Source organism: Eschscholzia californica, unplaced genomic scaffold, assembly GCF_041429995.1.
Source record: "Eschscholzia californica isolate CP2 unplaced genomic scaffold, dmEscCali1.0.p SCAF_3, whole genome shotgun sequence".
In the NCBI taxonomy this organism is placed as follows: Eukaryota; Viridiplantae; Streptophyta; class Magnoliopsida; order Ranunculales; family Papaveraceae; genus Eschscholzia; species Eschscholzia californica.
In genome coordinates, this window is record NW_028238420.1 from 6,306,290 (window position 1) to 6,367,300 (window position 61,011).

General features: G+C 36.1%; 2 protein-coding genes, 1 non-coding gene and 2 pseudogenes across 5 annotated transcripts; 2 read left to right on the forward strand and 3 right to left on the reverse strand.

Moving 5' to 3' along the window:
- The first annotated feature begins 14,669 nt into the window (after positions 1 to 14,669).
- LOC147548010 (UDP-glycosyltransferase 89B2-like) lies at positions 14,670 to 21,823 on the forward strand. The gene is made up of 2 exons (XM_086671251.1): positions 14,670 to 14,810; positions 20,280 to 21,823. Exons 1-2 carry the CDS (start codon positions 14,670 to 14,672, stop codon positions 21,624 to 21,626), a joined length of 1,488 nt encoding a protein of 495 aa, XP_086527377.1. The 3' UTR covers positions 21,627 to 21,823.
- Positions 21,824 to 24,003: 2,180 nt separating this feature from the next.
- LOC147548011 (UDP-glycosyltransferase 89B2 pseudogene) lies at positions 24,004 to 25,715 on the forward strand (annotated as a pseudogene). The gene has a single exon (XR_015238367.1). The product of XR_015238367.1 is annotated as a UDP-glycosyltransferase 89B2 pseudogene (transcript).
- Positions 25,716 to 26,072: 357 nt separating this feature from the next.
- LOC147548012 (uncharacterized) lies at positions 26,073 to 27,141 on the reverse strand. Its single transcript, XM_086666669.1, has 3 exons — positions 26,932 to 27,141; positions 26,777 to 26,844; positions 26,073 to 26,592 (listed from the first exon to the last, which is right to left on the reverse strand). Exons 1-3 carry the CDS (start codon positions 27,011 to 27,013, stop codon positions 26,239 to 26,241), a joined length of 504 nt encoding a protein of 167 aa, XP_086522795.1. The 5' UTR covers positions 27,014 to 27,141; the 3' UTR covers positions 26,073 to 26,238.
- A 3,510-nt stretch (positions 27,142 to 30,651) lies between these two features.
- Positions 30,652 to 32,636, reverse strand: LOC147548013 (F-box/kelch-repeat protein At5g15710 pseudogene; annotated as a pseudogene). Its single transcript, XR_015237316.1, has one exon. The product of XR_015237316.1 is annotated as an F-box/kelch-repeat protein At5g15710 pseudogene (transcript).
- A 24,723-nt stretch (positions 32,637 to 57,359) lies between these two features.
- Positions 57,360 to 57,539, reverse strand: LOC147548014 (small nucleolar RNA U3). Its single transcript, XR_015239009.1, has one exon. It is a non-coding gene; the product is annotated as a small nucleolar RNA U3 (small nucleolar RNA).
- Positions 57,540 to 61,011: the final 3,472 nt, after the last annotated feature.

The window sequence follows — 61,011 nt, forward strand, 5'->3', positions numbered from 1 at the left end:
GAATGAAGAGCTACTCAACCTCGCAATATTCATTAGAACTCAGTTGATCTCTTGAGTTCAAATTTTACAACCACTAGGGATGTCATCAGGAATGCAAACCTTCTCTTGTAGTCTGAGAAACTTGAAAATAGTGTCAACTAGAGGAAGATAGGAACGCCATCATTATTTAGAACCCTGAGAATAAGGCATGAAGCAAAGTTGAAAGAATTTTACCCAAGGAAAAAAATAATGTGAAGAAAGCATGTTATGCATTTTGAGTTTTTATTACCGTCAGTAGCAAAAAAAAAAAAAAAAAAAAAAAAAGAGAAAAAAAGTGTTTATGTATTTTTGTTTGAGTGTTTACTCCTTGAAGTATTTCTTGAAGATTTGAAGACGTCGAGTTCTCAGGAGTTCTAGTCACATCATCATTAGTATCTATCAACCTTTAGGAAGCATTGTTAGATAGTAGATCAGGTGAGAAGAGTTGGTTAGCTTCCCCATTCCATATTAGTGGTTGTTTCCTTCTTTGAGATCAGTCGTCCACAGAATTTTAGTCCGTCTTTTTCATGTGTTGAGTTTTTCTTCATATTCATACCAACACATAGAGTGAACCATTCTTTAGTGACTTTGATTTTTGAGTGTATGACCGTGAGGCAGTAGTCGAGGCGAAATGTATCGAGACGGTAATCGAGGTCTTGTCTTTTCAAAATCGAAATGATACTTATAATGGCAGGTCACGTGCACTTCGAGTCTTGATTACTAGTGAAAGGATTTTTAGCATTTGTATGGTTTGGTCGACTTAGATTTCATGGCTATTAACTTTTGAAAATCTATCGGATGAACATTTTTAGTCCACATCATATTTAGACCCTTTTGCATTTTTGATCTTTGAATTTTGTGGGTATATTCACTGCAAACCCTCACGAGACAAAACTCGTCCTCTTGGGTAACCTAGAGGTTTAACGGCTTGTTGCACGTGCTAAGTGCAATCGTGGATCCCTACGAAAGTGGTGAAATGGGTTTAGTTTTATTATTCTGTTTTGCTCGAGGACTAGCAAAATCTAAGTTTGGGGATGTTTGATGAGACATGGAAATGTCCCATCTGAGTCTCTTAATTTAGACGAGTTAGTCTCTCTAGAGCAGTTACTCTCACGAATTACTCTCTTTTATGTTCAGGTACCTTTTTACAGAGTTACGCGTGCGAAACGGATAAAGTCGGAAAGAATACAGACGAGGGGCATTTTGGTCATTTGTTGATTCTGACTTCTTGGTCAAGATTAGTGTTCGGATGGAAAGTAGAGTCCAAGACGAGCCCGTAGGCGAAAACGGAAGTCAAATCGGAGTCCGGATCGATAAAATATTCAAGGTCAAAGTCCGAGTCAAATCAGTTGACTCAACATATACCATCAGGGACACATGGCACGCTACAGGGAGGTGAATCTGACGGCTTGTATTATTTCGGGCTATCCTCGGGTACGGAAGGAAGGCGCTCAGGGTTTTCACGTTGTGAGGATCCAGTGCATGGGTTCCATCTTATTACAATGAGACCGGGACATCCAACGGACAGGGAGAAAGGAGGACTAGATCGGATGGTCCATATACCACCAACTGAATTCAAATTTTCCCTCTCTCCCGGCTTCTTTAGGACCTATTCAAAAACAGTTTAAAGAGAGAGAATCGAGAGATAGAGATGGAAGATTTCCGAGAGATTTTCTCTTCTCTCTCTCTCTAAAGCTATATCAAAACAGAATTAGAGGGAAACCGAGAGAGAGAAGGTCAGGTATTCTCGGCTAAGGGAGGATCATCACGGTTTTAGAGAGAGAGAGAAAACCGAGAGAGAGATGGTGGAGATTTTCGGTTCGAATCAAAACAGAATTAGAGAGAGAAAGATTGAAGAATATTTTCGGCTGGTTTATAAAAGAGAAAGATTACAGAGAGAGAGGCATCATCAGCCTTATAGAACAGAAAATCAGAGAAGGATGATCACGGTTTAAAAGAAAAAAGTAGAGAGAGAGAGAAACCGAGAGCTTGTAATTTGAATTTGTTTTAACTTTGATTTTTGTTTTTCTTTGAGAACCCTTGTTTCTTAGTGAGAGAGAAAGAGAGGTTACAGAGGAAGAGAGAAAGTTAGAGAGAGAGACAGAGAGATACTGTAGAGAGAGAGAGAGACTCGGTTTTGAATAACTAATCCATTTTGTTTTTTTGATTTCTCTTTCTTTTTGTTTCCTGTTCAGTGAGAGAGCAAGAGATAACATAGATAGAGAGATTAGATTAAGAAAAGAAAGAGAAAACAGGAGGTTAGAGAGAGAAAACAGAGTTGAAGAAGATGAGAAAATAAATTTCCCAGAGGGAAACCATTTCCGGGAAGACGAGAAAATCGTTTTCCCAGAGGGTGTGTTTGGCAGATTCTTGGAAAAACAGAAGGAAATCAATTCCTTAAGGCTCTGTTTGGCTGCAAAATCAGTAAGAAATCCAACTTTTTCTACTTTTCTCCCATCATTTATTTAGTTAAACTTCCATCTATCATCATGAGAAACTAAATTTCTTATCTAGGGTTTTAGATGAAGTCCGTAATGAGAATGTTATTGTTTTGATTTATATGCAAGTCAATTTTTAGATTAAATCTTCATATATTTTAAAGTTCTTATTGATTTTAATGACAACATCTTCCGGATTCTAGAACGTTCATGTAATAGAACCCGAGTAAAACAAAGAACTTAGTTGATTAAGGCAAATAAATCGTCTTTAGGATTATCATGTGGATGGATTCAAAAACCCTAGGTTCCCTTTTTTTCTGAATTACCGACTTATTTATTTATTTTTGAGTTTTATATTTTATTTTTATTTTACCTCAATCAAACCATTTTTAAATCTCAATAGTTGTAAGGTTAGATTTTAGTTTAACTTAGTCTCTGAGGAACGAACCGGTCTTACCGGACTTATTACTTGACGCCCGTATACTTGCGGGTGGAGATCTTTTAGGGTAACCTTATAGGCCCATCAGTGGCCGCGCTCAAACGGATTAAAAGTTAATCGTTTGTCTTTTATAGTTGTACTCGGAGATCAAGAAAGTCTGAATGACGTGACGTATCAGATGGGATACTAAATTGACACGGGAATCGAGGCATTGCACTTGTTCTAAGTCCAAGTGGGAGTCTGAAGGAGTTGAAGGAGATGTCCTTCGACCAAGATGGAAATGCGAGCAATTTGTCGGATAGGACAATTGATGTGGAAGATCATCAAGTTCGATTGATTTAGGGGTCGTAGAGTTGTAGCTACAGACCAACTACGATCGTCGAATTACGAAGTATTTCGCGGCTAACTTCGATCGGATCCTACAACGGGTTACACATAAGAGTGACAAATTGATCTAGGATATGACTAGTGGAAGTGAGATATAATCATGGGAGTGTCCCATAAACATATCTCATAGGCCTAAAAAGGAATTAGGCAAAGATAGTACAAAAAGGCCAAAAACAGGGTTTTTGGGCCTAGACCGGTTCGGGTACTTCTAGGACTCGGGTTGGGCTGAATTTTGGAGGGTTAATTGCTGATATAATAAACATTATATCTGCCAATTTTCGTGGTGTTTGGACGCTCCCTCCTTAGGGAATTGAGAAAATATCAATAGTTGCTATTTTCGACTATTTCCCTAAACCCAGGGCCGGCCCTGAGGGTGAAGCGAGCAAAGTCTCGCTTCGGGCCCCCAGGGCCAAAGGGCCTCACAATAAGGGTAAGTACAAAGAAGTAAAGGGCCCCAGTTTTCATGGTTTTACTAAAATATTTACTAAATGAAACAAGTAACATGAAGTAGCCCAATTTGTAAGATACTTGTTCTAGAACCTAGATATACTGGGTTCAATCCCCATCATAAGCATTTTTTGCTTCTTATATTATCTATTTATTTATTTATACTTTACTTCTACTTCTACCACCACAATCGCTAAATCTCTCCAAGTTACCTCCACTACTACCACCACGAATACCAAACCTCTGCAATATACTTCCACTACTACCACCTGATTACTAAACTTCTATCATTGTATCTCCACTACCACCACAATCAACACTACAACCACCATCATGAAATTATATTTTTCTTAATTACTTTAGTTAAAATTTCTACCACCATTCCACCTCTACTACAACCACCACAATTTATAAACTTCTACCACTGTATATCCACTACCACCACCACGACCACCACCATTACTAAACTTTAACACCACAACCACTACCATTACTAAACCTTCTTCACCACACTAAGCGTCTAAGCCTTAACCCCACAACCACTACCAGTCTTTGGCCATTTTCTTTTTCAAATAACCATTTATTAATATTTTTTTCTATTTGAAAAAAGGAAAATGAACAAGCTTCCAACTCGTCGAATTCTGAACTTGTTGAACCACTCGAGCGGTGGATCGACTAAGGGGATCGACTAAGGACGTACAATCTCTTTTCTCGAGTCGATTTTCGAGTAACTCAATAAGATCGTTCGATTCAGACTGCAAGTTATGAGCACATGTTTCATGTTTAAATCTCACATGTATGCAAGGAAAATGTTGAGAATTCTTATTTACAATTTTTTTTTATGAAACACGTGCAGGCCACATTCTTATTTTATTGCACTATCCTATTCCAATATAATTTTAATACCTGTGGGTACAGAAATTTCACATTTAATATTTTATTGCACTATCCTATTCCAATATAATTTAAAAAACAATTGTCTCCTTGGGGGGCAAAAAAATTATTTATAAAAATTATATTGCACCTGGAATGTCATTTTAACTTGGATTTTTGAGTTTAAGGTCCAAAAATTGGGGGGGTAATTAATCATATATCCACTCCTAAATCAATAAATAAAATAAAACCAAAATAAACCGAAAATGTAAAATAAGTCCAAAAATTCACTATTTGGTGGGCCACATGCATCAATCATTTAATTTTCTCTCATTTTTGCCCTTTCATAAATATTTTTTAACCATTGGTAAACCAAAGGTTTAAAATGGTTGAGTTAATACAATTATGGTGGATATTTAATGTTAATCTTTATTTCCAAAACTTATATTTTTCTAGAGTAACCTACCAAATCAATGGATATTTACCTAAAATTAGTTTCTCTCTCCCAAAAACGAGATTCTCTTTTTGTAACTCTCTATGTTCTTTGAATTCAAGAAAATATATTATTTCCAAAACTTATATATGTCTAAATCAACCTACCAATTTAATGGATATTTACCTAAATCAAAATGCTCTCTCCCAAAACGAATTTATCTCTGTGTAACTATATGCTCTTTGAACTTCAAGAAAGTATGAATTTGTGATTTGCTTTTTATCTCTACCTCAATCCAATTAGACAGCGTCAAATTCGTTTGTGGGGGTATGTTTGACTTAAATTGATCGTTAGAATCTATAAATCTATATTAACACAATCTCTATTACTACAATCTTCTTCAAAAAATTATTTTATTCTAACAAAAAACTTAAATGTAAATCCTTCTTTTTTTAATCACTTTTTGGTAAAAAATGAATGTCGAAATCTCTATCACTACAATCTTTTTCTCATAAAAAAGTTTTATAGAGTAAATTTATTTTTGCTACATTTTCTGTATTTTAATAGCATTTTTCACCTTATACTAGCATCTGTTGAATGAATTTGTTACATATGTCTTCAAAATCAAATACCATTTTGCTAGCATCTTATTGATTCTAATAACAATTTTAACATTCTACAAGCATTCTATTAGCATCTGTTGAATGAATTTGTTACAGAAGATTAAAAAACAAATACCATTTTGTTAGCATCTTATTTATTGTAATAGCATTTTTTACATTCTATTAGCATATGTTGAATGAATTTGTTACAGTAGGTTAGAAAGCAAATACTATTTTCCTAGCATGATTCTACTAGCATATTTTACATTCTATTAGCATATGTTGAATGAATTTGTTATAGTGTTAAAAAGCAAATACTATTTTGCTAGCATCTCATTGATTCTACTAGCATATTTTACATTCTACTTGCATTTGATTCTATTAGCATCTTCCTGATTCTATCAAAATTTTTCAGCATCTTCCTGATTCTACTAGCATATTTTATATTCTTTGCATCTTCCTGAATTTGTTACAGTAGATTAAAAAGCAAATACCATTTTGTTAACATCTTATTTATTGTAATAGCATTTTTTACATTCTATTGGCATATGTTGAATGAATTTGTTATAGTAGGTCAGAAAACAAATACTATTTTCCTCGCATGATTCTACTAGCATCTTTTACATTCTACTTGCATCTGATTCTATTAGCATCTTCCTGATTCTACTAGCATATCTTATTGATACTAACAAAATTCTTCTAAAATTATATGATGTTAACCAAATCTGTAATACTTCTCTAGCATTTCATTGATTCTACTGCAATACTTAAATAAGGAGACCAACATTTTAAACATTTTATTTCACCTTTTCTTTATTCTTATTATACGTAATGCTTTTACATTTTCATGGGCAGTTATTCAATCACTCAATGGATTTCAGTGCTGCAAATTCTTATTGATCTTACCTTAAGAATAAAATAACTAAGCCAGAAGCATGCGGTCTAATTTTCACAAACGTCTGTCAAGAGTCTGAGGGTGAGGTTCAAGCCTTCCGAGATGCTATCGGCCATTACTCTATCAGTAAAAACAACTACAAATTTATAAAGAATGATCGGTATAAGGTGATTGTCGGCCGCCATGGAGATGGATGACCTTTCAAAGTGCACGGATATGCTCCCATGAAATCTTCTAATATGTTTTTATTAAAAGAGTCTGCAACTGGTGTTAAATTTTATCTTATCACAACAGTGCCTCATGCACGTCAGCTATATGATAACTAACTTAAATTTTGATTATACAACTGTTCACTTGTTCTGCTAGAAACAGAAATATGCTAATTAAGTCTTTTATATGTTTATAGAATATTATAAATGTTACCAGATTATCGTACTTAAACTCATATGTATCTTGATGGGAGTTTCAATATGTTTTATGCATTTTACCTATTCTATTACCAACTTAAGCGTGAACGTGTTATGATTTTGCTACTGTAAGGCTTCCAAAAGTTCACTAAACCGGAAAAATGTTGATAGTGTCGGAGAAATTTTGTCAACGTTTTACTGCCATCTTTATACCAGTTGGACCATGCGCCAAAATATTATTTTGATGTTTCTAGCATTTTTCAATATAATCAAAGCAAGTTGGCTACAACTTTCTTATATTTTATTACGTCTAGATGTTTGTTATGTTTTCATACGATACATTTTGTTCCGTTGTTCTATATGTTTGTTATGTTTGCATACGATACGTTTCGTTCCATTGTTCTATATGTTATCATTGGTTTTAGACTTAGAGGATTGAGTTGATCATGCCTTTGTCATTTTACGCATTATAATTGAATAATTTCAGTAGCGTCGGAGAAATTTTGTGAACATATTTATCGTATCTATAAACCGGTTGAACGCAATCTAAAATATAATTTTGGTATTCAATAAGATTGAAATATAATCCCATAACTGCTCAAGATGTTCTTCAACTTAAAACATTAACGTGTCCGCTATGTTTTATCACATAGCCCGTACAAAAACAATGAATTCTTAACTTAAACATTTTCTCTCCATGCATCCTTTGATTCATTCAGCAACAACCAAGTTAGTTCACCCCAACTTCTCTTGATTTCCTCTTCTTTGTAGTAGGTTTCAACGTACGCTCCTTTATCTGTTGTAACATCCTTTTCCTTTGACTTTTTCGCACCTCGGGTGTTAGAGAAACACTATCCTTTGTAGCCATCGAAGTTCGACAATCGACAATCGACTTTCTTGTCGTTCTGAAGCTTTAATCTAACCATTTGTCTGAATCTGCAAAATGATTAACTAAAAACATAAAACTAGTTAAATTACAAATGTGTGTTAACCAAAATAACATACAAACAAGTTTGGGTAGTAACCAGCATTTATGTGTTTCTATAAGAAATTACAAAATGGTAGTACAACAAGTTATTTTTTTCTTATGAAACCCTATATATTATGAGACTAAAACCAATACTTCAAAATTAAATGTTCCATGACTTTCATAAAACCAGTTTTCAGTAGTAACCATCCCGTCGTCGCGAAGCACAGTTGGAATCATCAATTTAAAAGGTTTTATGATAAACTTCAAAAATGCTAGACAAAAAAATGAAATTTGTTATGCAATCTAATATATTCTGGAATTATTACCATACTACATCATATTACGTTCTATGGTTGTCAAAAAATCAGGTTTGGGTAGTAACCATTGATAAAGTTTTATAGAAACTTCATAATGCTAGACAAAATATTAATCAAAATCATAAGAACAGTAGCTAATCAACTTCAGAAAACTAAATCATAAGAAAAGTTATAAAAATCAAAACCTAATTCGTTTTATAGTCCATTTCAGAGACAAAGGTAAGAAATAACTTAACAGACATCGATTTAGGGTTTTGAAAATAACTTCCATAATCCACATTGAAACGACGAAACCCTAGAAATTTCTTAGTAGCTAATCAACTTCAGAAAACTAAATCATAAGAAAAGTTATAAAAATCAAAACCTAATTCGTTTTGGGTTGTAAAAATCAATCAAAATCATAAAAACAGTTGAAGGAATGACATAAAGGAAAGAAACCAAAATTCTTTTTACTTACTTTTCACTGTTGAAGATGATGATGAATTTCTTTTGAAGATGAATGAAACCACAAATCGATTCTCTCCCTCTCCTACTCAATGCTCTCTCTCTCTCTCTCTCTTTCTCTCTCTCTATTCGGTTTAGACTTCTATTAGAAAGAGTTGGTGCTCTCTCTCTCCTCGGTTTAATTTGGGCGACTTCTTTCTATTAGAAAGGATGGAACTAGAATCAAGGTATTCAACTAAACGGAAAAAGGCAACTTTTATTCCGGATGGAAAGTTCTCTTTTGAGGAAATAATTTGATGAATGTGTAAATATTATTGTATTTTTTAATTTGGGTTTTTTTTTTTTTAACTTAGGATAAGTTAGGTAGTAAAAGAGAATGAGAGGTTAGACATGTAATTTACTCTGAGTGGATTTATTTTCTATTTCATATTATCTTTGGTCTCTAGACTCATTGATCATTCGATTTTGGACTTAAAACCCATCCCCCCTTTTAACTTGATGCGATAAAATAATAACATTTTATTATCGCACAACTACATATTTCTGGATACTATGGCTACTCTAAAAATATGTAATGTCCAAATAAATGACAATATATCCATTAATATGAACCGATCACCATATCCATGCAATTAAGGTCCGTCTTTATATTATGTACATCAAGAGAGAGAAACAACACATAATAAATGTGGCACCATGAGGAATTGCATACAAATACAACAAAAGACTATATGCATGGGGTACTTAAATCATACTTACTGTATTTGTCTCTTGGTTCTCATTCATTTAATTCCATTACATAATATTTTCATTAATCAAAAACTTCACAATACCCTGATCAATTTAAATGAGATTCGAGAGACAAATACCTCCATAAATTATCATCTCACGTGGAAACAAGAAGGTAACCTACCAAACTAGATGTACCAAATTGCATTTATATTACTAGCATGGATTTGTGACGGTATATAAACAGTAAGTAATAGTATGAGTATGATTGAAGTTTCTCCATCTAGATCAGATCTGTTAGAGAGAGAAAAGTAACATATGAATTTGTTACTTTAAATCACATATTCTCTCCTTTTAGTCAAACCATACAGAGAGAGAGAGAAAAATAATGAAATAAACAAACAGTAACTATGTTTCTCATTCTTTGGAGTTTGTTTTGAAATTTATATATATAATCTCTATATAGTTATCCTCCAATGATTATTCAACTAGTTCGTACATAGATGAGAGATTAATTAACTCTTCAATTCTCAACCGAACCACAAATAGAATTAGTTTCAAACTAATTTTGAACCCAAAATATCTTAATGAGAAATCAAATAAGATTTAGTTTTAACAAATCTTTTATTTATAAAAAATTCAAAAATTACGAAACAGTAACCGAGTCAAATAAATTGAACATTTAAATCCCAGACAAATTTTCTTTCAGATATAATTTAAACGGAAATTTGGGTTGAATATCAATACCAATATTTACCTAATAAGTAGGAACCGATTATACATCACATAATCTCAACCAAATTTGATTCATAATATTTCTCTTTACTAGGTCAGAATATTACTATCTAATCTAATACAGTAAAGAGATATCAACAACGGATTTAATGAGTTTTGAATTATATTATTTCTATCTAAACTTAAAACATGAATCAAGATCATAGGTTTAGATATCATAGAAAATAAAAATAATCCTTAAATACTAATCAGCAAAGCGAAAGAGAGGATCTGATATTAAATGTTAGAAAATTAAATTCTAATATGCGGAAGTTGCATACCTTCAGCCATTGTTGATTAAGTAGAAAAGTTGGAACTGCAAGATACTGAAATCTGAAGATCTTCTAACCCCAATCCTCTCCGTAAGTTTGTTGTGTTTATGATGGAGAGACACAAGCATTAATATATGAGGGGTTAGGGACCTTCAGTTATGAAACTACTCCCACTTCTTTTACCATCGAAGATGGGGTAGTGGGTTAGTTATTTTAACCAACTTTATCTCCCAAATATTCCTAATACACACGTAAGCAAGCATTTACTGAATTCAAATCACTAAATTGGTCAAAGCCAAGATAGAGGGAAATTAAGAATGTGGGCCACCCTTAGTCTATAACAAGAGACGTGTCCAACAGGAAAATCTAGCAGATCAACAGAGAATGACCGCTCAAATACGGGTAAGATGATTAAAAAATATAGAGGCGAATCTTCTATGTATTTATAGACATATTATTCCCTTTCCTCAGTTGGGGAAACACCACTAAATGGATCAACTCGAGCACTTTTAGAAAGAACAAACTCAGGGTTGATGTCTTAAATTACTAATGATTGATGCGAGCGAAAACTCTCTATCAGAGTTCACACTGATTGATAACATCTGTCTGGTTAGGTTGACTACTAAGTAAAAAACACCATGTTGAATCGTTGATATCGGCAACATAAGTAGATAAAAAATGTCATTCGAGTTATAACATTCACTTTCTCCATTCAGCTTGATAAGCTATAACCCATACTAACCTAAAGAATTTACTCATTGAAATAAACACGAGAAAAAAAATTAATCAAGAAGGGCTTACTTGACTGAGATCCTGGTCAATATCTTGAGCCATCATGTGAGTCCTTGTGATTTGCTCACCTTGTTTGTGCAAGGTGACAAAGGTATTAGTAGCATCTTCCCTAATATCCTCGGCAATCTTCAAGCAATTGTTAACCGACTTGGTAGTTTTCTCAGCCTTGTAAACATCATAATTTTCTAGTTCCTGCACATTCTGGTTTTCTAACCCACCCTAGTCACGAAAGTCATTCTGGTAGTTGTGTTTTCCCGCCTTGTTATATGCGTAAGAGGAAGAAGAGGGTTTTCTTCCATCGTCGTCGAAAGGGTTGGAATTCAAATCTGGTGTTAAAAGTGCAAGTTCAGAAGAAGTCCTTCTTGCTGGTGTAATTTTTTGTTTAGTGTCTGATTCAGAATCAGAATTAGAATCAAATGGGTTTATTTCTTGATTCTTCCACGGGTGAAATGTGACGCCCCAAACCCAGCAGTTGACGATATTGTCCTCCCTTTCAGCACCACCCTCGCACGGATGGTAGGAGGTTTTGTTCTTGGCGAGAGCACCACGGACTCCCCCAAAAGGCCTCGCTACTTACCAAGCTTGAGCATACACCTATAGCCCAGGCTCCGGACACTCTCGTGAGCGATGTGGGACTATCACAATCCCCCCACCCTCAGCGAAGAGCCGTCCTCGGCTCTGATACCACTTGTGACGCCCCAAGCCCAGTAGTTGATATAGTCTTTCGTAGAAATATAGTCCTTCGTAGAAATAAAGTTACCTATTTAAAAAACAATAATCGTTTCCTTCTTAGAAATAAAATAACTAATTTAAGAAAAAAAGAAACAAAATAAATTTCAAAAGTTAAAAAAAGAAATTAAAATCACTTTTGCTCAATAAAATAATAACGAAATTAAGAGAAAAGAAACTAAAAAAAAATAACCAATAAAAATCCTTTTCTCCCTCTCTGAATAAAATTTAACAATAAATTTCGTAACATTTGATTGATACAAGTCTCCGTGCCCTGCACGGGATATACCCTAGTAATATAATAATAATAATACAATAATATAGTAACATATAATAAGATAATAATATAATATAATATAATATAATAATATAATAATATAATAATAAGATAATATTATAATAGTATAATAATAGTATAATATAGTAATATGATAATAATATCATTATTACTATAACAAAGTATTATAATAATTAATCTTTTTATATATTATTTATTATATATTATTTAATCTAATTTGAAAATAATAATTATTTTTATCTTCCTTACTGAAATGTCCACAAGTGTCTTTCATATTTTGAAAGACATTTTATCTTAAAAAAACTCTCCAAATTTACACTAAAATGTCTCCATATGTCCCCAAAACAAATTTGTCTTGAAATGTCCTTAATTTCGTGTCCCCTAACGAATAACACGGACATTTCAGGACATATGAAATGTCCCAAACGAGTAACACGGACATTTGGAGACATTTGAAATGTCCCCAACCAACAACACGGACATTTGAAATGTCCCCAACCAATAACACGAACATTGGGGGACATGAAAATGTCCCCCAATGTCCTGATCCACAACCCCCCCCCCCCCCCCCCCCCCCCGTCCTTAAGTTTTATCGAGCTCCGTTCAGTAGGGAGCAACGGCTGCCCATTCCCAAAAAATGGCTTCTTCCTTTCTCATCATGTCTTCTCTACGATGTATAGTGATTCTCATGTTTGTTGGTTTCACTTGGTTCAGTTTATCTCTTACGTTGTTTGATCCAGGTTTGTTTTATAGATCTTTCTCTCATTCCTTCTCTATCTTTCCTTTTATGGTTTACCCATTTCTCTGTGTTAGTTTGGGTCTCCTTTAATCCTCCTAAATAATTTCAAAATAGTTTTTGTAATCTTTTAGTTGTTATTAGTTGTTGGTTTGTTCATTATGCTTATCTATAGCCGTTTTATATCATCTGTTCCTCCGACATCACGGTTTGGAAGTTCCGGCTATTGTTTCTCCGGTATCTATTTCTCCGGTCGTACAGAGAGTAGGGGGAGGGTTCCCTGGGTCTCCACACGTGACAAGCTTGAACCTCCCCTTGCTCACGCTGCATGTGTTCCTTCTATCTTAACATGTGTCAATTCTAAGTCACGTGTCCATCTTCTGGTCTCTCCTGTCACGTGTCTTTCTTCTGGTCTAGGTGGTCATCTCACTTCTAGGGACTTATTTCCTACTTCAAGACCCATCCATTGTTTAAACTGGGTTGGGCCATTCTATCTTTTGGGCTTTCCTTTCGACCTAGGAGAGTTTAAGGGGGCCGATTCTTGTTCTTACTGGGCCAACCTTTTGATCCTGGCAAGAAACTTTCGACTCACCCGGGTATGCATTGGTTTCCTTCTATCTCAGTTAGCCCTGCTTTGGTGGTCCCAGCTACGAGCTTACGGTTAACTAGTTATGGTTATCTGCTTCACCACTCACTCGTTGCAGTTTATCTGCGTTATTTCTCTGGTTTTGTCGTGCCTCTTGGATTCAATTTAACCAGAACCCCATTATTCCAGGTGTCTGATTACGGTCTATTTTCATTGTGGTGTGGCATTATTTCTCTTCTCAGAGAAGTCTGGTTGGGTACTCTAGAATCTTCGGATTCTGACTTGAAGAAACCACTAGACTTTTGTGAAGTTTGGTGCTTCTTTTTCCATTGGCTTGAACTGTTTCAGGTTATTACAGAGTGGCTTTGGTTGCGATTGTTTCTTGGCAGTTGTTCACTGAAAGGCGGGTCTGTTTTCGTGCGATCATGTATTTGGTTGCAGGTTAATGGAAATGTTGCTAGTTTTGAGAAGTCTTATTTGGCGGCTTTTACTACAGTCTTGAATGTTACAATTAAGAGAGTGTGCTTAAATTTGTATCTTCTAAGTTTTTATTCTGAAATTGTAACTTTGCTTATCAATCTGTAAACTCTCATATATAAATAATACGATGTTTGCAGTTAAAAAAAAAAAGTAAAAACATTAAAGATTAATCAAATCCAACAAAAGAAGAATTAATTTAGTCTTTAATAATAAGAGAAAAACTATGGGGTGTTCCTTATTCTGATATTTTGGTAAGAGGGAACTTATAGTATTCTAGATGATATGTTGGATCTCCTCCAATTAGGTCAATTTATTTGTTCATAAAGATATGAATGAATTAATTTAATCAATCATGAAGATGTTACTAATGGAGGATCCATTTGAATGAATGAGGATGACCTATGTAATGACATCATTCTAGGTACTCAACATCAACAGGAAGAATATCTTAGAAAATTCCATTCCAAAAACGTTACTAACAAGTCAACAAAAAAACAAAGATTAGAATGAAACCATCTCAAAATAGCTTTCTCAATATGCATAAATACTGAAACTGCTCACAATACTCTCATCACCCCAGCAATCTCAGATTCTCAAAGAACTATGTCAACAACCATGTCAATTAATGGATCCCCAACTCAGAGTGCCCATATTCTGGTATTCCCTTACCCTGCCCAAGGCCACATTATCTCTCTCTTAGATCTCACTCATCAACTTTCACTTAGAGGTTTAACCATCACCATCCTTGTCTGTGAGAGGCAGTTTCAAAATACTTGGTTTTTAATTTGGCGGTTTCTAAATTTTAATTTGGTAATTTGTGAGAAAGGAGGTTTAGTAATCCTTTTCCAAATTGGACTCAAATTGCTCATAATTGGAAACTACCCAAAATTTAGAAACCCATGTTCCTATTATTGGGCTTGTTATGACGGTGGATATCCAATATAAATAGGGGGTTTGAGTGCTTGTAATTCACATTAACACCAACACAAGCAACAACAACTCTTCTTTAGAGAGAGCTAAAGAGAGAGAGCAAGAGTGAGAGAAATTTTTTGTTCATAGTTTTTGAGCGGTGTTAAATTTCTCGGTCGTCGAAGATTTAGTATAGAAGGTTATTACTATACGGTACCATCTTGGGACGAACTTGCGGGTTGTGTTAGTCGTCTTCATCTATCCTTCAATAAAGATTTCTTGTTCGCCCGAGGACGTAGGCTTTAAAGCCGAACCTCGTTAAATTCTGTTCGCATATTTGATTTTGACTTAGCTTTTCGATTAATCTTCATAATCGGATCAATTTCTAGGATAGGTTCGATAGCTTCCGCGACTTTTAGTTCTAACAATTGGTACCAGAGCCTTGTTGAGATTGAACGAAGAGAAGATGGGATCGAGAAGTGGTACGGTCAAAGCAGGGAAATATGAGATAGAGAAGTTCAATGGGAAAAACGATTTTTCTTATTGGCGGATGCAGATGAAGAATCTGCTAATCTCGCAGAAATTACACAAGACGTTGACGGGAAAGAAACCAGGAGATATGTCAGATGAGGATTGGGAGGAGTTAGATCTCGAAGCACGGGCTACCATTATGTTGTGTCTTGAGAGGGACGTGGCGTTCCTAGTAGACGGAGAAACAACGGCGGCGGGTGTGTGGTTAAAGCTAGAAAGCAGTTTCATGACGAAAACTTTAACGAATCGGGTCTACTTAAAATCCAAATTATTCACATGTAGAATGGAAGAGGGTTCTTCTATTCAGGAATATGTGAATAGGTTTGACAGGATTATCTCAGATTTGAAGGATATTGATGTTAAGGTTGAGGATGAGGACCAAGCCCTCATATTGTTACTTTCATTGCCTAAATCCTATGAGAACCTTGTTCAAACTTTGATGCTTGTTGGTGATAGTCTAAGCATGGAAGAGACGAGAAATTCGCTATTAGCGGATGACCTTCGTAAGGTTGCTACTAGCAGTATGGCGTCGGGTGGAGTAGACAAAGAACAAGCACAAGGGTTGTTTGTAACGAGGGGGAGGAGTAATGAAAGGGGAAAGGGAAAGGGCGGGAAATCTAGATCCAAATCTAGAGGCTCTTTCAAGAAAACGTGCTTTAGTTGTGGTGAGTTTGGCCACTTTAAAGCGGCTTGTCCAAAGAGAAAGTTGAAGCAAAAGAACGAAGGCTACAAGGAGAAACAAGAGATGCAAGAGGTGGGATATGTGTCAGAAGAGGCGGATGAATGTTTCTCGGTGACAGAGGTGTCTGAGAAAATCTTTGATAAGTGGATGCTTGATTCAGGGGCGTCACACCATATGTGTCCAAATAGGGAGTTGTTTACTACCTATAGGAGTATAGATGGTGGTACAGTTATACTAGGTGATGATAGTATATGTAAAACTGTGGGACTCGGAACAATACGTATCAAGATGCACGATGGAGTGGTGAGAACATTGACGGACGTAAGACACATACCCGATTTGCGGAAAAATCTAATTTCCCTTGGTGTGTTGGAGCGGAACGGCTGTAAGATAATTATAGAGAATGGCTCCATAAAAGTCGTTAAGGGTTCTTTGGTGGTAATGAGAGGTACTCGTTACGGTAATTTATATAAACTTTTGGGGACAACAATTACTGGAGATGTAGCAGTAGGAATCAGTGGAAGGGATCCAACGGCTAGTACGAGGCTTTGGCATATGCGCCTTGGGCATATGTCAGAAAAGGGTCTATCTTTGATGTGCGGGAAAGGCTTGTTGAAGGACATGAAGAAGCCTTGCATGGAGTTTTGTGAGCATTGTGTGTTCGGGAAGGCACACAGGGTGACGTTCTCTACAAGCAAGCACAGGAGCAAAGAGGTGTTAGACTACGTACACACCGATGTTTGGGGACCGGCAAAGTTACCTTCCAAGGGTGGTTCCAGGTATTTTGTTACATTCGTTGATGATCATTCGAGATTTGTCTGGCTTTATTTTCTGAAGCATAAGAATGAGGTATTCAACACATTCCTGGTGTGGAAAGCAATGGTTGAGAACAAAACTGGTCGAAAGCTGAAGACGTTAAGGTCGGATAATGGGACCGAGTACACGGATGGGGCATTCAAGGAGTTTTGTAATCAGGAAGGCATTGTGAGGCACTGGACAGTAGTAAACACACCTCAGCAGAATGGAGTCGCAGAGAGATTGAACCGTACACTACTTGAGAAGGCTAGATGTATGCGCTCCAATTCGGGATTAGGCGTAGAATGGTGGGCAGAATCTGTTGCTACAGCTTGTTATATTGTGAACAGGTCTCCACATTCTTCTTTAGATGGCGGCATACCTTACGAGGTGTGGTCAGGTGAACATGCAGATTACGGGAGACTTAAGGTTTTCGGTTGTACGACCTATTACCATGTTAAAGGTAACAAACTTGACAATAGAGCAAAGAAGGCAATTTTCTTAGGATATGCTACAGGAGTCAAGGGTTACCGGCTATGGTGTACGGAAGACAAGAAGTTTGTAATCAGCAGAGATGTGGTGTTTGATGAGTCATCTATTGTAGCTATGGCGAAAGCTACGGTGCCTAGTTGTGGTGATGTTGGGTCTACGAAAGCTCAAGTAGTGGAAGTAGAAGCCGAAGACCAACGGGTTTCTAGGAATCATGATCAGGTGGAGCATCAGGATAATACTCAGGATGAGGAAATTGATGAACCCGATCATGAGGAGGTTCAAGGGGAAGGTACACAAGTTTTACAACAACAACAGCAGGATGTTTCGGTACACACTAGGCCGAAACGGTTATATAAGCCGGTACAGAGGTTAGGGTCAGACAAACCTCTTAGGCATTACGGGCAGGCAAATCTGGTTGAATATGCACTCTCGGTGGAAGACGACGAGCCGGTCACCTTCAAACAAGCTATCGCCGCGGCAGAAAGAGAGAGTTGGTTGGTTGCTATGCAAGAAGAGATGGAGTCTCTTCACAAGAACCAGACATGGGAGGTTGTCCCATTGCCCGAAGGTAAGTCTGTTATTGGTTGTAAATGGGTGTACAAAAAGAAAGAGGATTCTTCCGAAATCAAGGGTACAAGGTATAAGGCAAGACTAGTGGCCAAGGGTTATGCACAGAAAGAAGGGGTCGACTATAATGAGATTTTCTCACCAGTCGTGAAACATACTTCTATTCGGGTGCTATTCAGTATTGTTGCTCACAGGGATCTTGAGCTGGAACAACTCGATGTTAAAACCGCCTTCTTGCACGGAGATTTGGAAGAAGAAATTTATATGGCTCAACCTGAGGGATACAAGGTTGAGGGTAAAGAAAATCAAGTATGTCGTTTGAGAAAGTCTCTTTATGGATTGAAACAATCCCCTCGCCAATGGTACAAACGATTTGATTTTTTCATGCTAAAGCATGGTTTTCGCAGAAGTGACTATGATTGTTGTGTATACATCAAGAAGCTTCGCGAAGGTGACTTTATTTATCTCCTTTTGTATGTGGATGACATGCTTATTGCTTCTCGAAGCATGGTGGAGATAAATAAGTTGAAATCTCAACTCAGTCAAGAGTTTGAGATGAAAGACATGGGCGCTGCAAAGAAGATACTGGGAATGGAGATTAAAAGAGAGCGGTCAAGTAAGAAACTGTACTTGAATCAGAAAGGTTACATCGAACGAGTAGTTTCTCGGTTCGGGATGCAGGATGCGAAGGCGGTGTCAACACCTTTGGCACCACACTTCAGGCTCTCGGGAAGACAATCTCCCACTACTACGGTGGAGAAGGATCATATGGATCGTGTACCGTATGCTAGTGCAGTTGGCAGTTTGATGTACGCTATGGTGTGCACTCGTCCAGATATTTCACAGGCGGTCAGTGTGGTTAGTAGGTTTATGGCAAACCCGGGGAAGACACATTGGGAAGCTGTGAAGTGGGTCTTGAGGTACTTGAAGGGTACCGTTGATACGGGTTTGTGTTTTGGTGGAGACACATGTCAGGTAAGCGGTTATGTTGACTCGGATTATGCTAGCGATCTAGATAGAAGACGATCTACTACTGGTTATGTATTTAGGGTACATGGTGCTCCAGTTAGTTGGCGATCGATGTTACAATCTACAGTTGCGTTATCTACTACGGAGGCCGAGTATATGGCTATGGCCGAGGGTGTGAAGGAAGCATTGTGGTTGTGGGGTCTTCTGGATGATCTAGGGATTAAGCAGGAGTGCGTAGATGTATGGTGTGATAGTCAAAGTGCAATCCACTTGGCGAAGAATCAGGTTCATCATGCTCGCACTAAGCATATCGATGTCAGGTATCACTTTGTACGAGATGTCATAGAGGAAGGTGATGTTTCTCTCATGAAGGTACACACTGATGAGAATCCCGCGGACATGTTGACTAAAGTGGTGACGTGTAGCAAGTTTCAGCATTGCTTGGAATTGCTACAAATCGGCTCGTGTTAAGTTGCCCGAAAGGGCGTAATGGCGACAAGGTAATCTTTATGTGAAGGGTTGGTAGAACTACGGTAGGCTTGATCCTATAAAAGGGTACGTAGGCAGCCATGGTCATATGGTGCAGTCGGATGAAGTTACAAGAAGGAGAAATATCTTACAAGGAGTATCCTGGTGTTCGTCCAAAATTTGAAGTATATCAAATTGTGTACGAGGTGGAGAATTGTGAGAGGCAGTTTCAAAATACTTGGTTTCTAATTTGGCGGTTTCTAAATTTTAATTTGGTAATTTGTGAGAAAGGAGGTTTAGTAATCCTTTTCCAAATTGGACTCAAATTGCTCATAATTGGAAACTACCCAAAATTTAGAAACCCATGTTCCTATTATTGGGCTTGTTATGACGGTGGATATCCAATATAAATAGGGGGTTTGAGTGCTTGTAATTCACATTAACACCAACACAAGCAACAACAACTCTTCTTTAGAGAGAGCTAAAGAGAGAGAGCAAGAGTGAGAGAAATTTTTTGTTCATAGTTTTTGAGCGGTGTTAAATTTCTCGGTCGTCGAAGATTTAGTATAGAAGGTTATTACTATACGGTACCATCTTGGGACGAACTTGCGGGTTGTGTTAGTCGTCTTCATCTATCCTTCAATAAAGATTTCTTGTTCGCCCGAGGACGTAGGCTTTAAAGCCGAACCTCGTTAAATTCTGTTCGCATATTTGATTTTGACTTAGCTTTTCGATTAATCTTCATAATCGGATCAATTTCTAGGATAGGTTCGATAGCTTCCGCGACTTTTAGTTCTAACATTGTCACCCCTAAAAACCTCCCAATTCTCAATCCTTTACTCTCCAAAAACCCTCAAATTACTACTCTAGTCTTACCCTTCCCTGAAAATCAACCTAATATTCCACCAGGTGCTGAAAATACTAAAGATCTTGCTCCTGGTAGTTTCCAATTCATGATGCAAGCAATAGGTGAACTTTATAATCCTCTTCTTAATTGGTTTCAATCTCACCCTTCCCCACCTATTGCTATTATCTCTGATTTCTTCCTGGGTTGGACTCAGAAACTCGCTTCTCAACTCGGTATTCCTCGAATCGTCTTCTCACCTTCTGGTGCTTTCGGTTTGGCTGTCGTTGATTCTCTGTTTATTGATCCACCAGAATTCACTGATGATCTTAATTCCCTTATTCATTTCCCCAAAATTCCTGGTTCCCCTGTTTTTAAATTATATCAACTTCCTGGTGCTTTTCGTGACTACAAAAAAGGAAATCTCAAGTTTTTTGGAGATGGGTTTCTAGCTAATGCTGAGAGTTGGGGAATCGTTTTCAACACATTTACTGAGTTGGAATCGGCCTACCTGAATTATTTCATGAAGGAAACTAGGTACCATTACCAAGATCGAGTCTGGGCTGCCGGACCTCTACTTCCGGCTGAAGATAATAATAATGAGTACGTGGGAGGCGAGTCAGCCGATAGAGGTGGGTCGGGTTCTTCAGTTTCAACCAAGGATCTGTTAACGTGGTTGGATTCGGCACCAGACGACTCTGTGGTTTATGTTTGTTTTGGGAGTCAAGTTGTTCTTACAAACAAACAAATAGAAATAGTTGCAGCGGCTTTAGAGTGTAGCCGAGTTAGATTTATATGGTCGGTCAAGCAACCCACAAAAGGACACGCGGAAGGTGAATACGGGATGGTTCCTGATGGATTTGAAGATCGAATGGCTGGGAGAGGTTTAGTGATTAAAGGATGGGCTCCACAAGTTTTGATATTGAAACACCGATCAGTCGGGTCGTTCTTGACTCATTGTGGTTGGAACTCAACAATTGAGGCAATTACAGCTGGAGTAGTACCATTGGCTTGGCCAATGAGAGCCGAGCAGTTTATGAATGCTACCCTTTTGGTTGACAAAATGAAGGTTGCGGTTAGAGTCTGCGAGGGGGTTGATTCCGTCCCTGATGCGACTGAGTTGGGGCGGGCCATGTCTGAATCTGTGAATGGGAATCGGGCAGAAAGAGAGCGAGTCAAGGAGCTGCGTAAGGCTGCTAATGATGCGGTTAAAGAAGGTGGAAGTTCGTCCAAGGAGTTGGATAGTCTGGTAAAGAAACTGAATGGCCTTATTTTAATTAAGGAAGCTCGATCAATTCGCTAAGTCCTGGGCTTTGGGTTGGGCTAGGCTCGGGCAATGCCGCAATGTCACGATTGACCCAAGTTGCTGTTGCACCGATACCTGATGATCATACAAGGATTTTTTTCTTCCTAACATTATAAAGATTTTGTGATGTATTTGGTGTACTTCGAATAAATCCAATATAGTTTAGAGGTGACTAAGTCGGAGATTACTGCTAATTCTTTCTACAAATTTTCTAAATTGTATTATTTTATGTCAATTTGTCGAAGACGGAAGACATGATCGTCCATACAGGATGAAATTGCCCACTAGAAATGGGTTTTTTTACAGTTGCATGGCTGTTGAAATGGTTATAGTGAGGTCTTCAATTACAAAATGAAGAAGATGAAGTGGAGCTGAAGAAGATGGAGGGTTGGTTAAGTCAAATTTGACTTAACCCCTGAGCTAACGGCGTCAGTTGTGTCGTTAGGTCAAACTTGCAACATTGCCTTTAAGAGCATCTCCAATGCAACACTCAACAAAAACTCAATTAATCCAATGTGTCAAGTATGAGTTGAGTTTCTCCTTCCTAAGTTGCACTATTGAGATACTCAATTCAAAATTTATCTCCAATGCAACACTAAAAAAACTCAACATTTACTTTAGATTTACTTTTGGTTCTTATTTTAATCTATAAAATGTTGATGTGGAAAAATTGAGGTACAACAATAAATGTTGAGATACTCAAAAGAAAACTCAACAATTGAGTTTTCTTTTGAGTATCTCAAAATTTATTGTTGCCACATCATATTGAGACTCTAGTTGAGTGTTCCATTGGAGAGTGTTTTTTGTCAAAAACTCAAGTAGTCCTATGTGTCAAATTGAGTTTTGTAAGTTGAGTGTTGCATTGGAGATGCTCTAACAACAAAAGGTGTTGCCTATAAAGCTTGCCAACAAGAACTTGCAAGATTGTCTTTAACAACAAAAGGTGTTGCCCATAAAGCTTCCCAAGAAAAACAATGAGAAATAGTTCAGACAGAAAATTCTACATAAACTTGAGTCTTTTCAAAATATTGATGGCACAACTCGACTGTTGATTAAAATCAATGAGATTTTTGAGAATAGTAATGAAAACTTTGCGGTCGTATGAGCCACAACATCTTATGACACTAATGAGTTGACAATGAACAAGTATGACATTAATGAGTATAATACGTCAAACTAGGTATAATCGATCAAAAATTACTAAGCATCGATTATCAAACTAAGTAGGCACTATCAAACTATATGTCAATAGACGATTAAGATCAAGGTTTCTAATTTATAAAATTAGACGAAGTCAATTTAACTAACATGTAAACAAATAATAAGTCATTCATCACATCAAATCATGCTTCAAAAGTATCTAAATACAAGAGTTAGACAAACATGGTGAAACAAGTAATAAACGGAAAGAAGATGACGAGAAATCTCCCTTTTTCGATGTGGCTCGAGGCTAAGATCGTCATAAAATAAGAGTCTTTAGGTGCAGTCGATCTCCCCTTCGCGAAATTCGGGATTCCCTTTAGAAATGCAAAATAGGTGTGTCCGAGTAAAACTCAGAGTTCCCCATATCAATCCTCATCATCTTCTCCATTTATCAGCTTTATCTGATACAACCAGAAAACAAAATCCAGAAGAATGTGAATGCCTAGCGATTCGATGTGCCAAATTGAAAACGATAATCTCAACTTAATCAGGTATCTCCACGACCCGAGCAAATCCATGCATTGGCAATCTGGCAAACACGCTGAAGCAATCCTAAATCTCAAGGAGCATTTTACCAACATCATCTTCTCCTACACTGCAAGACAGAATAACAAACAGACTGACTCTTTGGCTAAGTGGGGTAGGAAACACCATCAGAGACGCAAATGACATTCCCTCCCAGACTTTACTTCGTGTTTTAGAGCGCTTTGATCTTGTTGTTTCTTCTCTTCAACAACAACAAAAAAATGTAATAACATAATCATCTCTCAACAAAAAAAATAATTTACTCTCAACATAAAAAAAAATGTAATAACATAATCCTTGGTATTCTTTTTTGAAGTATAAAATTAACTTCATTAAATGAGCTCATGGCTAATAGATTTTACAATGTAGTTAAAAGTGAGACTAAACCGTCTATGCACAAAGGATCAGATCTGAACCTAACACTAATCACGTTTATAAGATACAAGCATGAGTCATGACAATCCTTAATTGGTACTTAACAGGGAAAATATATTAGAAAATTCCTCAACATTAAATGGTATGAATGAATTAATCACTGATTAAGATGTTAGTAACAATGTCAACTCTATCAACAACAAAAAAAATGTCAACTCAAAGGGGACTCTAATGCATAAATACTGAAACTGTTCTCAACACCATCAATCACCCCAGAAATCTCATAAACTACAACCAAAAACCTAGTTTGATCGATCAGAATTCAGATTCTCAAGAACTATGACAACCATGTCAAGTAATGGATCACCATGCACTCAAAGTGCCCACATTTTGGTATTCCCTTTTCCTGCCCAAGGGCACATTATCTCTCTCTTAGAACTCACTCATCAACTTTCACTTAGAGGGTTGACCATCACCATCCTTGTTACCCCTAAAAACCTCCCAATTCTAAACCCTTTACTCTCTAAAAACCCTCAAATTACTACTCTAGTCTTACCCTTCCCTGAAAATCAACCTAATATTCCACCAGGTGCTGAAAATACTAAAGATCTTACTCCTGCTGAGTTCCCATTCATGATTCAAGCAATGGGTGAACTTTATAATCCTATTCTTAACTGGTTTCAATCTCACCCTTCCCCACCTATTGCCATTATCTCTGGTTTCTTGCTGGGTTGGACTCAGAAACTTGCTTCTCAACTCGGTATCCCTCGAATCGTCTATTCGCCTTCTGGTGCTTTAGGTTTGGCCGTCGTTGATTCTCTCTTTATTGATGCACCAGAGTTAAGCACTAATGATCTTAATGCCCTCATTCCTTTCCCCAAAATTCCTGGCTCCCCTGTTTTCAAATTATGTCAACTTCCTGCTGCTTTTATAGACTATAAAAAAGGAAATTTCAAGTTTTTAGGAGATGGGTTTCTAGCTAACACTGAGAGTTGGGGAATCGTTTTCAACACATTTACTGAGTTGGAATTGGCCTACCTGAATTATTTCATGAAGGAAACGAGGTACCAGTACCAAGATCGAGTTTGGGCTGCCGGACCTCTACTTCCAACTGAAGATGATGTGAATGAGAATGTCGGTGGCGGTTCAATGGATAGAGGTGGGTCGGTTTATTCGGTTTCGTCCAAGGATTTGTTATCGTGGTTGGATTCGGCACCAGATGATTCTGTGGTTTATGTTTGTTTTGGGAGTCAAATTGTTCTTACAAACAAACAAATGGAAATAGTTGCAGCCGCATTAGAGCGTAGCGGAGTTAGATTTATATGGTCCGTCAAGCAACCCACAAAAGGACACGCGGAAGGTGAATACGGGATGGTTCCTGATGGATTTGAAGATCGAACGGCTGGGAGAGGTTTAGTGATTAAAGGATGGGCTCCTCAAGTTTTGATATTGAAACACCGATCAGTCGGGTCGTTCTTGACTCATTGTGGTTGGAACTCAACGATTGAGGCAATTACAGCCGGAGTAGTACTGTTGGCTTGGCCAATGAGAGCCGAGCAGTTTATGAATGCTACCCTTTTGGTTGACAAAATGAAGGTTGCGGTTAGAGTCTGCGAGGGACTTGACTCAGTCCCTGATGCGACTGAGTTGGGGCGGGCCATGTCTGAATCTGTGAATGGGAATCGGGCAGAAAGAGAGCGAGTCAAGGAGCTGCGTAAGGCTGCTAATGATGCGGTTAAAGAAGGTGGAAGTTCGTCCAAGGAGTTGGATAGTCTGGTGAAGAAATTGAATGGGCTTATTTTAGTTAAGGAAACTTGATCAATTGGCTAAGTCCTGGGCTTAGGGTTGGGCTGGGCTCGGGCAATGTCACGATTGACTTCAAGTAGAAGTATTTAGTTAAGTCCAAATTTACGCATCAAGTTTTGATTTTGTGATGTATTTGGTGTACTTTTAATTAATCTGATACAGTTGAAAGGTGACTAAGTCGGAGATTACTGCTAATTCTTTCTAGAAATTTTCTAAATTGTATTGTTTTATGTCAATTTGTAGACATGATTCCATAAAAGATGAAATTATACACTAGAAATGGGCTTTTTGTTTTTACAGTTGCATGTTGAAATGGTTATAGACTTATAGTGAGGTATTTAATTACAACACGAAGAAGATGAAGGGGAGGTGAAGAAGATGGATGGTTGGTTAAGTCAAATTTGACTTAACTCCTGAGCTAACGGCGTCAGTTGTGCCGTTAGATCAAACTCGCAGCATTGTCTTTAACAACAAAAGGGTGTTGCCTATAAAGCTTCCCAAGAAAACGCAATGAGAAATATTTCAGACAAAAAATTCTACGTAAACTTGAGTCTTATTTAAAATATTGATGGCACAACTCGACCGTTGATTAAAATCAATGAGATTTTTGAGAATAGTAATAAAATTTTGCGGTTGGATAAGCCACAACATCTTATGAGTGATACTCTGAGTTAAACTCTATTAAAATGACGATTTCATTTCATCGGTTGTTCTTAGGTGGATGGTGTTGGGGGACATAATAGTCAGCACTTAAAGTCATATACCTGCCCACATTATTCTTCACAGACCTTAAACTTTTATCATTCTTCAACTTATTACAGTCTTCTACATTCAACTCTTCCTTCCCTTGATGGTGATGATGACCCCATTTTCCATAAGAATGTTTTCCACTTGAAAGCTTTGAAGTTTCTCCACTAGTTAGATATTCTTCTTGTTTCATCATCTCTTTCCTCTTGCTTAAACCATTATTCTCACCCACTACCATTTTCCTTCCTCCGAGTTTTTTGTTTATAGCCTTAATTGTGGTTGGGGTTGAGACGCCTTCGACTAAATCCTGCTCAAATTATTATGGTTTAAGATACGTAATAGTCATCTCTCGTAATAATAGCATAACATGATGTACATTAAGGAATGTTCTTGTAAGAAATATATAAGATAGCGTTAAAAAGTCAAAAAAGTACAACTTACTGTCAGTAACTATGCGAGGTAAAAAATCGACAAAAAGATGTAAATCTAACCTGATTAGACACGACATTCATCCGATTTGTCAAAAACCCATTTGTTGACACAACAATTTTCTCTAAAGCTTCATTTAAGAAATTAACAAAACATGAGAATTTCAAACAAGTAGGAGAAGAAGAAGAAGAAAGTAAGAGGGAGAAAATCATTATACCTTGGTGGGCATGTGAAATAGATTCTCCAAGTGCAATTAAAATGAAGATCATCCCTACTATATAACTCTTATACTTTACCATCCTTCTTTTTGTTTCTTTGATTCTTTTGTTGTTTAGTGATATATCTTACTACTTGTTGAAGAACAAACTAGAAGAAAACTTGAAAGCAGAAAGGATGAATTTATAAATATTTTCAAAATTCCAAATGCAAGTCAAAACCTAGGTCTCAACATTTATTTAAATCAATTTTACCAACATCTTGGTTCTAGGGTATGTAAAATAAAACTTGGGGAAACTCATAGGTTAATAACAGGGTTCGAAGTTGAAAAAAATAAAATGTTTATTTTTCCAATAGCTGGTATATCTTAACCTTGCTTTCGGCACTAATGAAACGTACATATTACCGCCTAACCTAACTATGGGCTTCAAACTGTTTTTTAGAAAACTGTATTTGCTTTCTTTTTCGATAAGTTGTCCTCCTTGCCCGAAGCAATGGTTGAGGACGTTGAGGTGACAAGAGGCACATGATAGCTCGGAAAGGAAGATATATGTGTTTATAAGAGCACGGCTCGCGCCATACATGCATGATGCATGCTACAAGGAGGGAAAACATCATGGAGAGAAAGTTAGCCAAAATTCAGGTGCGCTAATTTTTGATTTTTAATCTTGTCATTCTCTTGTACTTTTTGGTTCTATAAGGAATTTTTGTACATGTTTTACGCAAAATAAGATTTGTTCATTTACACAAATTTCACGCATGTTTCTGTTAGTTTTGGTTTCTTCGTCTAATTGGACAATCAAATTGGTTAGAAATTGTATGTGATACATACACATAGTTTGGTAGATTTTTGTGCAGTTTTACACGAAAATTCCAAATAAAGAAAATATTGACAGACCAGATTAACCCACGCCAACAAGAAATTAGATATTGACAATTTCTTCTTAACCATATCTATTAGCACAAGGAATAAGTGTTGGGAGAACATGGCATGGGTCAAGTGATTATTACTGCTAACATGAATTCATTAATCTGTTAACTAACCTCCATCATCATCATTTACAACAAAACAAACAAGTTTATTTTATCAATGAGAAGCTACTACTTAGGGTTTTTCGAGAAAGAAGGGCGCGTCCTCCAACTTCATTTCAGTGGGTTGGGGCTCCTCTTGAGACATTTTTTTCAGTTGAAAGCGCCCCCTGAGTCCTTGAGATAAGTGTATTAGAACTTATTAATATGGCAACTAAAGTCGGTTCTTAGTTATAATAAAAAAAAGAGTTATAATTGATCGTCACGAGAATCATAATGGAGTAATAATTTTAAATTTTGAACATGAACCATCTCGCAACATACATCCCAAATCCGAGGTCAGTATGAATTGTAAACTAATCCTACTAGTCACATAATCAACTCTAATCATAACCAAGCCATTAGTTTAGGTTCTAAACAACATTCCATCATATTTTTTACGAACGGAAGTGTTACCCCATGACATTTTTACTTGGCTGCCACATATGGGTGGACCGGTTGGTCGGTGTATGTACCGGGTAGCCGGTGCCCATATGGATCGGGTGGCCTATCCATATCCCTAATAGATTTTAGACGCTCTTAAGCCCTATAAAACTAGCATGCATCATACACTTCCCGATATAAAAGAAAAAAGGAGTCTTTCAAAGTTTTGTATTGGGATAACCTGCAGCTAACAGGACCATGCATCTTCTAACTGGATTTTGGTGCACCAAAACTCAAGTGTTTGTACTTTGTAGAACACAAATGTACGGCCGCCATGAACGTCTTTTTAGGGTTAGGTGTTTTAGGGATTCTAAACTTATGTGGATTCATTAGTAAAAGTTAATACTAATATTTTTCATTGAAGGAAGGGAAACGTTGAAGTTGGTTCGTTCTTAGTTTCAACCAAATCAAGTTATGTTTACCTTTTCAGGGTTTCATCACATGGCTGCCATTATAAAATACTTTAGTATTACTGTATCAAGTATAACATTACGATACTGATGAAACCCTAAAAGTACTATTTTACTAACATTTCAATAGTATGAAGCTTCACAAATCGATGAAAATTTGTAATGTTGTCGAATCATAATAAGCCGTATAGACACATCTATAGCCACAAGCAACCAAATGAAGTTGCATCGACAATCACATAAGCATCGAAAGAAACTTCTAGAAGAGATTGCATCTCATTGGGAACAAGTAACTCGGAGATATGAAATAACACATCTCTAAATGAAGTAGTCATTCACTCATTGGTAGAACTAAATTCTGACAAAACTTATCTAATGGAGTTCTGTTTTTCGAAAATAGTATATGAAATCTGACTCCCACACCTGAACTGACTCAGAAACAATTTTACAATATTTGATTTTGACCGAGTCGTCTCATTGTTGTTTGAAATAACCTAAATGGACTATTCTGTCTTTAAACTAAGACAAAACAAACAAGACCTAAATCTAATAATCTTTGATTCTTTGGCTTAGAATGAGAAAGACGAAAATTTCTTCCTGATATTTCTCCCAGTAGATGATCAATTAAGAAGTAGTGCAACGATTGTTAACTTGCTTCAATGTCCTCGCCAAACCTGCTAGTTTTTGTGACTAAGCCACGATGAACTCAGCTTCCTTTTGACAAAAAACCCTGAAAATTTGTTGAGAGATTATATCAGGAAAGACTGCTTCACCGCTTTTATTACCAACCCAGAACTTCTGAAACTTCACAATGATCTTACAACTACTTCATACTAATTACTAACCACCGTTTTCTTGGTAAATTACAACCCAAGTGCATATAAGATATAACTCATAAATATCAGTCTTCAGCTTAACATTCATTTAGCCCTGATTAGCATCAAGATCGTCGGTGACATACTAGATGTTCAAATTCCTTAAAAGACAGTGTGGTTCTGATTTCGGAGAGTACTCTTTTACAATCATAAACCACAATCTGAATAAGGAAAATGTTGTTGCCATTCAGAAGAAGCCCAATTAGAGTTTCTCTACCTGATTAAGAACCACACATTCGAATCACTGAGATCCAGTATGAAAAAGTACGGTAAAGAAATAGAGCCAAACCAATAAGTGAAATTATAAGTAAAGCTTTCTCTAAGTACGAATAACATCTCGCAGCGAATTATCTCGTAAATTCAATTAATCCGTATTCCTTAGTCGGATGATTCATGTACACTCAGAAATTAACGTTATCAAATGCAATAATGGTTTATCCGGCAAGAAACCTTTCAATTATAATAGATAATTTCACGACCAATCCCATCTCTTACTAACTAAACATTTGTGTTCTTTAAACAAGATTTTCTTTAATCTACTAAACAAGGTTCATATTTTTCCCCATCGGAAAGTTAACAGTAGGAAACAAGATTTATCATTGTAGTCCTAACTCATAAATTCAAAGTTCTGCTGGATAGGTTACTTATCTTCTTCCGAGTTGCTTTCTATGCACGAATATGCAATATCAACACATAAGACTAGATAGACACTAAGTGATGGCTAGGGAAGAAAAAAAAAATTGGTATGTAGATCTGTCACAGATTAGCCACAAGACAACATTTACAAACAAAAGAAACTCGAAAAGGCCAGCTAACCATTAGAGACTCGAGATAAAAGCCAAAAACAATGAACAGGACACACTGAAGATGGCCTATGCCCTATAGTTAGATAAAGAGCAAAGATACTAAAACAAGAACGCAATATAGAAAGTATAATTCATATGCTTCATGAAACCGAAGACATTACTTCTGAATTAAGAAATAACTCGGAAATGGAAGATAAGAAAAGTTCACAGGTACTTAATTAAAAAAACTTACATGGTATTGAATATTTGTGGACAGTAAACAAGAAATACAGAAAAACCCCATCTTTCTCTATCTTCTTAACAGCCATTTCCATTCACAATGGCTATCAACCAAAACGTAGGTCCGTATCCAGGAATGTAACTAGTTCAACACCTCAGCCATGATTTCATCACTGACTAACCAGTAACCACAGGTCCGCATCCAAGAATGTTACTGTTTCAGAGATATACAAAAATAACCTATGTAGCCAAAATCTTGTAGAAAAACTTGCCTTCTCCAGATTGTATTTGTAAACGTGGACTACCAAAATGCTGGAGATGATAATAGCTAACACCTCAACTTCAAGGATTAACTGTTATTGAACAACGAAATGACATCCTTAAAGAAGGATTTTCTCAATAGGTGGAAGCATCAAATCTTGGCTCGTAGAAACAGACTTGACTATTGTAAGATTGAAGAGCACAGCCAGCAATCCAGGACCAAACTTTCTTATCTACGTCGTAAAGGAGACCCTTCCCTTGGTTCCATGAAGTAAAGCAGATCAAATTGTCCTGCCCAAAGCATTCAAATCTCTCCGCCGATAACCTCAATAGTGTCCTGAAATACTTAGGTGGCATCCTACTTATCTCCACCCAGATAGTCTTCGCATGATCCAATTCCCAAATTCGCATACTCTGAAGAGTACTATATAAACCGATTCGTCCAACTAAAAATAAACGCTTATGTGTCCCAGCAACCAGATAGCCATCCAATAAAGACCTAGGGAACTTAGCTGGAAGGTGTTCCCAGTAACCAGTATCGAGCCGATACATCATCAACCCAAGTGGCGAAAGGGTCTCCAGATACAATCTGGAGTCGCAAAATGCCATCTTTGACGAGCAAAGGTTAACAGCAGGCATTGTCTGATGAACAGACCAGGTATTAAGTTTCGAATCATAAACCTCAGTCGGCAATGTCTTGTCACCATATATATCACTAGTTGCTATGACTTTGAAAGATTTGTCCGTCCGATCAACCACCATAATTAACTGTCTTTGCTGATTACAATGCATATTAGGAAGTGTTCTCCAAGCTTGAGTGAGAGGGTTACATACCAAAGTTTTAAATGTGAGACCATCGAATCCAGAGAAACATACAAGACCTCCTGAAGAACCAACTAGCCAGTAAGCCCATTGTGGTAAGAAAGCGAAGGGGATTTTGTACCATGTTTTCAATGGTAAGCTGAAAACCGAGCATTGTGGAGTTTGGGGGTTCTTCGAAAATGAAAGTAGGCAAGGCCCGTGAGAAGGCACTTGTGAATGGAATTTAAGAAAACTACTATCTTGAAGTATTGAATTCCAGCGTCTGCAAACACAACGTAACCGGAATATCATAAAAGGAGGAACCCTCGCTAAGATTTCATTCAGCAAGTCCTCTGGTAACATAGCCCATATGTTATCTTCCATTTGGACATCCGGATGAACAGATTTACCAAATGTTGCAACAGTCTCCTCATCAAATCCACGGGGCTTCGTCTTCACCGATATTTGTCGGGAAGGGCTAGTATTCCTAGATCCAGCTCGGCTTGACGGACTTGTATTTCTAGACCCAGGTCGACTAGCAGGACTCGTGTTCCTCGATCCAGATATACTCATAGATGCCACTTGATCTTCAGAAAATACTTCACTTTTCACTATACTGAACCCTAGTTTTTTCATTTCCAGATTCATTTACTTCCCCAATTCCATCCATCACTTCAAAATTTCAAAACTTTAAACCAAATTAAGTATGTGAACTTCTACTTTGATTTCTCTGATACTTCAATCATTAATTAAGCTCTATATACAAAACCCCTAACTACAAAGGGAGTAGATTAAAAGAGTTCGGATTTTTCGACAGAAAACCTAAACCTAATCCTGGGATCTCTTTTATAATTTACATATAAACAAGTATAAATACACAAATATTATAAAATTTACATTAATCGTTAAAACAAAATCTTAAACATTCCTGCCCTAAATGAGTACCTGTAACTTCAATTCTATTAAGCTTCTGGTTTTCAACAAGCATCTGCGTTTTTTGAACTCAGAAGAAGAGGATTCTCAGTTTCTCAAACAGAATTGAAGAGAAAGAAAAGACCTAATTCTCTCTCTCTCTCTCTCTCTCTGAAATCGTAATCGTCTTTTTGTGGAAAGAGGGGTAACCTAGCTTATCCGTTTCTTGTTCGTTGGTAGATGAAGATCCAAGCCGTCCATATACCCCGGAAACTGAGATGAAGTTGATGAGAGTCGTGAGACCACATTTGCTAGACAAATTACGCCGAACTGGTATTATTGTTAAATTGGGTTAATTCCATTTCGACACCCTTAATATGTGAAAATGGCCCCCTAAAAATACCTAACTTCCAAAATAACTCTTTTATTAAGTATTTCATTATTTAATTTTAACCTTTGACATTGTCTTTTCCTTTTTAACCCTTCGTTTCCTGAATAATTCTCTCCATATCATATCCCTCTTCATGTGTCGTAAGTGTTGTCGGCAATTAATGTTGGGTTTTCCTCCTAGTGGGGAAACCTAGTTGGGTTTGGTATAGGAAACCAAATCCGGGCCCAAGTCGAATTTCTTAGGGTCGGTTACTTATGACGATGGAGTTAGGGTTAAGGGGAAGTCTATAAATACTTCCTTAATTTTAATTAAAAGTAAGCAACACAATTAGAAACGCACAAGAGAAGAAGGGAGAAAGAGGTTTGCGAGAAGAGCGATGGTCGAGTATTTTCAGAACGCACAGTCTTAGTTGTTCGGAAAATCCGACGGTGAGATCTTCTTTGGTTAAGCTGAAATTTTTCAGAGGTATTCCTGACTTGTTCATCTAGTATTTGTACGATGTGATTGGTATTTGGTGGTCATTATCCTAGTGAATTTAGGGTCGTTTTGTACTTCAAGTTTCTGGGTTGTTTTGTTCTTTCTTGTGAGGGTTTCTCCGTATTTCTTCGTATTTGAGATTGATTCCTTTTTGGAGTGTGAGTCTCGGATGCACGTAGTCTGTAATTACTTTGCTTATTATAGTTGATTTGGTTGGACTACTAGTCCCGTGGTTTTTACTTCTCATATTGAGGAGGTTTTCCACGTTAAAAATCATTGTCTTATTTACTTTCAGTTCTTTGTTTATTGATCCCACTATTCTTCTATATTATCCTCGTAACTAACACAAAGGGTGAAAACTTATATTTCCGTTGTATCGACTCGACCCGTTTTTCTCAACAAGTGGTATGAGAGCTCTAGGTTAGAGAGTTCTTTGGATTGTGATAACTTTGGTTATTGATTTGTTTGTGTTAGTGATGGAAAATATGGGTAGAATGATAAGTTTGAATGGTGCACATTATCATTTATGGAAGGGTGAGATGGAAGACTTACTCTTTGTGAATGAACTTCACGTTTCACTGTTTCATGAGAAGAAACCCGATGAGAAGACTGATGATCAGCGGACATTGCTAAATCGCCAAGTGTGTCGTTTCATAAGGCAATGGAAAGATGATAATGTGTTGCATCATATTGAGAATGAGACTAGTGCTCGTTCTTTGTGGTTGAAGCTGGAGCAGTTATTTGTTTGGAATACAGGAAATAATAAGAAGTATATGATGACAAATTGATCGATTTGAAATATCTTCGAGGGATAGCGGGATTAATTGTTCAGGGTTGCCGAGGAAAAGCGGAGCTGGATGTTTCTAGGGTTGTCAAGGGAACAACAAGGTTGGTTGTTTCTCCCACCTAGTCGGAGGGGGGGTTTGTTGGGTTTTCCTCCTAGTGGGTAAACCTAGTTGGGTTTGGTATAGAAAACCAAATTCGGGCCCAAGTCGAGTTTCTTATGGTCGGTTACTTATGACGGTGGAATTAGGGTTAAGGGGAAGTCTATAAATATTTCCTTAATCCTAATTAGAAGTAAGCAACACAATTAAAAACGCAAAAAAGAAGAAGGGAGAACGAGGTTTGTCGAGAAGAGCGGTGAGCGAGTATTTTCAGCATGCACAGTCTTCATTGTTCTGAAAATCCAACGGTGAGATCTTCTCTGATTAAGCTGAACATTTGCAAAGGTATTCCTGACTTGATCATATAGTATTTGTACGGTGTGATTTGTATTTGGTAGCCGAAATCCTAGTGAATTTAGGACCGTTTTGTACTGCAAGTTTCTGGGTTGTTTGGTTCTTTCTTGTGAGGGTTTATCCATGTTTCTTCGTGTTTGAGATTGATTCCTTTTTGGAGTCTAAGTCTCGGGTGGATGTAGTCTGTAACTACTTTGCTTATTATAGTTGATTTGGTTGGACTACTAGTCCCGTGGTTTTTACTCATCATATTGAGGAGGTTTTCAACGTTAAAAATCGTTGTCTTATTTACTTTCAATTCTTTGTTTATTGTTCCCACAAATCTTCTATATTATCCTCGTAACTAACACAAAGGGGGAAAACCTATATTTTCGCTGTGTCGACTCGATCCGTTTTTCCCAACAATTAGTCGGTCATCAACTTATTGACAACCTTCTTGGGTAAAAAAAAATTTCCTCTCTTATCCTTCCACCACTATCACAGTTTGTCAACTGCCACCACCACATTCTCTTTCGCCATCATCTTCCATATCTTTCTCTTCTCTTATCATACCATGTTTTTTCTCTTGTTGAGTATCTTTTTTCAGTCTCTTTCCCTTTCTCTCTTTTATCTATGTTCTTTCTTTTTTTCCTCTCACACTCTCTTATCTCTTATATCTTTCTCGTACTTGTTGTTCAACATAACTGATCAATAGAGAAACAATGGAAACAAAGGGGAAAGTTTCCCTTTATCTTCATCACTTTAAAGAAAGAGAAGAAAGGTGATGATGATGATGAAGGAGATAGTGGTGGTGGTCGAATGGCAGTAGTGGTGATGAAAATAGAAAAGAGGACGAAGAAAAGTATTTGGTGACGAGTCGTTGACTGTTGACTCCCTCTCTGGCGAAAAAGATAGATTGGGAATGAAGTTACTTTTGAAGATTAAAAGGAGAAAATGGCAACTCTTAAAGTTGACTATGGAAAAATTAAAATACCAGTCATTTGAAAGTTGGTCATCTTTAGAAGGGGCGTTTCAGTTAGATAGTCACCATTAGGGGGCTTAAATACAATTATCTCTATTATCATTCTGCAAGTACGTGGTTGGTCAATGCTGAGAGATTGGTCGAACCCATTTTGTTTCACAATTACGATGTACTAATCTAGGTCTCAAACTAAGTACGTTTAGATCGAGATTTCTGATTGATATCGCACTTCTGTTAAATATTATACTGTACAGTACAATATATCTTCCATACAACGAGTCTCGCTGGTTCAATTACAATAAAAGATAAAGTCGGTTGAATCTATTTACTTTTCACACCATGACAAGAAGCATGGATTGACTGATCTAGCCTAAACATCAATTGCTTTTAGTATGTGCCTCTTCGACAACGTGATAAAACCCCCATTTATCATCTCTCTTATTTGAGTCAGATTATGATTTTCAAACATGAGATTTTGAAATTGTCAACTTTTTGATAGAATGGGTCCTGCACATCTCAGTAGAGATCCACATTAATAATGTCAAATAATCAGATGGACAAATTCAACATCAACCTGTTGTAGCAAAACCGTGAGAACAACTTACTCAATGTGGGATCCCACCAATAAACTTAGGGGCCAAAGCAAGTTAAATTTGAATATTTGGGATTCCTTTTTTAAGTCATAATAGGATATCTTTTATAATGAATAAGATTGGTGTGAGTTCAACAAAAAAAAAAAAAAAAGATTGGTGTGAGGTGAATTAGTTATTGCAAGAGGAACTAGATTGAAACTATACACCTAACAAATAAGCAAAAAAAAATGTAGACATCATCATACTTGTGTGACTGATCTAATTTACCAAAGAAGGATATATGTGCAGTCTGCAAATTAATTCGGCATCACTGTGTCTACTTTCTTGGCATAAAGCTTCACTAAAGTCCCCATGTACAAAAAGATAGTTTTCAATTTATGTTATTTTTCGAATGGAGAAAATAGAAGTACCGCGTAATAATCTTGGGACATGAAGATGTTATTTTTTGAGTTTGGACAAGAACTAATTTTACCATCCAAATATAAGTGTAACTCTAGTAAAACACGTGAGATGCTCCAAACACAAATTCTGTAGACTTTTGATGCCCCAAATACTAGTTTCTTAAATTCGGATTTCCTAAAACTAATTTTTTAAAGGATTTTTGAGTTTAAGGTCCAAAAATAGGGGGGTAATGAGTGTTATATCCACTCCTAAATTAATAAATAAAATAAACCGAAAATGTAAAATAAGTTCAAAAATTAACTATTTGGTGGGCCCCATGCATCAATCCTTTAATTATCTCTCATTTTTGCCCTTTCATAGATAGTTTTTAACCATTGGTAAACCAAAGGTTTATACTGATTAAGTTAATAACTCTTTCCAAATATTTTATGAAAGAATATTTATGTTAGATATTTAATACCAATCTTTATTTCCATAAACTCAATAAATATTTAACCAAATCAGTGGATATTTAACAAAAATGAGTTGCACTCTCAAAAAAACGAGTTTCTATATATGTAACTCTATATTCTTTGAATTCAAGAAAGTATATTATTTCTAAATCTGTTGTATTTGATTAAAGTAACCTATCAAATCAATGGATATTTACCTAAAACGAGATGCTCAATCCCAAAAACGAATTTCTCTCTCTGTAACTCTTTGTTCTTTGAACTTCAAGAAAGTATGAAGTTGTGATTCGCGTTTTATCTCTACCTCGATCTAATTAGACATCTACAAATTCGTTTGTGAGGTATGTCCAACTTAAATTGATCGTCAGAATCTAAAAATCTCTATTACTATAATCTTCTTAAAAAAATTATTTATTCTAACAAAAAATTTATATGTAACATTTTTTATCACTTTTTGGTAAAATGTGAATGTTGAAATCTCTATTAATTCAATATTTTTTTCATAAAAAAGTTTTATAAAGTGAAATTGTGTTTGCTACATTTTCGGTATTCTACTAGCATTTTCTACATTCTATTAGCATTTGTTATGAATTTGTTACAATAGGTTAAAAAGCAAATACTATTTTGTTAGCATCTTATTGATTCTAATAACATTTTTTTACATTCCATTAGCATCAGTTGAATGTAATTATTGCAGTAGGTTAAAATGCAAATACTATTTTTCTAGCATCCTATTGATTCTACTAGCATATTCTACATTCTATCAGTATCTGTTGAATGAATTTGTTACAGTAGGTTAACAAATACTTTTTAGTAACTAAAATGTATAAGGTGAAATTATTTTTGTTACATTTTTCGTATTCTACTAGCATTTTATCGATTCTAGTGACATCTACTAGCATTTTCTACATTCGTATTCTACTCTGTCAATCTCATTGATCTCACATGTAGTTGCGGTAGGTGGTCGATAGATGGTATCCCTTGTCAACATGCCATGTTGTGCATCAAGAATTATGATGGTGATACGATAAGTTTTTTTTTATCATTTTCACCAAACAAGCGTTCGTCAACACTTATCACTGTTATGTCTACCCAATACCAAATTATGATGAGCCAATGGAGTACATCGATGAAACAAGAACACTACCTCCGTTAACAAAGAGAAAACCGGGAAGACTAAGGACAGTAAGAAGAGAGAGCTCAGGAAACTTACCCAAAAAAATGAGGGTTTGCGGTCGGTGTAAAAAACCGGCTTATCACAATAGTGTCTCAGGCACGACAGCTATATAATAACTAACTTAAATTTTGATTATGCAGGTTTACTTATTCAGCTAGAAAAATAAATATTCTACTTATGTCTTTTATATGTTTAGAGAATTTGATCAATGTTACCAGATTATCGTATTTCAACAAGAGGATTTTCCTATTTCCTATTAAATTTTATCAATGGTTACGATATTATCGTAGTTATACTCATATGTATTTGGCTAGAGTAAGTTACAAAATGTCGAAAAACTGAAAAATGTTGGTAGTGTTGGAGAAATTTTGTCAACATCTTACTGGTATCTTTATACCTATTGGACCATGCTAGAAAAATTTGTTTGATGTTTCTAGCAACTTAGTAATTTTCAATACAATCAAAGCAGGTTGGTTTTAGCCTTCGTTATATTTTAATCAAAATGTCCAGATTTTTTATATATTTTTGTACGAACTATTTGTTTCCTTAATTATATATGTTATCAATGGATTCAGCATTAAGTGTTTGAGTTCATCACGCCTTTGCCCTACCACGTATTATAATTGTATAGTTTCAGTAGTGTCCAAGAAATTTGAGTAACATCTTTATCGTATCTATAAACCTGTTGAACGACATCCAAAATATAATATAATTGTGGTATTATAGAACATTGATAAATAATCCCATAACTGCTCAAGATGTTATTCAAACTTAAAACATAAACATGTTTGCTACGTTTTATCACATAGTCCGTTACAAAATACAAGTTAAAGTACTTAAACATTTTTTCTCCATATATCCTTCGATTCATTCAGCAACAACCAAGTTAGTTCACCCTTCTTCCTTTGCGCTAGTTTTGTCCAATCATCTTTTGGCATCTCGTTAGGAAAATGTTTATAGTTCGATTCGATATAAAGTTCTTCCGTGTGCAAAATCACATACAACCTACAATCTTGTCAAAGTTCAAACAACAAACCAATTCAACATCTTTGGGTTGTAACCATTTATGCGTTTCTACAAGAATTTAAAAAATGCTAGTCAAACAAGTCATTTTTCTTATGAAACCAGTTTTGAACAGTAACCATTTCAAGTATCTATGATAATTAACTTCAAAAATGCTAGACAAAAAAATGACATTGTTTTTACAATTCAATTTATTCTCTTTTTTTTCCCATATTACACCATGTAATGTTCTATGGTTGTCAAAAAATCAGGTTTGACAGGTAACCATTTATAAAGTTTTATAAGAAACTTAATAATGCTAGACAAAATATTAAGTTTTTAGTGAAAGTAACTATATTCTGGATCTAACACTATGCTTGAAAGTCTACAATACAAAATCCTAAATTAGATAGAACCCTAAATTGTCGGTCTAAAATAAAAAATTTAAGCAGAAACCATCTCTTCAAAGAAATTACACAACAACAGAGACAAGGTAATAATACAAATTTTTTGTTGCATGCAAAAAAGAAACATACTCTTCACTTCGAACTGATTTAGGGTTTTGAAAATAACTTCCATTAAACCACTTCGAAACAACTAAACCTTAGAAATTTCTTATTAACTAATCAATTTCAGAAAAATAAATCATAGTTAAAGTTGTAAAAATCAAAACCTAATTCGTTTTGTGTTGTAGAAATCAATCTAATCATAAACAAAGTTGAAGGAACAACAAAAATGATGAAAACCAAAATAACTTACTCTTTACTGTTGATGATGATGAACGAAACCAACAATGGATTCTCCCTCTCTCCTACTCGATGCTCTCTCTCTCTGTTAGGTTTATTTTGGGCGTGTTTAAGATAAGAGTTCCCTCTCTCTCTCTCTCTTTGGTTTGATATTTGAGGAAAGGCAACTTTTTTTTGGTTATTTTTTTGAAACAGAAAAGACTACTTTTTTTTGTTATGCTAAACGACAAAGGCAAATTTTTCCGGGGAAAGAAAGTTTGGTTTTGAAGAAATAAATGTAATGAATCTCTATATATTATGGTATCTTTTATTTTGGATTTTTTTTTAACTTAGGATAGGTTAGGCAGTAAAAGAGAATAAGAGGATAGACATGTAATTTACTTTGAGTGGATTTATTTTCTATTTCAGATTATCTTTGGTCTCTAGACTCGTTGATCATGCGATTTTGGACTTAAATCTCATCCCCCGTTTTTTAAATTTAGTTATCATAACACTAATTTCTTAAATTCAGCTATCTTAACACTGATTTCTTAAATTTAGATCTCCTAACACTAGTTTTGCAAAAAAAAAATTCATTAATATTTAAAATAAAAATAAGGGCCAGCGCTTTGGGGAAAGCTAAATAGTTTCCCGGGTGTAAAATTTTAAAGGGAATATGTAGAATTTTAGAAATTTTCCGGGGAAATAAAAAAAAAACTCTCCACCTCACCTCACTCTCTCTCCACCTCACCTCACCTCTTTGTCTTCTCCGATTAGGTCGCCGGCCGGAAAATTTTCCGGTTGGCGACCATGGAAAAAAAAAAAGATTTTTTCACTCTCTCTCTCTCTAGAAATTCCGGCGAAGGGGTTTCCCTTCGCCGGAGTTCCGGTCTGTTGAAGAACAGATCGATCTGGTATGTTCTTCAACAGGCCAGATCCGGTCTGTTGAAGAACAGACCGGAACTCCGGCGAAGGAAAACCCCTTCGCCGGAGTTTCTAGAGAGAGAGAGAGAGAGAAATTTTTTTTTTTTTCATGGTCGCCGGCCGGAAAATTTTCCGGCCGGCGACCTAATCGGAGAAGATGAAGAGGTGAGGTGGAGAGAGAGAGCTGAGGTGGAGAAGTATTTTTCTTTCCCCCTGAATAAAATTGTCAAACAAAATTGACCAATTTTTGACCAAGTCTTCACACCCCTGAAACTATATAGCTTTCCCCAAAGCGCTGGCCAAAATAAGAAACTTATTCAAATTCATAAAATATATTTACAAAGATAGGCGAATGGAACTCTCTTCGTTTGGCTTCAAACAAAAACCTCATAAATGTTTCACTTGAAATTCTGAAATCCTCATGTTTTAGTCTAAAACTTTCGAAGAGAATTTCAGAGTATTTCCCCTGAAACCTCTATCTCTCTCCTAAAATCCTTTAGGGAAGATCCCCTCAAACTTGTCCCCTTCATCTCAGGCGAAGGGGTTCCGCTAAAAAAAAGTCGTCTCTTTCAAGAGCAGTGAGGAAAGAAAGATAATGGTGGTTGTATATAGTTTTTGTCATACGTATGTATTAACACGAAATTTATGAATTTATGGAGTATATAAGTTTATGTGTATATGTATGTAAATAGATTTTTATTTTAAAATATTTATGATAAAAAATTGCAAGACTAGTGTTGGTATCCAAATTTAAGTAGTGAGGGTTCAAGGCATCAAAATTTGGAATTATCTTATTTTATGGGGCATCACAATATTTTTGACTAGCGAAAGAGTTAACTGACGTTAAAAACATTTAGACGTCGTTATCTTTTAGATAGTAAAGTTAGTCAAACTTAGTCCACGCCTCAAACTTAAAGAAAAAAACTTCTTCATCCTCCAAACTCATCACTCGGTATTTATGACTATTTTAATTTATCCATATTTTTTATTGGTTTTCTAATTTTGCATAACCAACTTTTATTACTTATACAATTTATATTTTTCTGAAAATGGTCTCGAAATCCATTCTATGTCACGAAATGGGCAATTAGTTCTGGCTCAATAAAAAATATGCGATTTGTCCAAATTCTTATAAACAAATCTGAGTTTTGGGCAAAATTATTGTCTTTTTTTTTTTGGAATTTAACTTCATTGATAAGGGCGACTAAGCGGCAACTGAACATCATACATCAAGAAGTTAAAGAAAGACATAAGATTACATTCCCAAACGAGGGTGCTAATGTAAAAATAGTCGCTACTGGTCCATGTACTGTTGGGCCTGCTGGTGGGCTGCTATGTTTGCCCCATGTTGCAAAAGATAAATTGGTTGTTGGGCTGGGCCGCTAGACATTCTCTTGCTTGGATAACTCTGCTTCGGATACGCCATGGGGGATCATCTTGTGTGTTAGTTACTGCTTGGACGATAATTTGATAGTCCCCTTCATATATAAGCCGATGATGTCCTAGAGAAGCACCTATTTCTAATGCTAATAAATTGGGTTGGATCTCTCTCCATAGCGGACATTGAGTTGATTCTTCTTCCCATACTAACAATAATCTCATCATGGTGGTTTCTGACTACCACACCAATAGCAGCCATATCTTCTTTATACGCTACATCATAGTTCATTTTGAGAGTATTTACCGGTGGTGAAACCCAAGTTGTAGTTTGATCTGTTGGCTGTTGATGTGTAGGATGAAGATTAACTAGATGTGAAGCTTTAAGTCTTGATTGGTGAACTATATGGTTCAGATCTACTTTCTGTTGACGAAAGACCATGTTGTTTCGCCCCTTCCAGAACCCCCATAGTAGGTAACTGTAAAATACTACTCTTCTTTCATTCTTATCTTCATCTATTAGAGCTTTTACCAGTTGTATTTCACTTGCATGTGGTGGTGGTTGTTCAAATGAGGTTGTTATTCGACTAAGTTCTATGAACTTTGGGCAAGCATGAAAAAGGTGAAAGGAAGTCCCCTCTTCAGAGTTGCAGAGAACACAACTTGGGTCGATTTGAGCATTCCCCTTACTGATATTTGTTTTGAGAGGTAACCCATGACTAACTAACCTCCATAAGAACAAAAGTACTTTAGGTTCAATATGTCTTACCTTCCAAATTTTGCTCCATGGGAATGCTATTATGGCTCTTTGACTCTGTTGATGAGATATAATCCCTCTATAATATGACTTTGCCGAGAACAACCCTTTGATGTGTGGTGTCCAAATAAGTTTATCTTCTCTCATGTGTTGACCCACCTCTAGTTTTAACATTTCAGCAACAAATTCTTTCTCAAAATAGTTTTTAATAAGATTTTCATTCCAAGAGTTATTGTTTAGGAGTTCTGAAACATAATATTTCTGATCTCTTCTTTGATGATTAATTTGTGGAATTCCACCTTCAAAGGTAGGTATCCATGGGCCAATCTCGATTCGTACAGATCTCCCATCGCCGACTTCCCAACAGCAATTCTTCCCGATGGTATTACGGACCAAGACCATGGAGGTCCAGATGGTTGAAGAGTTTTTCTTTTTGCTAGTTGTCCAGTAGTCATCCATGTTGAAATACTTTGCTTGTAAGACTCAAGCCCATAGTGGTTGTGGTTGTGTGACGAATCTCCATGCTAATTTAGCCACAGGAGATTCATTAATTTTGGCAAGAGACCTTATTCCCAATCCCCCTAGATCCTTGGGCTTATAAATGACCTCCCAGGGTAAGAAGTGTATTTTATGTTCACCTTCTTCTTGATTCCACCAGAACTCACGTTCAAGCCTCTCTAGTTTGTGAAGGGTCCTCTGTGGGATAAAAGAGAGGCTTAGAACGTAAATACAAATTGAGTTTAGAGCAGCTTTATGAGGGTAGTTCTCCCTGCTTGTGACATTAATTTCTTCTTCCATCCAGCTAGTTTTGATTTGAATTTTTCCACCAAAAACTCATTTGTTTGAATTCTATTATTGGGTTTCAGCAGTAGTGTACCAGGTATTTGTCTGAACCCTGCATAGGTAAAGAATTAAGTTGAGTTTGAAATACTAACCTGATATCTTGAGGTACCACCGAGCTGAAATGCAGAGACGACTTGGTAAAATTGACCGCCTGCCCTGAAAAACCTGTGTATGTATTTATGATTTGTTTAATAGCTTCCATATTTTTTTTTATTCACCTATGATGAGTAAGTCATCTGCAAATAGCAACTGAGAAACTCTAGGTGCCGAAAGGTAGACCCTGTACCCATCGAATAGAGAAACATGTTCATACGGGTCCATTAGAATAGATAAAGTCTGTGAAGTAATTATAAACAGGAAGGGTGATAGCGGACAATCTTGTCGAATTCCTCTTGAGGCCGTGAAACGACCATATTGCTTCCCATTAATAAGTATGCTAAAGGTTGGAGTCGAGACACATGTCATTATGAGGGATAAAAGTAATTCCGGAATTCCCACTGATGCCAAGATAAATTTCATAAAACCCCAATTAACTCTGTCATAAGCTTTGGCCATGTCAATTTTCAAAGCAAAGACTCCTTTTTTTATTTTGAAAGTTTCATGGAGTGAAGACTTTCATGAGCTATAACCAAATTGTCAGTTATCTGTCTTTGTGGTACAAAAGCACTTTGATTCCAACTAATATTTCCATCCAGCAATGGTCGTAATCTAGTTGCAATTAGCTTCGTGATGATCTTGTATCTGGAATTATACAGGGCAATGGGCTTGAAGTCAGAAGTCGTCATTGGGTTCCCAGCTTTTGGAATCAAGACTAAATTGGTGTCATTAATGTTTGGGTCAAATCCCTTGTACTAAAAGAAGTTTGTACACATCTGCTAATTTCAGGTCCAATGGTCTCCCAACCATTTTGTAGAACAGAGGGGATAAACCATCAGGCCCAGGGCTTTTAAGGGCGCCGGTGCTAAACACTGCAGTCTTGATTTTATCTTTGGTTGGAGTCCTCGATAGGATATGCTGATCTTATTCGGTCGAGAAAGGTCTGATATTCTGTAATATCTCAGAGGGGACAGGTAATAATAAGCTGAATATGGTTTTTCTTTCGACGGATAGAATTCGCAGTGTGAAAGGCCTTTGTGTTTCTGTCACCATTGAGAGCTCAGAACTGTCTTGTTCTTTGTGGCAACTTGGTTTGTTGCATTTCCTCTAGAAACAACAGTTCTTCCTGAATCTTAGATTCCTTAGTCATAGACTTTGTAGATGGATTGAGACCCTGAATTCTTTGTATTTGTTCACGTAATACCTTTAGCCTGCGATCCATATTACCGAATGTAGTCTTGCTCTATTGCTTGAGATATGATCGTACACGATGAAGTTTTTCAGGAATTGACTGTATTTGTTCATTCCAGATTTGTTTTAAAGTTTCTTCATAATACTGATGCTTCACCCAATAAGCCTCAAATCTTTCTATGTATGGACCCTTTGAACTATGAATAACAGTTTTCAAGAGAATAAGACAGTGGTCGCGTTGTACCTTGGTAGGTGGAATACCCCTGCATTTTGATAAAAATCCATCCATCTTGAATCCGCCAATACCCTATCTAGCCTTTTTTCATCAATTGAGAAAGATTCCTATTGTATGACCATGTATACGCTGGTCCATTGAAGCCCAGATCAATAAGGCCTGATACTGTAATGCAATTTGCAAATTGTGTTGCGAATGGTATTGAATTTGAACCTCCCCATTCCTCCGATCTCGAAGATATAGCATTCATGTCGCCTAAACAGAGGTACGATATTGAAGATGTTGTTAGGACATTTTGAAGGTCCTGCCAAACTATAGTTTTGTCCATTACCCGAAGGGGGCCATAAATAGAAAATAAATCCCATACAAAGTCAGCGTCATTAACATGTCCATGTATTAAATTCGTAGACGAAGAAATAATTCTGAGATTCACCGAAGAAGTCCAAATTAGAATTGTTCCACTACTATGACCGATAGCCGGAATAATACAACTATTATTAAATTAAACCTTTGCAAGTTTAAGTTTGATGGAAATTGATGCAATCTTGTTTCAGTAAGGAAAGGTACATCAGGCTTTACCGAACGGAAGAACTAATATAAAGTATGGGTTGTCGAGGAGTTCCCCAGTCCTCAGCAATTCCAAGATAAGACTAACATCGGTCTTTCGGCTCTTTGGGAGTAGCCGCCACGACCCTAAGTTGATTTTCTTCAGTCTCCGATATTATATTCTTTGCCATTTTGAGAGAAGATTTACTTACCTCTTGATTTCAGTTGAACCGTTTGAGTGTTCTTCTCACCATTTCCAGATTTGGTGAACTAGGTCCCGAATATTCTTCCTCTTCCATAGTTGTATCAGATTGTAGGGGTTGAATTTGTCGTTGACTTTTATCTACCTCTGATTGTAGTGGATTACTGTTGTCAAAAAAGAAAACATAGTTTATGGGATACCAAAATGGAAGGGATTAAAGGGCCTTGCCCAAAGTGTTGTAGGCCCTCAGATTAAGCACAATTTGTGAGATGTATGTTCCATGTGTAATCCGGGGGCCTTTAGCCGCACCCTACCAAATTTTGACTTTTCTAACCAAAATACTCTACTGCTAAATCTCGGGAATTTGCACTCTGCATTATGGTTATTCATAATGTATTATCAACCATTATAATTCATTATGACAAATCATGATGTGTCTTTAACTCGAATAAAATCATTTTTCTTCTTAAATCAATTTTTTGTTACCATTTATAATGCGTTATAAACATAAAACAAATTTAGACTATTGTATCAAAATAAATGCCTCTTCTTCCATTTCCTTTTAACAAGCTCTCAACATTACGATTATCCATCACAACAAAAAGATTTTATTATTAGTTCATCATTAAGGTCATTTCCAACAAAAAAAAGTATATCGAATCCAATAAATCTAGTATCTCGTCATGTGATTAAATTTTATTTGTAGTTTCTTTCTCTATAACAAATTGTTACATGTTTCAAAACTAATTCTATTTTTTTTAAATTCTTTTATCCATTTATAGTATTACATAGATAATCTTTGGGAATACTCTTCTGATATGTAGGTTCACGAACTTTGTTTATCTCCTGATCAAGACAATTTTAGGGACTTTTTTCTATAGATTTATCGTGGTTTTAATAAAATGTTATGAACTATAATGCTACTTATGTAGTTTCATGACACGTTACAACACGGCATTTTTCCCGTGACTCGTGTAGAAAAAGTAGAAGGGAAAAAATACTATTTCTGTAGTTATGGACTTCTAATCCATTTCTCCCAGATTTCCAACTTATTTCAAGACCTTGAGATGATTTTATAGGCCAAACTTATTCCTCTAATTAACTAACAATTATGTGAAGAACTAAATTGATTTTTTTTTGTGTTTCACGGAGTACTTATATTATAAGGCAATCAGATTCAATTCACAATAATATCGTTGCGCTCGATAGATAAAAAACAAATACTATTCTCAATAGTATCGTTGCGCTCTATAAATAAGAAAACAAATACTATCCACATAATACCATATCACTCGATAGAGAAGAAAAACAAATACTGACACGAACTATTACGGAAAAAAATTATTTATATCATTCTATTCACGTGTGCTGCCAACAACTCTCACAACTCTTTATTTTTCTTCCTCGCCCCCACCACCTTTTAACCTCCATTCTTTTCTTTTCTTTTCCTTTTTCCTTTTTCGGGTTTGTATATTTTAACAAACATATCTACCAAGTTAGGTATTGTTAAAGCGTCTTTTTATATTTAATTTTGTCAGCGGGTTAGGGCCCGACCTTTACAAGGAATTTAACAAATCAAAAAAAATTAACGAAGCAGTCTAATAAATGGAAATCAAATGGACTAGAAATTAAGAACTCTCCTAAGTATAACAAACTCTAATTACTCTTCGTTTGTCTTCCCTCGCAATTTTGAGTAGGTCCTCTGGAAAATCTACTTGTAATATTTCAGATTTACCCATATGTTGTCCCATCTTTGAAAGGTAGTTTGCAACTTGATTCGTCTCACGGTACACATGCATGATGTTGCAATTTTCGAATTGTGCCCATAAACCTTTAATTTCACGAACCAATCGTAAAGCTTGTCATGGTGGTTGGTTACCTGTAATATGCCAATTCTTTTACTATAATGATCTTTTAATATAGCCACAATGACCCCGATCCCAACGAATAAGGGTTGTGCTTAGGGTTGTGACAGGGGAGGCAATGCGTCTTTCCTAGGGCACACCTTAAATAAGCCCATTTCAATAATATAATTAAGAATATGTAATAGAACATGAACAAAGAGATAGCTCTATTGGTAAGAGGCACAATCTTCTAACCAATTGACTCAGATTTGAGTCCAATAGTCTCACTTCAGTAGTTTTTTCGTTCTTTTTTTAAGTTTGGAAGTACGATTGCTAAATCTATTTTCATTCCTGCTTCGTTATACATTTTCTTAACCATTTTGTTATTTTGAGTTGATTTTTTTTCTTTTCTTTTAAGTTATAGTACGATTGCTAAATCAATCTTTATCTTACAATAGAACCAAAATGAAATTTCACACAAGACTCTAAAATTCTCACTCACGATTCTGGCTGTGCTCAAATTGATCTATTATAGTTGCGACACAACAAAAACTTCGGGGAGCAAAGGAAAGTTTTGGAAAAATAGATCAAATTTTGCCAAATGTGATGTCAATATTCTATGCAAATTGCAGGTCTCTTTGTGATCCTAGATGTCCTAAAAATGGATTTTTTGGTGTATGGACATCTTGGTATATACATTGACCCGATATACGTGCACCACTTAGATGTAGTGGACCGCGATAAATAGATTTAAAAATTACATTGACTTTAACATCTCTGAATTCTGAAGATCACAAACTAAAAAAACAATTAGCAAAAATAGATTAGCAAATTAAGAGTATTAGTTCCAAAAGAAATTTTGATTTTGCATGATGAAACATTTATTGAAATTTATATTTTGAGATAACAACATAGAGGGAGGGAGAGACTTGAGGAATACAATTATTCCACGATTCCCTCACATTTACTATTGTAAACTACCAATTTCAGTGTTTCTCCTAACCAAATTTTTCAAAAAAAAAAAAAAATTAATATTCTTCAATCCTTAATTTGTTAAAGAGAAACCGATATAAATTTCAAGTAAACACAGATCAAACCTAAAAAAGGATGAATATAAAGAGTTAATCTACCATCTTTTGAAACCTGCAAAATTAAAGAAAACATAATAAGTACCACTAAAACAACAATTTTGAATGAGTTTCAAATGAACAAATAAAAAGAAAAATGAGAGAAAAGAATCGAGATGAAAAACATGCAAATGAAGAATAGAAATAAGTACGGGGGATGTGTTTTAAGTCCAAAATCGCATGATCAATGAGTCTAGAGACCAAAGATAATCTGAAATAGAAAATAAATCCACTCAAAGTAAATTACATGTCTATCCTCTCATTCTCTTTTACTTCCTAACCTATCCTAAGTTAAAAAAATAACCTAAAATAATATATACCATAATATTTAGAGATTCATTAAATGATTTCCTCAAAAACAAACTTTCCTTCCGGAAAAATAGTTGCCTTTACCGTTTAGCAGAATACTTTCTTTTATATTTCTATTAGAATTGGGCAAAAGCAAACCGAAGAGAGAGAGAGAGCATCGTCACTTTCTAATATATGAACTAGGTTTTGATTTCATTCATCATCGACGCCCAAATTAAACCGAGTGAAAAAGGTGAAAGCATCGAGTGGGAGAGAGAGAGAATCGATTGATGGTTTCATTCATCATCTACAGTAGTGAAGAGTAAGAAAAAACAAACGTTAAAATAAAATGTTAAAAATGTTGTTAGACTCGATAAGATTCTACCAGCATAAAATTTTATTAGAATCAACTTATTGTAACAAATTCATATCAGATGGTAACAGAATCAAGAAAATGCTAGTAAAATACTGAAAATGTAACAAAAACAATTTCACATAATATATTTTAATTACTAAAAAGTATTTGTTAACCTATTGTAACAAGTTCATAAGATGGTAGCAAAATATTCTTGCTTATTAAACTACTGTATTCAAATTTATTCAACCGATGCTAATAGAATGTAAAAGTTGTTATTAGAATCAATAAGATGCTAGCTAAATAGTATTTGCTTTTTAAACTACTTTATCAAATTCATTCATCAGATGCTAGTAGAATGTAAAATATGCTAGTAGAATCGGTAAGAAGCTAGCAAAATAGTTTGCTTTTTAACCTCACAAAAGAATTTGTAGATGTTTAATTGGATCGAGGTAGAGATAAAAAGCAAATCACAAATTCATACTTTCTTGAAGTTCAAAGAACATAGAGTTACAAAGAGAGAAAATCGTTTTTGGGAGAGAGCATCTCGTTTTAGGTAAATATTGGTTGAATTGGTAGGTTAATTTAGACAAATATCAGTTTTGGAAATAATATATTTTCTTGAATTCAAAGAACATATAGTTACAGAAAGAGAAACTCGTGTTTGGGAGAGAGAGAACTAGTTTTAGGTAAATATCCATTGATTTGGTAGGTTACTTTAGAAAAATATAAGTTTTGGAAATAAAGATTAACATTAAATATCCACCATAAATATTCTTTCATTAAATTACTAAAAAGTATTTGTTAACCTATTGTAACAAATTCATAAGATGCTAGCAAAATATTCTTGCTTTTTAAACTACTGTATTCAAATTTATACCGATGCTAATAGAATGTAAAAATTGCTATTAGAATCAATAAGATGCTAGCTAAATAGTATTTGCTTTTTAAACTACTTTGTCCAATTCATTCATCAGATGCTAGTAGAATGTAAAATATGCTAGTAGAATCAGTAAGATGCTAGCAAAATAGTTTGCTTTTTAACCTCACGAAAGAATTTGTAAATGTTTAATTTGATCGAGGTAGAGATAAAAAATAAATCACAAATTCATACTTTCTTGAAGTTCAAAGAACATAGAGTTATAGAGAGAGAAAATCGTTTTTTGGAGAGAACATCTCGTTTTAGGTAAATATTCATTGAATTGGTAGGTTAATTTAGACAAATATCAGTTTTGAAAATAATATATTTTCTTGAATTCAAAGAACATATAGTTACAGAAAGAGAAACTCGTGTTTGGGAGAGAGAAACTAGTTTTAGGTAAATATCTATTGATTTGGTAGGTTACTTTAGAAAAATATAAGTTTTGGAAATAAAATTTAACATTAAATATCCACCATAAATATTCTTTTATAAAATTTATAGAAAGAATAATTGTATTAACTCAACCATTATACCTTTGGTTTACCAATGGTTAAAAAATATTTATGAAAGGGCAAAATTGAGAGAAAATTAAAGGATTGATGCATGGGGCCCACCAAATAGTGAATTTTTGGACTTATTTTACATTTTCGGTTTATTTTGGTTTTATTTTATTTATTGATTTAGGAGTGGATATATGACTAATTACCCCCCCTATTTTTGGACCTTAAACTCAAAAATCCAAATAAGTAAACTAAAATAAAAATAACTAATCAAGACCTTTAAATAAGTAAACCGAGAAAAAACTGACAAATTTCTTTGTCTCCCACGATTTTTTAAGAATATGAGGGTATAAAAAAAAAGTAGTTTGATGAGAAAAGGAATTAAATACCCTCCTTAACTACAAAAGCCAAAGATTTTTTCTTCCCACGATTTCTTCCCATATTGGAGGGGAAAATGTGTCCATAATAACCCTTAACCGAACTTTTGGAAGTTAGAATATGAATAGATTTTTTAAACGTACAGGAGAAAAATGTGAGATCATGGGAGAAATGATAGTGTGTGGGAGAAAAAATAGGAGTTGTTAGTAAATGACTAAAATAACTTATGTTAGAGAACTTAATTACAATTTTTTTTTGAAATGTTTAGATTTTAGAATATTTTCATCCGTCAGATGCAAAATCCACACAAAAAATAGACGGCCAGACTTAGGGCTGGGAAAACGGTCTGAAATCCCGCGGTCCGACCCGTTCGGCCCGAACTGTGAGAGACCGATGACCGAGGCCAACCCGAGTCGGGCTAACTCGACCCGATAGCTCGGGCTTATAGGGCCGGGACTCGGGCAGGCTCTCAATTCCGAGTCCCAGCCCGTAAAGCCCGTCCGAGTCCCGGCCCGATTAAGAACCCGATGGTAGAGCCCGATAGGTTGCCCGTTTGAATAGCCCGAAAGATAGCCCGTCCTTAAGCCCGAAAGATAAGCGTGTTTTTTTTAATCCAACGGCTGAGATTAAATAATATCTCAGCCGTTGGATTAAATCCAACCACCCTATAAATACCCCCTCTTTTCTCAGGTTAAACCCTAATGCCTCTCACCGAACACTCTTTCCGCCTCTCTCTCTTTCCGCCGCTCTCTCTCTCTCTTTCTGCCTCTCTCTCTTTTATTGAACGAACCCGCCTCTTATCTCCATTAAAGACCATTAGGGTTAAACTCTCGAAGTCTCTCTGTGTTGTTTGCATCTATTGTTTGCATCTCTTTGATCGTCCTTGCCTTGGTGCTTCAAAAAATGGTTAGTACATCATCTACTGTTTTCATCTCTCTGTGATCTACTATCTAGATGTGGGCTGAACTCTCGAAGTTTCTGATCTCTCTGATGCTATGTTCATAATGGGTATACGCTGATGATCTTCGGATCAAAGGACGCGGTTAAGCCTTCGAACTCATCTTAGAGTCAGATCTATTTTTTATTTGATGTTATTTGATTTATTTGATGTTATTTGTTGTTTGTTTTTATTGTTATAGGTTATAATGTAGTAATGTTTATAATGTTATTTGTTATGATTTGTGTGTAAAGATCTCGACTCTAACGAGTCAGATCTGTTTGATCAGACAGATCACAGACCTAAACCTTTGATCTGTCTGATCAAATAGATCAGATAGAGGTCTATTTTCCATCATGTAATTCTTTCTTTTTTTTGTGGTTGATGTCGATGTAAGATGTACACATACAAATAATAGTGGGTTTTTTTTTTTAGTTCTGAAACAGAACTCAACTCATTTGAGTCTGATCTGTTTAATCAGACAGATCTGACTATCGATATGTCTGATCAAACAGATCAGAGTGTTCTGTTTCAGAATCATTAGATAGATAGATCATACTATCATAGTTCATTGATTAGTATTTCGTTGTATAGTATGATGCTATGATTATGACATACAAAATAGTGGACTTTTTTTTTTAGTTCTGAAACAGATCTATCTCATTTGAGTCTGATCTGTTTAATCAGACAGATCTGACTATCGATCTGTCTGATCAAACAGATCAGATTGTTCTGTTTCAGAACCATTAGTCGGAATGGATAGATAGATCATACAATCATAGTTCATCAACATGATCTTGCCTTCATCAACCATTAGAGTGTTCTCTTTGTTTTCTTTTTTTTCAAACTACTCTTCTCTCTTTTTCTTTCTTTTTTTAAAACAACCAAGTTTTCTAAACTTCCTTCTCTCCCTGTTTTCTTTTTCTAAAACAACAACATTTTCTTTGTTTTTTTTTCAAACTACTCTTCTCTTTTTCTTTCTCTTTTAAACAACCAAGTTTTCTTTTTTTTCAACTACTCTTCTCTCTTAATCTCTCTGTTTTCTTTAAAACAACGAAGTTTTCTTTTTTAAAACGACCAAGTTTTTTTTTTCAACTTAGTTGTTCTAAACTTCTCTTCTCTCTCTGTTTTCTTTTTCTAAAACAACAACATTTTCTTTGTTTTCTTTTTTTCAACTACTCTTCTCTCTTTCTTTCTTTTTTAAAACAACCAAGTTTTCTAAACCTCTCTTCTCTCTCTGTTTTCTTTTTCTAAAACAACTACGTTTTCTTTGATTTCTTTTTATAAAACTTCTATTCTCTTCTCTCTATTTTGTTTTTCTAAAACTACTTTTCTCTTTGTTTTCTTTTTTTTCAAACTACTCTTCTCTCTTTTTCTTTCTTTTTGAAAACAACTAAGTTTTCTGAACTTCTCTTCTCTCTCTGTTTTATTTTTCTAAAACAACTGTCCTCTCTGTCTTCTTTTCTTAAAACTTCTGTGTTTCTAACTACTATGTTTCTAACTTCTCTTCTAAGTCCTTTGTTTCTATCTTCTAAGTTCCTAAACTTAATTGTTTTCTGAACTTCTCTATTTCTAACTTGTATGTTTCTAAACTTCTCTGTAGGATTCATGATTTCGGACTGGATCACTTGTCATTCCAGTTTCGGATGCTTTGTTTAAACACTTAGAAGGACCGAATTGATGGAAGAGCCTAAATGGTTCTCACAATTGTGGACACTTCTTTGTTGTTAGAACACTGTAAGCAAAATGAGTGATTCAAGGAAGTTGGTTAGAAATTGAATGTCTGAACGAAAATTGACGTTCCTACAAACCGATGATGAAAGTGGTGCTCATGGAGAAATATCTCCTGCTGGTACTGCTGATCTTCCTGTTCCTGGTGTATCTGCTCCTGTTGGTTCTCCCGCAGGCGAAGTAGATGTGCCGACTGGAAAATCAACCTGTAAGAGAGATAGAACATCTAAGGTTTGGAACTTTTATTCCTTTCATGATGTTCCTGATCCTAAAAATGAAGGCAAGATCATTAAGATGGCCAAATGCAATTTTTGTGGTGTTTCTCGAAATTCGAAATCTTCTAATGGGACAACCCATTTCAAGAGGCACACCTTTTTGTGTGCTGCCAAATTAAAAATCGACTTATCTCAATCAAAGTTGGTACAAGATCCAAAGAGTGGAAATATGAGTTCATTTCAGTTTAGTCAGGCAAGAGCTCGCAAAAACACGATCAGGCTTTTAATCCTTCGCGAGTTGCCGATGCAATTTGTGGAGGACCCTTTCTTTGAGTTTTATATTACTGATTCCTTCCATCCTGGGTTCAAGTCATTTTCCAAGAGCACAGTTAGAAATGATATCCTTAAATATTTTAAGGAAGAAAAAGATGCACTTAGAAATGCTTTACTTAGTGCTCCTGGCCAAATTTCTCTTACTTCTGATATCTGGTCTTCGAACCAGAGGCTTAGTTACATGTGCATAACAACGCATTACATCAATGAGATTTGGTGTGTCCAAAAGAGAATCATCTCTTACATTTTGTTGGACAAGTCTCATACTGGGGAACACATTGCCAATGTTTTGTATAATAAGTTAACTAATGATTGGATGATATCTGGCAAAGTGTTTTCCCTGTCAATGGATAATGCCAGTGCAAACACTGTGTCTGTTTCTCGATTAATTGAGTTAATGCCTCATTTACCATTGAGAGGCGAATTATTTCATGTTCGATGTTGTTGTCATATCTTGAACTTAGTTGTTCAGGATGGTTTTTTAAAGTTCCTCAGTTTAAAGAAATGCTTACACGGCTGAAAGGTTGTCTTGAATATATTGCTGCATCGGAGACTCGAAATGCACAATTTCGAACACATTGTGAATCAAAGAATTATTCTCCTAAAAAATTGCAATTGGATGTAAAACATCGTTGGAACTCAACTTATCTTATGTTGAGAAGTGCCCTTCCGTTTAAGGATCCGATTGACTCGTTTCTATCTGATCGATCTCCACCTTGTGTCTTATGGAGTAGTGATTGGCAGCACGCCACTTTGTTGTACAAGTTCTTGAAGCCTTTTTATGAGGCAACCAATTTCTTTTCTGGTGTTGATTATGTGACTTCTAACTCCGTCTTGGAGTATTGGGTTGATATTGGGATGGTATTTTTGGATAATCGAACTGATCCTATATTCGCGGGCATTATTCATTCGATGGAAGCTAAATTTTGCAAGTATTGGGGTGAAAGTCCCGTATTGTTTGGTATTGCATGTATTTTAGATCCAAGGATCAAAATGAAAGTTGATATGCTCTTAACTGAACTTGAGAACTGTTTCGAAAGTTCGTCTCATGTTATTAAGTGTTCTACTCAGCAATCTATCACCATGATCGGCAAATTACGCGAATTATTTAAAGAGTATATGGCTGATTTGAGTGTGCCTACATCCGTTTCTTCATCGTCTATTGTTGATCCACCCGAGAGTGAGCCCGATGGATCGTCTAGGCGTGGTGCTTTTTGGAGAAGTATTAAGAGAGTCCGAAAGGACCCTATAGCTACCGCTTCCGAAGAAATATCTAGATATGAGTCGGAGCCGGATCCCTCGGTTGATAATATTGAAAAGTTTGATGTTTTGGGTTGGTGGAGTGAGAACGAGAAGAGGTATCCGATTTTGTCCCGAATAGCACGTGATGTTCTTGTTGTCCCGGTTTCGACTGTTGCTTCCGAGTCGACTTTCTCTTTAGGTAAGAGAATTTTGGGGGACTATCGGAGTAGTCTAACTCCGAAAATGTTGGAGTGTTGTGTTTGTCTTAAGGATTGGTGGAAACATGAGCTTAATGTTACTTTGAAGGAGTTTGATCCGTTAAATGACGGGTTTCCCGAACCAATTCCTAGTCCTAGCATGTCTCAAGTTCAATCGCTCGATTAATGAAGGAGGGAAATGTAACTTTTTGTTTATATTTTGGACCTTTTGGTACTTTTGTTATTAGCATGGGTTTTTTCATGATTATGTAATATGTAATTTTGTTTATGATATAATCTGATAACCATATATAAAATGGTTGGTATTTTAATTAATTATCGTTTTTTTATTAACTTATTGTTTTTTTATTAAATTATTGTTTTCTTATTAAATTATTGTTTTTTTTATTAAATTATTGTTTTTTTAATTCTTAAAACCCGAGCCCGTCCGACCCGAGCCCGTTGAAACCCGTTCGGGTAGTCGGGCTCGGACGGGCTACGGGCACTTCAATTCCATGATTCGCCCGGCCCGATCCGCCCGGCTCCCTACCTCGGGCTCGGCTTATCCGAGCCCGTTCCGCCCGAGCTGTTTTAATATAATAGATTTTTGGGTTATTTCCCTAATGGCCCCCTACTTTGTGACCAGCTTCCTGCCTAGTCCCCTACTTTACAAGAAATGCTCATATGGCCCCCTTCCGTTATAACACCGTTACTCTCTCTCTTCCATTTCTTTTCTCTCTCTGCCACCTCGTTAAAACCTGCCAACTCATCATCTTCTCCGGGAAGGTCGCCGGCCGACCAATTTCCGGCCGGCACCTTTAAACCTAAAAAAAAAAAAAAATTTCACCTCTCCTCTCTTTCTCTCTCTAAAAATTTTTTTTTTTTCTCACCATTCTTTCTCTCTCTAGATCTGGTTCATTAAGAACCAGATCTGACCTTGAAGAAGGTCTGTTCGGACCTTCTTCAAGGTCAGATCAGACCTTGAAGAAGGTCTGCAACAGACCTTGAAGAAGGTCTGTTCGAACCTTCTTCAAGGTCCAAAACAGACCTTGAAGAAGGTCTGTTCGGACCTTCTTCAAGGTCAGATCAGACCTTGAAGAAGGTCTGCAACAGACCTTCTTCAAGGTCCGAAACAGACCTTGAAGAAGGTCTGTTCGGACCTTCTTCAAGGTCCAAAACAGACCTTGAAGAAGGTCTGTTGTAGACCTTCTTCAAGGTCAGATCTAGAGAGATAAAGAATGGTGAGAAAAAAAAAAATTTTAGAGAGAGAGAGAAGAGAGAATTTTTTTTTTATGTTTGAAGTCGCCGGCCGGAAATTGGCCGGCCGGCGACTCTCGCCGGAGAAGGTGATGAGGTGGCGTAACAGATGATGTGGCATGACTTGACAGAGAGAGAAAACATGATGGAAGAGAGAAAGTGACGGTGTTATAACGGAAGGGGGCCATATGGGCATTTCTTGTAAAGTAGGGGGCTAGGCAGGAAGCTGGTCACAAAGTAGGGGGCCATTAGGGAAATAACCCTAGATTTTTTTCCCATATTGGAAGTCGTGCATATACGCAGACGCTTATGCGTCGAGGAATTCGTTTCTAGGCCACCTAGGATGAAGCAGAGACATGTGATTCGCATAGCTAATGTGAATTACAAGTATATGTTTAATGTTGGATGGTATAGATATGAGTTCCTCGACGCATAAACGCCTGCGTACATGCACGATCTCGATATACACACACCAATGAGACGGAGTTGATCTCGATGAGTACGTACTTCCTCATATTCTAGACACGACGGCGTAGTCAAAGGGGATCTACCGCCCCCGTAGGGCTTACGGGCGCGGTGGGAACCTAGTGACAAATAAATCGAGTCATTACATTAAAAGTGTCCGCATTTCATTGTAGCAATATGGTTTTTAGACTAATAAGTGGATTAACACGTTAGTTATTGCCCAGTTGTTAAGAGCATCTACTCCGTAATGCGGAGGTCTTAGATTCCATCACATGAAAGTGCAAATTCAAGAATTTTGAACTTACTTCCAAAAAACAATTTTGAACTTGGGTATAAACATAAAGGTCCGGGACATTAAAGTCGTTGATCATTAACTTCGGAAACCCTTTATTGAAACTTTGAAAATCCGGAATTTTTTGTTAAAATCAAACCTAATATTATTTGAAATCTAAGCCCTCCAAACTAATGTTTGAGATTACAACGAACGTTATATTATTTTAAGAGCTAAACTTTAAAGTATTATTTTAGAATGAAAGTTCGGGACGTTCCTATATTATTGGCGTATAATTTTCCAATAAATAAAATTTAATTTCTATTTACAAAGTATCATTTTAGAATTTAATAAGAAAATAAAAAGGTAGACTCCCAAAATAAATACTAAACACATACACTTATTCAACTCGCGTAAAAAGAATTAAAAGTAAAAAATCACTTATTTATAGGAAAAATATATTTTTTTTATGAGAGGTGGATGCTACGGAGACAGACAAATTAGATTAGGAGTTCGAGGGGGAAAAAAGAGAGATTTGAGATAAGGAGAAATTAACACAACTGAAGAGATAAGAAGAAAAAAATATTTATGTGAAGCGAGAATTTGGTCACACTTTAAGGAGCCAATCCAGAAAAAACCCTAACAAGAAAGGTCTGCACCCCCAACAAACGGGCTTGACAATAACTTTTAGGTACACCCAAAGTAGGAATTTCAAAGATCCAACTGTTTAGGTAGATTTTTGAATTTGACTAATTTATGAGTAAATTTGTCTTGAAAAGTCCCTGGGTCAGATCTTTGACTAAAAGTTCTTAATTTTTCATAAAAAATGAATAACGCGTTCTTTTAAAGTTCTTAAAAAAAGATCTGAACCAATAACACAAAATTTTAAAGTTCTTAAATAAAGGTCTGAACCAATAACACGAAACTTGAAGCTCTTAAAAAAAGGTCGAAACAATAACGCCAAATTTCAAAGGTCTTAAGAACTTTGAAGATCTGATAAAAGTTTTGAACAAATAACCCCCACTAAAAGGACAAAAAAAGACCTAAACAAGATTTAAAATTACAAATACCAATGACTACCAAAAACTAGGACGGGAAAACGGTCCGAGAACCTGAGACCCGACCCTATCCGCGCCGATCTGTGGGAACCCACTGACCGAAAGAAGTCCGAGCTGGGCTTACCCGACCTGTTAAGTCGGGTTATAGTGCGTGGGACACGGACATAGTCACTTACCCGACGTCCGCCCCGATAGGCCCGACCAATAAGAGCCCGGAACCCGCCCGAAGGAACCCGCATGACTTGAAAATAATTTATACGGATGAGTTATATCGTTTTTAAGAGTGAATCTCAGCCGTTTGTTGAAAAACTCTAAGGAACACCATATGTATTGCATTATTGCTATCATTCTCTGTTCTCTTTGAGGACAAGTTTTTGTTTAAAGATAGGCAGCTTATGAACCAAGCTCCCTTCTCTGTTCTCCATTGTTCACCCTTGTATATTAACCCATGTTCTCCTATTTCCCTTGTTCCACCCTTCTTTGTTTGTAAACAGTCTCAGTTGAAGTGTTAGCAAGGAGAAATCACTACTATCTTGACTGAAACCCTTATATACCATAAGTTTGTTATCTTCTTCCGATTCTTTTATGTTCTTCGTCTCCATGAATCAAAAGAGATGAAGTGGTGGCAACGAGAAGAGAGAAAAACGAAGAGAGTTCTCTAATTAGAATCTTTATTTTCCTGTTCAGAAGTATTTTTATTTATGTTTTATTGTTTCCCTCTCTATCATATCAAATCCATATCAAATCTATTCTTTCCCTCTGTATCGATCTGTTATCTCTATACTCTTTGTTCTCTCTGATCTCTTTCTATATCTTCATCTTTATGACAGACAAAGAGAAGTATATGCTCTATCATGTTTTGATTTCTATATTGGACATTGTATTGATTGATATTTCCATTACTTCAAGTTTGGAAGAAAATTTAATGTAGTCTTTTTGCTCATCTTCATAGGTAAAAGAACCCTAAAAACGTCTCTAAAAGAAACCCAAAAAACGTTTCAAAAAAACCCTAAAAAACGTCTCAAAACCCCTAAAAAAACGTTTTCTAAAAAACCTAGACAGAACACCTGCGACCCGGCCGCGCAAGGCCGATTGGGCTTGTGGCTCTAACGGGCCGCATACACTAAAATCTGGGAAAGTGTCCGCCCGATAAGTCCGACGGTCACTAGTGGGCTTAAGATTTTCGAGCCCGATCCGCTCGAGTCCGGAGAAAAAAATACCCGCGGGCGTCCGAGCCCGATCGATTCCCACCTCTACCTAAAACCCTATATATCTAAAGGTCGATGGTTTGGAAAAATAAGAAATTTTCCGTGGCAAAGGCTTTGGGTGGACACAAGTTTCTTTTGTTTTCTCCAAACACTACTAACTTTTTATATTTTTTTTGGTTCTCCATCTTCCATCTTCCATTCTCACCACCATCAACTCCGACGACAATTAACTCCGACAACCTTCCAACACTTTTTTCGACCGTCTCTTTGTTCCCCTCTTTCTTCAACCCTCTCTCTTTTCTATTTTTTCATGTTCTTTGACTAATGTAATTTTTTATGGCACAAAAAAAAAATTCATTACAAACTTTACT

Bases quoted from the DNA above. Each gene is read 5' to 3' on its own strand.
- LOC147548010 (XM_086671251.1), top strand. From the start codon at position 14,670: ATGTCAACAACCATGTCAATTAATGGATCCCCAACTCAGAGTGCCCAT. The intron at 14,811-20,279 runs CTTGTCTGTGAG...TTTAGTTCTAAC, and splicing joins GAGGTTTAACCATCACCATC to ATTGTCACCCCTAAAAACCT.
- LOC147548012 (XM_086666669.1), bottom strand. From the start codon at position 27,013: ATGGTAAAGTATAAGAGTTATATAGTAGGGATGATCTTCATTTTAATT. The intron at 26,845-26,931 runs GTATAATGATTT...TCTTAAATGAAG, and splicing joins TATTTCACATGCCCACCAAG to CTTTAGAGAAAATTGTTGTG. The intron at 26,593-26,776 runs GTTAGATTTACA...TAATTTGAGCAG, and splicing joins TGAATGTCGTGTCTAATCAG to GATTTAGTCGAAGGCGTCTC.